We start from the raw sequence: 72,089 nt of genomic DNA on the forward strand, positions 1-72,089 counted from the left end.
GCCTGAGGTGAGGAGCTGGCTGAGTACTGGCACCTCTTTTTTTTTAAACAAAAAAGGCACTGGTTAAAATCTGAATTAGTTCTGTCTTTTGTTCTTTTTTTTTGTACTTTTTCATTGTCTTTGGATTTCTTAGCAACAGGAGCTAACTTGATCTTAATCCATTTATATGCCCTAAAGAGCCACTAAAGTTGATAGGTAAATGATTTAAGCCTGGAATATAATCGGATCCAATCTAATTATAGACTGTTTTGATTGAACTTGTGTCATTGTCCCTACTGGTGAGGAAATTCACCACATCAAATTAGTGTGTGGTTTTGAATGAAAATTAATGGAAGTTGTATTGTCAACTGCAGTATGTTCCCACCAGTATATATGCCGTGTGTGTGTGTGTGTGTGTTTGGATTAATATTATAGAGACATGCAGTGGTCAGCAGTTATCATGAGATAAACAGATGATCTTTCACCACCTGACTAAATACATACTCTGAATGGTGTCAGGGTAGACATAGATTACTGTCTCCAGACCTCAACAGAATTTGCATCAATTTAATATTTGGGTGATTCAGATACAGCAACATTAGTGAATGGTTGTCTTCATTCTTCATGGGAACTTCAGTTTTCTACATTAATTTTGGTCACCTTTAGGCTGAAACATGAGTTCATCTGAAAAAAGAAAAACCCAACCCAAAAAAACTTATTCAGCATATTTAATTACATTTTAGGTAGCTATGCCTTAATATGCTCTTGGTTGTTTATTGAGTGGGAAAATGTTTTAAAATTTATATTTGAGGATAACAGCTTGCAGAGCAGTAATTTCTCAAACCTTTGTATATTGGACAGACTTCTAACTCCCTGAGACAAAGGGTTAATGGGCACAAAACAGACATCAAAACACTCCAGATCCACAGACCAGTTAGTCAACATTTTAATGGAATGGGGCATTCTATTAATGACCTAAAGGTAGGGGTATGTGTGTTACTGGAAAAGAACTTTCGCACCGTTCTTCAAAGGGAAGCAGCCGAGCTGGCTTTTATATTCAAATTCGTCACATTAACACATGGTTTAAACTGGGATGGGAACTTTCTGAGTCACTATAGGGGCTTGTCTGCATACTTGGCTTTATCTAATTCTTGACCTCCCCCTCACCCCTCCACTCTCTGATTTGCTCACCTTGATTATCTTTTTCTGATTTGTCCTCCTTGCTTGCTGTTTTTGGTTCTCTGTGCCTTAAATATTGAGTCTGTTCTGGTCTGGCTATGGTCTGAAGAAGTGGGTCTGTCCCACGAAAGCTCACCTAATAAACTATTTTGCTAGTCTTTAAAGTGCTACTTGACTGTTTTTTCTTTTTGAAGCTGCTATTAGGGTAGGCCAGGATACACACAGAGAAAGACACTGTGCTTCTGTGACCTGAGAGGGCTTACTCTACCAAAAGAAAATGTTTCCCTTTATGTTGCAACAGGAGGTATAAGAATGCCTGAATTGCACTGAGTGTTTCAAAGGTTACAGTTACATCAGAGGTTACAAATTGGGATTTAAGCAAAAAAAATACATATTAAAATGTCTTGCTCTGAACCCACTGATAAGATAAACCATGAAGGAAACTGGCATCAGAGAAGTAGCTGAGTTAGTCTGTATCTTCAAATACAACAAGAAGTCCTGTGGTGCATTATAGACTAACAGATATTTTGGAGCATAAGCTTTCATGGGCAAAGACCCACTTTGTCAGAGCATCTGACGAAGTGGGTCTTTGCCCACAAAAGTTTATGCTCCAAAATATCTGTTAGTCATGAAGGAAAGTGTTTGTTTTAGCTGGATTTAGATTCCAAAGTAGTTAACCTAGTTTCCATCTGTAGTGGCTGTATGCTATGTGCATATGGGCCAAGGTCTTGAGTTATAAGTGATCCGCAGAAGCTTATAGAATTAGTGAAGTGTTATATTTTGTTATTTGTAAAGCACAAAATCTGAAATTAAAGCTAAATGATAGGGTAAATATTTTCATTTGTTCAAACAAGAAGAATCAATATAGCAATGTATGCTGCATTTTGTCTTTTTGCCAGGTGGTACGCTACCTTCTATTACTCCAAATACATCTTCCTTAGTTCTGAATAGTGGACAAGAAGTAATACTGAAGTGCAACGATGATGGTCCAGTGACTTGGGATTTTCAGAATTCGGACCCTTCGGCAAAACCAAGACGTTTCAGTAATAAGGAGTGGTACATAAAAAATGCATTGGCCAAAGACACGGGCAGATACATATGCAAAAACAAAGAGAATTTGAACAGCTCCATTTATATTTTTGTTAAAGGTAAATTTTTATGACTATTCCCCCCTTCTTCCTTTCCTTCCAAAGCACATCATTGGAATCAAGTGTCTGGTGTGTCCCTTTGCATATGAGTACTCTAAAATTGTAGAAATGGTATTTAAAAGAGATTCCAAATTCATGAGGAATCAATACCCATAGATGAGGTGCTAGCTGGGTAGGGCTCTCAGGCTATGTCTACGTTACAAGATAATATCAATTTTAAGTTATTTAGCCCAATTTTTCCAAGTGCCTGTCTTCACTGTAAATTCCATTAGCTCAATTTGCGGTACGCCAAAATCGACATAATATGGATATCATATCGTAGTAACCTGATGGGTTTAGTGCTCAGTTTGAATTTAAAATTCGGAATGAAAGGTAGTGAGGAGGTGCCAGGTCTTTTAAGTGAATTCATTAGCCTCCAGGCATATCTCGTATGTGCCCCACAATGTCCCAGAGTTCTCTGCTCCAGCTTCTTCTACCCCCACTGCTGTCAGGTGTGGAGGAATTCGGCAACAGGAAGACCGTTCCATTCAGCACCTGGAGACCTGTGGCTGTAGGGTCATAAGAGGCTGAAACATCTCCTTTCTTTTTGTTTGTTAGTAGTGTGCCAGTGGGATCTGTGGTTCTATGTATACCCCTGCTAGCAGCCTTTTATTTCAGCGCTGCCTGGGGCCAGCCGCTGCCTCCCCACACCATGTGGTAGTTCAGCTGTGGTTGGAGTTGTGCTTGTCTGATAGGACAAGAAACTTCTTTTCAGCCATTTACGTGTTGTCCCACCCCCACATTCCCTCCCTTCCCTCCCCAAGAGGCACCACACATTATGGAACTTTCCCTTCTTCTTCGAGTGTCCCCATGGGTGCTCCACAATAGGTGTCGGGCTTGCCCGGCGCCGCAGATCGGATCTTCCAAGCAGTTTCTGCCGGACCGCGCATGCGCCGGCGCGCGCCTCTCCCTTGCGCGCTCCTGGCCATGTGCGCGATCCGGTCCCCACCAGTTCCTCTTAACCGCCATCGGCTGCAGACGGAATCCGAACTAGGCTAAGGCCAAGTAGCGTATTCAATGACTTCAACTGTTTTTCTTTAAAGTTTTTCAAGTACTTAGGCTACTGCAAGTTAGCCGGTTGTTATTTTTGCAAAAAAAAAAAAAAAAAAAAAAAAAGCAACAAACAAACTACAAGTGGGACAGCTTCAATCCAGTCCCAGTAACAAGCGCCGGAGGCCAAGAGCATAGGGCCATCAGCCCTCCTGCTGCGGCAGGCCATCGGAAGCGGAAAACAGCACAGAGAAGGTGCTAAGTACCCGTTTAACAACTGAAAACCGTTTAACAACTGAAAGACTCACCAACAATGTCCTCTTCAGGATTTAAAAAATGTGAGTCCTGCCGAGAGGCGATGCCAGCGTCCGATGGGCACAGTCTATGCATAAGGTGCCTTGGGGAGTCCCATGTTGCACAGAAATGCTCCTTCTGTGCTAAATTAACAGCCAGAGCAAGGAGAGACAGGGAGATGCGGCTTAAAATGCTGCTTTTTGATAAGGCCCTCCAGCCAGATGTGCCGGAGCGGCCGCAGCAGGAGGGACCCTCCGGGGCCCATAAAAGGAACGCTGCCTCCCTCACCCCATCAGCGCAAAAACGGAGGAAAGCCTCCCCAGCCCGATCCCTGCCGGCAGCAACAGCGAGCGGGACGGGAGGAGCGAGCAGCCCCCAGCCGCAGCAACAGCTGATCGGCGGCGGCGCGGAGAGCCACGTGGAAGCGGCTCAGCCTCCGATAATCAGCCAGCCGCCCCGCACCGCGGGCAGGGCGGCGGCTAAACAAGCGCCGGTACCGGCGGCACCGCAGGCAGCGGCACTGACCCCCGGGGAACCGGCGGTGCAGAGCGCGCAGGCACGCAGCCTGCAGGCACCGAAGGACACCGCACGTGCGGCACCGCCTTCGAGCGTGCCTAGCACGGTGCGGACGGGGCCGGGATCCCCTGTGCGTCAGGGGATGGAGTTACCTCCTCCAGGGAGGGGGAAGGCTGCACACCAGAGGAGGCATTGCAGCCCCTCTCCGGACAGGGCTGTGGAGTTGCTTTCTCACAGCCCTCCGCTTATGTTGCAGACTCCAACCAGAAGGCAGGGGTCCCCCCTAGCCTACCTGGAGCCCCCTTCTCCATTTTTGCAACCAGCCTCACCCTGGCTGGGACCACCTTCACCCTTCCTGGGGTTTGAACCGCTGGACTATTATGCAAAATCGCTCTCTCCAGTGTCTCGACGATCTCCCTCCCCCAGACGCAGAGGGTATGCACCAAGGGAGTGGTCTAGGTCACCTTCCCAAGAACAGTGCCTATACTGCCATGGTCGCCCCTACCACACGGGGCATAGACACCGTCGGCAATCTACTAGGGAAAGATCCCCACAGACGATCTCGTACCCCCGAGGGCAATTGCGACCGGGGACAGAGACTCAAGCATCTCAGGGGGGACTGGTTATGGAACCCCGAGATTTTCCCTCGCAAACCTCTAGTGAGAGGGTGTACCATCACCAGCAGGAACCGGAAGGGTCCAGAGAGACGTACCCCAGCGGTTCCTCGCTCTCCTCCCCGGACGAGGCTACGGCCCCGGGGGACGTCCATCCTCCGGACGATCTCAAACAGTTTCAAGAGCCGTTTAAGAGGGTGGCCTTCACACAAGGCATCCAGACAGCAGAGGTGCAAGAGAAACACCATAAGCTCCTCAAAAATTTGAGACCTCCGGCCTCCTCCAGAGTAGCAATACCGCTTGATGAAGTGATCTTAGAGTCCGCCACTACGATATGGCAGACCCCTGCGACTATTCCGCCTGTCCAAAAGAGAGCGGATAAGAAATACTTCGTGCCGGCGAAGGGCATGGAGTTCCTGTTCAGCCACCCACAGCCAAATTCCTTGGTGGTGGAGTCGTCGCAACAAAGATCAAAGACATCTCAATTCAGGACAGGGGGAACAGACAAAGATGCCAAGAAGCTAGAGCTGTTCGGCAGAAAGGTCTACTCCTCCTCCACTTTAACGTTGCGAATGGCAAATTACGCAGCGCACTTAGCGAACCATAATTTCGACAACTATTCCAGGTCAACCTCCCTCATGGACTCGCTTCCAGAGGACAAAAAGCCGGTGCTCAAGGCCATAGTGCAAGAAGGCTACGCGGCCTCGAGGACGGGAGTTCAGATCACCCTGGACGTTGCGGACACAGCAGCACGTTCCACAGCAACGGCAGTGGTGATGCGAAGGGAGTCCTGGCTCCAGACTTCGGGTATACCGAGGGATCTGCAGGCGAAGATAGTTGACCTTCCCTTCGACTCGCAGAAGCTGTTTGCTGAATCAACTGACTCAGTCCTTCATTCCAGTAAAGATTCAAGAGCCACACTCAGGACCCTGGGGATTTACACCCCTCCATACACAAAGAAAAGGTACTACCCTCAACAAAGACGGTACCAGTACCAGCAACAGCGCCCCCAGTACCACAGGGGTTACGAGCAAGGGCGACATGAACAGCACCAGCAGTACAGAACTCCCAGGCGACGTTCACAACAGAGCCATGCGTCCTCGGGGCGGGGCCAAAGGCCACAAGTTTGACATACAGATCCAGGGCTGCGCCATCACTACCATCGCACAAGGTCATCCGAAGCAACTATTCCACCATCACCTCCGACCATTCTACGACCAGTGGCAAAGGATCACCACAGACAAATGGGTGCTGGAGATCATAGCCATGGGGTACGCCATCCCCTTCCAGTCGCTCCCACCATCACGACCTCCACCCAAGCCCCACCTCCAGGAGGCCTCTCATGTAGCGAGGCTCAGGCAGGAGGTGGACCATCTCATGCTCATAGGGGCAGTGGAAAGAGTGCCGGAGCAACTGCAAGGGAAAGGGTTCTACTCCAGGTACTTCCTCACGGAGAAAAAGACAGGAGGCTGGAGGCCCATCTTAGACCTTCGCGGCCTCAACAGGTACCTGCGCAAGCAACGTTTTCGGATGACCACAATCGCCTCCATCCTTACAGCACTGGACGATGGAGACTGGTTCGCAGCCCTCGATTTACAAGACGCGTACTTCCACATAACTATCCATCCGGCTCACCGGCGATTCCTCCGGTTCATGGTAGGCAACGAACACTTCCAATACAAGGTCCTACCGTTTGGCCTCTCCTCGGCCCCCAGAGTCTTCACCAAGACCTTGGCAGTGGTGTCAGCCTACCTGCACAGACAGGGGGTATTTATTTTCCCGTATCTGGACGACTGCCTGCTCAAAGGGGCCTCGAAGGGGGAGGTTCTGCGCATGATACGCGTCACAGCAAACACGTTCTCTTCACTCGGCCTGGTTATCAATCTGGCAAAATCAAAAATAGACCCCACGCAGGACATAGAGTTCATAGGGGTTCGCATAAACTCGGTTACAGCGAGAGTATATCTACCAGAGGCTCGCTTTTGGGCCATCGGTTCCCTCGTGCAGGTCATCACCTTCAGCCCTACGGTGCCAGTCTTGACGTGCTTGCAGCTGCTGGGCCACATGGCAGCGGCGACGTTCGTAGTACAGAATGCCAGGTTACACATGCGCGGCATGCAGCACTGGCTGGCGAGTGTATACAAACCGGCAGTACACACCGTTCACAGGGTGGTGTCGCCCACAGCCGGGGTGCGCAAATCCCTACAATGGTGGGTAAACCCCAGGAACCTGCTAACAGGGGTACCCTTCCACCAGCCGCAAATATCGGTTTTTCTCACTACAGATGCCTCCCTCATAGGGTGGGGAGCGCACATGGGCGAAGAGGTGACTCAAGGACTGTGGTCACCCACGGAACAGTCACTACACATAAATATACTGGAGCTCAGAGCAGTGTTCAACGCCTGCAGACACTTTCGAGACCACATACAAGGCAAAGTCGTCGGGATCAGTACAGACAGTACCTCCACCATGTTTTATATAAACAGGCAAGGAGGAGCTCAATCCCGTGCCTTATGCACGGAAGCAATCCGCTTATGGAACTGGTGCATCGCCAACAATATAATCTTGAAAGCCTCATACTTGCCGGGTGCGCACAATGTCAAGGCAGACCAGCTGAGCAGGCGTTTTGCACTCACACACGAGTGGCAGATCCGTCCCGATCTGCTACGGCCGATTTTCCACGCATGGGGTTTTCCCCAAATAGACCTGTTTGCCACTCAGCACAACAAGAAGTGCCCACGATTCTGCTCCAGGGCAGGACTGGGATGGGGGTCCCTGGGGGACGCGTTCGCGATCCCGTGGAGGGGCCCCCTGCTTTATGCGTTTCCTCCCACAGTGCTGATCCACAAAGTCTTGCAGAAAGCCAGGAGGGAAAGGGCCCGGATGATCCTGATAGTCCCAACGTGGGATCGACAACAATGGTTCCCCCTACTCCTGCGCATGTCGGACCGTCCACCGATGCCTCTTCCGGTGGCGCCGGATCTGCTCACGCAAGCCCAGGGGTCCATAGTGCACCCGCACCCCCAAAGCCTGTGACTGCAAGCGTGGTTAATCCATGGCTCAGCTCCCTAGAGAGCACATGCACAGTGGAAGTACAGCAAGTCCTAGAAAGTAGCAGGAGGACTTCCACCAGGAAGACCTACAAGCAAAAATGGACTCGCTTCACGGCTTGATGTTCTACCAAACAGCTGGCCCCCCTTTTGGTGCCTATACCTACAATACTAGAGTATTTACTGGACCTCAAGAGAGGAGGACTCTCGCTATCCTCGTTGAAGGTCCACCTTGCCGCCATCTCGGCATTCAGACATGAGGAGGAAGGGCACACGGTGTTCGCCCACCCTATGGTTACCAGGTTCCTCAAAGGGTTGGTAAACCTATACCCCCCTCGGAAACCGATTCCACCTTCGTGGAACTTGGACCTGGTGCTTACCACGCTAATGGGACCACCGTTTGAGCCCTTGGCCACGGTTCCCCTCTGCCTCCTTACAATAAAGACGACCTTTCTTCTTGCAATTACGTCAGCTCGTAGGGTGAGCGAGCTCGCGGCAGTCATGGCAACGCCACCCTGCACTGTTTTTTCCAAGGAGGCGGTAACCATACGGCTGCATCCAGCCTTTGTTCCCAAAGTTTCTTCCGAGTTTCACATTAACGAACCTATTGTTCTACCCTCGTTTTATCCAAAGCCTCATAACTCCAACGAAGAGGCGCGCCTACACCTCCTGGACGTGAGGAGGGCGCTAGCCTTCTACGTAGACAGGACCAAGTCCTTCCGGAAAACGGATAGACTCCTAGTCTCCCTCGCTCCCAAATCGAAAGGAGAAGGTCTCTCCTCGCAGAGAATCTCAAAGCACATTGTATCCTACATAAAAATGTGCTACGAGCTCAAAAAGACTCCTTTATCGGCCACTCCCAGGGCTCATTCCACTAGGGCGGTGGCGGCATCAACAGCCTTTTTCAAGGGTATTGCGTTAAAAGACATTTGCAGAGTGGCGACCTGGTCATCCTACGACACCTTCGCCAAACATTACGCCCTTCACAGGGTATTCCAAGAGGATACCCGTCTCTCTGCAGTGGTCCTCTCGGGGACAAGCTGCACATAATCCGATTACCCACCTCCTATCTTGGGTTACTGCTGGGTAGTCACCTATTGTGGAGCACCCACGGGGACACTCGAAGAAGAAAGAAAAGTTACTCACCGTAGTAACGGTGGTTCTTCGAGATGTGTCCCCATGGGTGCTCCACTACCCGCCCATCCTCCCCGCTTCGGATCTCTGTTAGTGTTTTGCAGGGGCACCCGAGGCGGTTGGTCGAGGAACTGGCGGGGACCAGATCGCGCACATGGCCAGGAGCGCGCAAGGGAGCGGCGCGCGCCGGCGCATGCGCGGTCCGGCAGAAACTGCTTGGAAGATCTGATCTGCGGCACCGGGCAAGCCCGACACCTATTGTGGAGCACCCATGGGGACACATCTCGAAGAACCACCGTTACTACGGTGAGTAACTTTTCTTTGTGCACAGTGGCAGCTAGTCTGTGGGTGGGGGCCATGCTTGGACTTCTTTTCAGCCGTTTACATTTTGCCCTGAGCCCCACGTCCTCTTCCTTCCCTCCCCACAGAGGTGCCATGCAGTCTGGAACTTTCCCGCACCCAGCCTATCATGTGGCTTGACCCTGAACTAATAAAAGGACATGCTGCACAAGGTTCCAGGCATTTTGCATGTGGTGAGGATCCTGTAGCCAGCCAGGGAAAGTCTCCGTGGTCAGTTATGATTTTTGGGCAACAAGAAAACCCTTTGTTACCAGCGTGGCTGTCCTCTCTGAGGAAATTTTGATATGGGCTTTATCCAAAAACCAAGGGGCTGGCTATCATTGGGCGTGGTGGTGTGTCTTTCAGCTGCCCGGGGGGGACGTCTCCCTCAGCAGTCATGATTTTCAGTTGCTGGCTGTAGCCGGTGGTCTTTTAGTCGCTCCAGCCATAACTGTTTCAATGATTCATTGCAGTTTTAGTGTAGCACCCTTGTCTGCTTAAACAAATTCTTGTTCCGAGGGTCTTTTTTGCCAGGAGGTCTAAATCCAGATCCAAGCCTGCAAAGAGCCACTGCTTTTGCATCCTGTTTTCAAAAACCTGTTGGTTGGGAAACCCAAAATCATTTTTCTAACCATTCCTAAGGGCTTTACTACCTCCCCTCCCCTCCCCTCTTCTCTTGTAAAGGCAAACCAGATCCTGTCTGGAAAAAGAGACTTTTGTTTAACATGGCTGGGGAAAGAGGGGAGTGAAATGTGGGAAGATGCCAACAGGTACCCACATCTACTTGTGGGGCATTTTTTTCCCATGCTGCACCAGTGAAAATAGCCAGAATGCTACAGGGCTCAGGGAACTGTGGGACAGGTTCCCACAATACACTGCTGTAGCAGTCAATTTAAGCTATTTGTGTGTGGCAGCAATAAGTTGATTTTGTGAGCAGCATGTGGGAATGTGAGAGTGCTCAAAACTGAATTGATAAAACCCAGCATTAAGAAATCAGTGTTAAGAAAATCAATTTTAGCTTGTAGTATAGATGCAGTCTGAGTTACTACATTCTGTAAATTGTGATTTGGAGACTCCAGTAACTCAGCCAGAGATTGTGGGTCTATTACAGGAGTGAGTGGATGAGGTTCTGTGGGCATATTCAGCAAATCAGATGATAGTGCTTTCTGGCCTTAAAAGTCTATAACTGTAGTGTATTCAGCTCATTAAGAATCAAAAATATTTGTAATTGGATTGTCTGGTAAGCACAGGTAAATAAAAGACTTAATCCGTTATCAGTAATAATAGTAAACTGTTGTAGAAGGAAAATAATATGTTTAAAAACACACAACATATTTCAGGAATGATCAGGGATGCCTGGGAATGAAAAATGATGTAACGTACAGGGAGAAATGTAGTTACAGAATGATTTGGTAGGATTTACCATGGAATTCTCAATTGTTATGTACAAAAACTTCTGGAAGGTGAATTTGGATACCATTTAAAAATGAGCTAAATCTTTGGGGTAAGTTGTTCTCTGCAGAGAGCAAAAACCTTATTTATTCCTTAATTTTATTATTGGTAGAAGTTTTAAAAATATTATTTACATTCCCTACCTTGACCACCACTTCTTGCTTACTGAGGCAATTTGTTACAAATGTTAGTACCCTGAACTCTCCTTTGTATAAGCCAGTGAATAAGAGAGAATCTTCTTGCATATAGCCTCCAGCCAGTCTAGTTCAGGTAACTCAGACTAACTCTCACATACCTTTCATATCTGTCTGTCTTACCCTTTTTCTTGAACTCTTACTGCATTTTACCCACCTTTGTCTTTCTCTCTGGTTTTCCTCCCTTCTGTGACTTGTTGGATTCCAACAGATGGCCTCAGTGGTTTACATACTCTGGGAGAGGTTAGGAAAGCTGCTCAGGGACCTGTTGATCCTTCTGGAGCTGTTCCACTGCCCAGACTGACAGAGGAGGAGCCCAGACAGAGGAGCCCAAACTGTCCACCTTTGGAGAATGTTCCAAGTGGCCTTGTGATGTTTCTGAGGAAAGGAAAAGCAACCAGGTTCTCCCAACAGCCATCCTTCTTTCATGAATAATTTTCTTCCTCTTCTTCACGTCAAAATGCCAAGACAAGGGTTAACTGTCCAGGTGACCAAACCAAAAAGCTAACCTAAAACTCTGGAATCCTGCTTCCCATGAAAAGCACGCAGACTTTCAGTGAGAACTTGCGATGTTGGGTTCCTTTAGACCTTATGAACAGCGTATGCACAAATCTATTCTTGTCCCAACAGCTCACCCCTCAGTCCCCCAGCCCCTTTCATAATCTGCCTTCAAAACTTTCCCCCTACCGTCTTATCCATCCAGTATCCTGAAACCCTTGGAAGCCATTTAGGTGGTCCCAAGCACTGGGGACATTTATGTTGTCTTCCTCAGAGCAAATCATACTGTTGTTTCTCATGGATCATGACAAATTAAGTCAGATCTGCCATTCTGAGTATGTGATGGATACCTCAGAGCAGCGGTTCCCAACCTTTTCCAGGTGGGGACCCATTTTGACAATTCAAAAAGATTTGGTGACCCAAGGCAATTCAGGAATGTGGGGGAGAGCAGTACTGTAACTAGCTAATTTTGCACCTGAGGCAACAATATAAAGTTGTGACCCGTCATGGTTTATATATTCATAGTAGTTATTTCATAGAAAAGGGGAAATATATTAATAAAATAATAATACTACATTTACTATAGTTAATCAGCATTGTGGTAGTGGAAAGACACTCATCCCCAAACTGCTCCCCCCCAGCTTAAACCCCACAATCGGGCTGGAGGGGCCAAGGGAGTCACAGGGACCGCCGCGGCTGGAAGCTGGCTGAGGCATGGAGCTCCAGCCAGCAGCGCCAGCTGCCCAGGTGTTGAGGGGAGACCTGACCCCCACAGCTGAAAGCTGGCTGAGGCGCAGAGCCCTGGCCAGCAGTGCTAGCCACAGGAACCCTTGCCGGGGCTGGTGGTGGGGAGATCCCTACCCCCATGGCTGAAATCTGGCTGGGACAGACGGGACCCCCAGCTGGGGCTAGAGGTGAGACCCCGATCCCCCTACCTCGCCGTGATTGGAAGAGCCTGGTGGTTGTTAATTGAATTAAGAAGTTGAGAACCACTTCAGGAGTGTGAAGGGCTTCTTAAGAGCCACCTGTGGAGCTGCCCAGCCCAACTGGTGACCCTTTTGAAATGTGATTGCAACCCATAGGTTGGGAAATCCTGCATTAGAGCTTTATCTACCACACAGGTTTTTTTAAACCAAGGTAGCCATCATAGCCCACTTCCATGAGACAGTCATTCGTATATGTATTATAAGAATCATTTGTAAGTGTGATATTCTGCACCTTGGAGAGGAAGATGGCAAACCAGTGGTGTCAAATAAACGTGGTTTTGCAGTGAGTTATAGGTAAAGCTTTCTGGCCCTCACTCAAGACTTGGTTAACCGCTTAGTCAAATTTCTAACTCATCTGGGACAAACAGTCCTTAGTGATAGGCTTTTGGGGGTAAAGCAAGTATTTTTACAAGCCATACCCATGTTCCTGCAGCATTGTATGGTATGTTCTTTAAATCCTGGATGTCCTATGCAGACATAAGTACAGTACAGAGCATTCAACTCTAAATAAAACACCATTATACTTTCCGTTTACACAGCAACAGGAAGAATGTGATAATGTCTCCAAATATGTCCTTTGTATTCTAATTTCACCCTCAGTATTTCTATAGCTGCAATGCCACAGTTCAAAGGCAGATGGTAATATAAACTAATCATCAGTCTTTCAGGCTTGGGGCATTCATGATACACACATTCTTTATTTCCTTGATCAGAAATCATGCAGCCCTGAGAGAAAACAAAACAACCACCTACTTAAGCATGAATTATCAGGGAGCTTGCAACTCAGTTGTCTAGGTGGAGGCAATTAATAATCCCCTTCTAAGTAACTAAAATGGAAGACAATCATCTTACATGCTTTTATATAAGAGGCAAGCTAGATGAATATTATTGTTTAGCAACTTGTTTTGTTTTGGAGAAGCAGCACTACTGCCCAAGTTGTCAGTGATGTGTTGTGGAGGAGTGAGAAAGTGTATGGGTAACCTTTCCAGGTATCTTAATTCCTTTAGACAAATTGATTAATGCCATCCTGCCTTTCCCACACCTTTTCCAGAATGATCTAGGAAGATTGTACAGGATCAAGCCTTGATAATTTCTGCTCACCTCCATCCTGGTTTTAACACCTATTTCAGCTGTTTGTGAATCAGCTGTTAGTTATCACACATCCAAGGACCTCTTTTCCTAGGGAACTTTCTCCAGCTCGGGGACCCATCCAGGATGAGAGAGGCTGCACCTACACTACAAGCTTAAAATCAATTTTATTAACATTGATTTATTAATGCTGGGTTTTATCAATTCATTTTTGAGCATCGCCACCTTCCCACATGCTCCTCACAAAATCGACTTATTGCTGCCACACACGAGTCACCACAATTTACTGTTGCAGCAGTGTATTGTGGGAACCTATCCCACAGTTTCCTGAGCCCCATAGCATTCTGGCTATTTTCACTGGTGCAGCATGGGGGGAAAAAATGCCCCGCAAGTGGCTGCAGGTATCTGATGACATCTTCCCACATTTTATTTCCCTCATTCCCCTGCTCCATTAACCAAACATCCCTTTTTCCAGGAGGGAGCTGGCTTGCCTGTGTAAAAGCTGTGTTTTTCATAATTGAGGGGAGGGGAGGGAAGGGGTAGTAAAGCTCTTAGGAAAGGTTAGAAAAAAGATTTCTGGTTTCCCAACTGACAGGTTTTCAAAACGGGGTGCAAAAGTACTGGATCTTTGCAGGCTTGGATCTGGATTTAGACCTCCTTGAAAAGAAGATCCTCAGATCAATAATTATGTCTCAAAAGTCCAAGAGGTGGGTCCCTGCTGGACTGGGTGAAAGGTGTAGGACCCCTGCACCTGTGGGGCAAGCAGGATCTACTCCCAAGACCCCCAGGCAAAGTGCCATAATGCCCAAGCCTGCCTATGCCGCATGGCTGCTACCCTCGTGGAATGAGGCCACCCCCGCACTGCAACATGGAGGAAAGTCCAGGAGAACATGAAGGAGCTCTAGCAGGGCTATGTTCAGGCCCAGTATGCTGTCCGGCACTCCAGGGCAGGACCTGCCCCTATTACCAGTGGGCCCAGGCATGGATCTAGGTTTAGACCTGGCAAAGAATGCTGTCAGAACAAGAATTTGAAACTGAAATGTATGTTTAAATAGACATGGGAGCCACACTGAAAATGCAATGGATCATTGAAACAATTATGTCTGCTTTGGTTGCTCACCAACACTGCGGGCAGGACTCACCATCTGCCCCTAATACCAATGGGCCCTGGTTTTGATCTAGGTTTAGACCTGGCAAAGAAGACCCTCAGAACAAGAATTTGCAACTGATATGTATGTTTAATTAAAAGACCCCCAACAATAGCCAGCCCTGAAAATCGTGACCACCGAGGGAGACTTCCCCATGGCAGCTAAAAGACCTCCAACTATAGCCAGCCCCTGATAACTTTGTCCACCTAGGGAGACTTCCTCCAGATGGATAAAAGACCCCCGACTATAGCCAGCCCCTGAAAATTGTGGCTGCCAGGTAGACTTCCCCTGAGCAGCTAAAAGACCCCCGACTATAGCCAGCCCCCATACCTTTGAATAAAGCCCATACAAAAATTTGCTCTGAGAGAACAGCCATTTTAGTTATGAAGTATTTTATTTTGTTGACCGGAAATTATGTCCACTGAGGGAGACTTCCCTTGGGCAGCTAAAAGACCACTGAAGAGCAGCCAGCTCCCCGGTATCCTAGCCGCCGAGGTAGACTTCCCTTGGCCGGCTACAGGATCCTCACTATGTGGAAGCTGCCTGGCATTTTGCACAGCATGTTCTTTTATTGATACGGGATCAAGCCACGTGATACAGCTGGGCACAGGAAAGTTCCAGGCTTCATGGCACCTCCAGGGCGAGGGAAAGGAGAGGATGTGGGGGTCAGAACAAAATGTAAACAGCTAGAAAGGAGTTTTTAGTCCTATCATACAAGCAAGACCCCCATCCACAGCCTAGCTGCCATGTGATGCAGAGGGGCAGCGGTTGGCACCAGGCAGCGCAGAAAAAAAAAGGCAGCTAGCAGAGAACAACAGAGAACATTCTCAAAAGGCGGTCAGTCTGGGCTCCTCTGTCCTTATAGAGCAGTTCCAGTGGAACAGCTCCAGAAGGATCAATGGGTCCCTGAGGAGCTTTCCTAACCTCTCCCGGAGTAGATACAGAACAACAGACCTCACAGCTATATGCTAATAGCACAGAAAGAAGATTTTTCATCCTCTCGTGACCCTGCAGCCACGGGCTTCCAGGTGCCAAATTGAAATGGTTTTCCTGTTGCCTAGTTCCTTAGCACCCAAGAGCAGTGAAGATGAGAGTCCAGAACCTCTTTATGGGACACACACGGAGCATCTCTGGAGGCTAATGAACGCTTCCTCTCTACCCTTCATTCGGAATTTTAAATTTGAACTGAATGCTACACCTAAATCAGGTTAATACGATATTACGATATTGATATTATGTCAATTTTAGTGCACCATAAATCGAGCTAACGGAATTTATAGTGAAGACAGGCACTTGGTAAAATCAGGCTAAATGCCTTAAAATCGTTACCTCATAGTGTAGACATAGCCATAGACTAAGACGAAATTAATAGTGTAAGCCTTTGCCAGTATGGATTATGCATGAGTTCTTTCAGATTGTCTTCTGGTCTGGGAGTTATCTAATGTTTATGTGTATGCCACTGTCCTGTGTGGAAGCCATTCAGCTCTTGGTGCAAGACAAAAAGCCTACAGTAAGGATCTTGGCCTGAGCTTCTTTTGTGTTCAATTTTTGGGGGTTTCTGGTACTCAGAAAGACGTATAGCTATGTCTTCATATTTCAGCTAGGACAGAGATCTGAATGTCACTCTATCCTGCTACAGAATGTTGCAGATTAGATGTTCTGTCTGCAGCTGATGCCATATTTAACTGAAAAGTTCTTTAGGCTAGCTTAAAATGTGCTATTAATTCTCGCGTTGGTTGAACAATATGTTATGCTCTTGTTTTATTATTCCCATCCTCACTATGTATCCTCTGGTACTTTACTTCTTAAGTCCCCATAGATTTCAGAATAGTGAATATAAAAGTTACATGAAGACCAACTTACATAAAAGGAGCAAAACTTGTTCAAATTCTACTCCTCCAAAGTACACTATATTCTGGGGAGGGGTATGGAGAATGGGACCATAAATAAATGTCCACAGTCATTGTGAAATCTCCTAATTTTAGTGGAAAAATTATAGTATTTAGAAATTAGCAGCTATCATGAACTTCACTGCGGACATACTGAATAACTAAATTATAATTACTGAGGATTAACAAGATGTTCATGTGAGCATCCCAATGTTTTGAAGGAGAGAAAAGTTTTAACTTTGGTATTTCCTCTGGTAGCATTATGTGTCTTTTTTAGTTTGAAAATTATAATTGAGGTTGTACTTCAACTTTCACTTCATCATAAATTTTCCTCCTGGGCATGGAACTCAATAGATCTGGTCCCAGCTCATAGGTGAATTTTCTTAATAGTCTGAGCAAAATCTTTTCAGGAACTTTTTGAGCTAGAAAAGAAGGAAATACTAACTTCCTCTCTTTGTAGATAGAAGAAAAAATACAGCCCCCCCAGGCCCCCAAAAACTCTCAGGTGATTGAATCTTAAAACTACTACACTTCACTATCATGCAGTCAGAAAATAAGAAGTTTCTAAACTTCTGTTAGCAATGTTAACTTAGTAAACTTAAATTAACACAATATTCAATATCTTAGTAAAATGTATAATTTAATATGCTCTTTGTGCAATGCAGAAGATATTTTTGGGAAGTGGCTTGGAACCTTGTGTAATGCCTGACTTTTTTAACATATTTGTCTTCTTTCCAGATCCAAATATCCTTTTCTTTGCTGACCCTGATACTTTCTTCTATGCCAGAGAGGACAGTGATGCTACTGTGGTGTGTCCAGTGACTGATCCAGATGTTTCAAATTTCACTTTGAAATTGTGCAGTGGCAAACCATTCCCTGAGAATTTGACATTTATTTCAAATCCCCAAAAAGGAATCATTATTAAAAATGTACAAAGATCATTTAAAGGGTGCTACCAGTGCTCAGCAAAACAAAATGGAATTGAGAAAACATCAGAAAAAAAATTTCTAATTGTACGGCCAGGTAAATGCACATTTTTCCCTCCATTGTGGAAGTAAGTGGTGTGTACATGTGTGAGAGAGAAAGAAGCTCCCTGGTGGGAGACAGAGGGGATGGAACAATCTCATTTTCTTCATGGGTGCAAAAGGTTGGCATATAAATCTAGTCTAATTTTGATAGGGATTTCACTGGTAAAGTTGCCATTTGTGACTGTTTACCTAACTCTTAAACTACAAGCACTTTAGAATTTTGCAGGCAGAAGTCGCAGAATGTCTACACACAAAATACATTTTGTAAATAGAAACTGTTGACAATAAAGCAGTGTGGGGAGGGTTCTTTTGTTGACATAGCAGATCAAAAGACCGATCCACTTTTATGTGTAGACGGGATCTGTCAACAGAAGTTTGTTGGAAAAATCTTTTCTGACACTAACTTCTGTAGGCAGATGCTTCTGGTGTAGATGTAGCCTTAGGCATTTTATTTAACGTTCCAGTGACACTGTAGGTTAGCAAATTGTAAATCAGTTTGGAGAGAAGGAAATGTAAGCCTAATTTATGAAAGTGCCTAAAATATATTAGCAACTGAGGCATACTACCTTTCTGAGGTTGAAATATCTTGCCCAAATTCACTCTGCAAATGTGTGGTAGAATCAGGAATAGAATCCAGAGCTGCTTATTTCAGGTTGCCATTTTTACCGCTGGAAAACTCTTACTCCTTTTTTGTACCATCATTTACATCACTCAAATATAGTGCAGACATGGACAGTTCAGCTCCATTGGCACAGGAGTCAAAGCTCTATATGAGAGGTAAGTATATTTACAGTACAGGGGAAGGAACACAAACTAAAATTGGGAAAGAACAGGTTAAAGATTATTTAAGTTGGTAAAGTCTGGTGAAATTCACCATAGTGTTCTTAAAGAGCTAGCTGAAGCAATCTTGGGATCCTTTGTGATTATCTTTCAGAACTTGTATAGGATTGGTAAGGTCCCAGAGGACTGGAGAAGGTCAAATACACTGTCTACCTTTAAAAAGAGGACCTGGTAATTATGGAATTTAATAACTGGAGACATAGTGGAACAAATTATAAAAAATGAGCACCCAGAAGGTCATAGAATTGCATGGAATAGCCAACTTGAATTTGTCAAGAACAAATCATGCCAAACCAACCTCATTTCCTTCTTTGATGGGGTTTCGGTAGTGCCCTGCCTGTATACAAATTCATAACCATGGATTTATGAGTATAAATTGGTATCTGTGAAACTTCAGGGCTTTCCAGGGGAGCTGCAGCAGTGAAAGGAACAGAAAGTGGACCTGCCAATCCCAGGAGTCAGCGCCCCCCCCCACTGGCAGCTCCTTCAGTGGAGCAGTAGTACCCTCAGCCTTGCCTCTAGCCCTTCCACATAGCTTTCCATGTCTCCTATCCAGGGGCATGCCAGTAAGACTGGTTCTTGCCCATCTGGGCAAAGCTGAAGGCAGAACAGCTGCACTGGAAGAGCTGCTGGTATGGGGCACTAGTTCCTGGGAGTGGTGGCTCCACATTCTGCCCGTTTTCCACTGTGATTCCCAGTAGAGCACTGCAGTTCACACATACCAACTTGTAGCTGCAGATCTCTATACCTGTGGATAGAAATTTGTATCTCTGCAGGGTTCTAGTTTCTGGCCTACTGGACGTGGAGGGAAAGTAGTAGATTTTTAGTAAGGTTTTTGACACAGTCTCACATGACATTCTCGAGAGCAAACTAGGGAAAAGTGGTTTAAAAGAAGCGAATATGAAGTAGATTCAGAACTGATTGAAAGACCGTATTCAAAGAGCAGTTATCAATAGTTCTTTGCCAAACTGTTGAGGGAGTGCCTAATCATCTCTCACAGGAATTGGTCCTGGACTGGTTTCTATTCCATATTTTTATTAATGACTTGGGTAATGAAGTGGAGAGTATGCTTATAAAATTTTTAAGATGACAACGAGATGGGAGGGGTTACAGGCGCTTTGAAGGACAGGATTAGAATTTAGAATGACCTGACAAATCAATGAACTGGTCTGAAGTCAAGATGAAACTCAGTAAAAATGAGGACAAATTAATATGCTTAGAAAGTTAAAAATCAAATACATCGCTGCAAAATGGGGAATAACTGGCTAGGTGATAGCACTGCTGAAAGTGATCTGGGTTTATGGCGAGCCTCAAATTGAATATGAGTCAAATATGATGCAGTTGCAAGAGGGCTTGTATAATTCTGGAGTATATTAACACGTGTACTCTATATAAATCACAAGAAGCAATCATTCTACTCTCCTTGACATTGGTGTGGCCTCTGCTGGCACACTGTCCAATTCTTGCTGCCACACTTTCAGAAATATGTGGACAAGCTGGAGAGAGTCCAAAGAAGAGCAACAATAATGACCAATGTAAAAAACCTTACCTGTGAGGGAAGGTTTAAAAATTGTGCATATTCATGCTTTAGAAAAGAAGACTCAGCTGAGACCTGGTAACAGTCTTCAGATATGTTAAGAGCTGTTATAAAGAGGGCCAGTTGTTCACCATGTCCTCTGAAGGTAGGGCAAGAAATAAGGGGATTAATTTGACTCCAGAGCTTTAGGTTAGATAACTGGAAAATATTGCAACTATAATAGTTAAGCTTTGGAATAGGCTTTTAAGAACAGAGGGGACAACATTTAGAGGGAGTCTTAGGTATACTTGGTCCTTTGTCTGCACAGAGGCTGGACTAGATGACTTTTCAAGGTCTCCTCAACCTCTATATTTCTATGACATTATTATATAATTATTTATTATTATTATTATTTATTATTATTCATTATGTATATTATTAGCATATATTTTTATTATTATATAATATCTGCCCTCTACTCGCTGTGATCACCAATCTCTGCTGTCTTCCCAGGTGGCTCAGGGAGCCACATGGTCAGCCCCAGCCTTCTTGGGGCATCCCCACTCCCAGCCCTCTCTACCTGCCTTCACCCCTCAGGAGGCAGGCTGGTGCATTTAAATAATGTCATTTTGTCGACCAGGAGGAGGGGGGAAAAAGAAAACACAGAGTGGGATAGACAGATATTTTAGAGGAGGACTGGGGAAAATGTTGAAGCAAAAAAAAAATTTAAGGAGAAAATTGGAAAGCTTTAGATATTACAGATAGGTACATAGCTACTAGATCCTCAGTGTAAATTGTCATTACTTGATTGACTTCAGCAGGTCTACACCAACTTCAAACAGCTGTGTATGTAGCCCAGTAAGTCAGTAATACACATCAAAGCCATTTAAGTTAGCAACCTCGTTGACAGTCTTGATGAAGACGTATATTCTGCCCTTTGTGATCACCCATCTCAGGCAGAGTTAAGGCCCATTGGCAGGGCCGTGTGGTAAAATTAAACACTGTCATTCCCTGTGAAGTTTGTCCTTTGGCTCAGTGGAGAGCTTTCAGGTTCTTTGGCATTCAAATAGATATTTTCAAAGAGAACAAAATTCAGTGAGACATTTTACATTTAAGAAATTGCATTTAATTTCAAGATACAATTCCCTAGTGATCCACTTCTGACTGATTTTTAGCTGTAGACATCATCAGAGTTATCACTGTCATAGAATGAGTTATCTGACTGATAGATAAAAGTGGGCAGTATTTAACGATCTGACTTCTTCCATAGGTCACTTAATGTTTTCTAATTTTAAGTATAATTTAAAAGGGGGTAAAATGTATATACATAGCATGAAAACACTATTTTAATGTATTACAAAGATATAAATGCCTCTAAGAGGACTAAATTTTGTTGGAAGGTTAACAACTGTTGACTTTTATCCATCTTGGAAGCTCTAAACAGCAACGAAAAATAATGCTCTTATAAATTGTTTTCCAGTTCACAAAACCCTCCCAGTTATCACCGTATCCAAATCCAGTCAGCTTCTCAAAGAAGGGGAAGAATTTGAAGTTACATGCACAATAACTGATGTAGATAGCTCATTGCAAGCTAGCTGGATACCTCAAAATAACACGGTGAGATCATTTAAGTTTTAAGACCATCTAGAAAACAGAGCCTTAGAAAAGCATTTATGTCTGTATTCCTTGAAAATAAAACTTCTGTGACAGTATGTTTATTTCAAGTAAGTAACATTTGGTCAATTTCAGTTTATCTTATTTCCTCACGTAGGATAGGACTGTGACTTGTCCTCACATCACCATGCAGGCCAAAGAGAGGGCACCGTATACTCTCCTGCTTTCCTGTGTGGGCTTAGACCTATCCCTGATCACAGCTGGGGGCGGGGAAACAGCTTTTAAATATCCAGGCCTTGTCTACACTAACCAGAAACTTTGAAATGGCCATGCAAATGGCCATTTTGAAGTTTACTAATGAAGCGCTGAAATACATATTCAGCGCCTCATTAGCACACGGGCGACCGCAGCACTTTGAAATTGACGTGGCTCGCCACCGTACAGCTCGTCGAGACGGGGCTCCTTTTTGAAAGGACCCTGCCTACTTCGAAGTCCCCTTATTCCCATCTGCTCATAGGAATGGTTGGTAATAAGACCTACTACCACTCCTAATGCATACAATCCTATGTTAATTAGCAGGTCTTTCACAGTTAATGGTAATGAATACACAATTTTCGGTTCCTGTGTTCATAGAAAAATGAAACTTCTCTGTTACTGTAATAAGAGATAAATCACGCAACCTTATGCACCTATGGCCTGGATACTGACTCTCTAGGGTTCCCTCTGCCTTTCCTAGATAATCCACTACTGCTGGCAGAGTTTCTCTCATGAAGTGGATATCTATTGGGAATCTCAGATCACAGATTCAAGAAATAAGAAAGCCTAAATGACATACAGGCAGTATGGTACTTGCAGATGGGGCTTTTGGTTTTTAGCCAAGGTTAGCTATAAATCTTTCGTTTGAGAGCTTCTGTTTTCTTTTTTGATTACAATAAGGTAGGGATCTTTTCTTGACCACGTTTTCATTCTATATTGTTTTAAATGTTATGAAGAGAAATCCAAAAGAAAAAATACTTTTGATAGCTTAAGTTTGACTTTTCGGTTTTGTTTAGTAAATATCATGGGAAACAATCATTTAAATAGTGAACGTCAAATTAAATCTTGTATTGACATGGCTAGCATAAATAAATTTAAATAGAGGCAGAATTGCATAGTGGCTTGAATTAAAAAAAAAAAAAAAAAAAAAAAAAAAAAGGGGGGGGGGGAAGTTTTGAGTAAAAAATGTTCACAGCCTTCCAGATCATTAGCAGTTGTTGCTGTTGTTTGAATATCTGTTCAAAACAGGCACGTCCATATAAAACTGTTAAATGGCTGAAACACCTGGAAATCTTTAGCAGCTCTCTAAATGAAAACATTTTCATTAGAACATCTGAAAAATTGAACACTGTTTTGATCTAATTTCAAATGACAAGTCATCCTAACTTAATAGTATATCGACACAGAAAACTAAAAGCACTTATTACCCAACTGTATCATAAGATCCCACCTAAAAATCTTTCTTAAGCTCCCAGCCCTGGCCCCCTAGAAACAACTCCTAAAATATTAAATGTTTGGAAGAAGTGACTTTCTAGTTTGATCAGAAGGTTAATAAATCCAGATGCATCCAGATCAAAGAGGGTGAAGCATTCCAAAATGGAGGACCCCTCACTGAGCAGCCTATTGGCAGCTCCTTGTGCTGAGAAAACTTCATGCTGATCATGTCTGTTGTGCTCAGCTATGACAGAAAAGCCCAACAGGGAACTGGTGCCTCTTCTTAAGGTATACAGGGACTTTGCAGTTACAAAGCGCATCACCTTAAATTGTACCTGGAACTTTAGTGAGACCCAGAGCAATTCTTGAGGTTATTTATTTATTTATTTATTTATTTATTGACATGCCATATTGAAATGCCATTTGATGGATGTGCCAACCAGCAGCCATATTCTGCTCTAACTTCACCCTGCAAAGTCAAAGTCAAAGTGAAATTCAATGTAGAAGCACTAGAAATATTTTTTAATACGAATGGAAGTTTGCTTTCTGCAGAATCTGGGTATTTTCTGATGCTGGAAAATTACCTCAAGCAAACTGGCTTTGGCCCATTGCCACAAACACCAATATATGGAGCTATTTGAATTTGATGACTTTGGCCCATTCCTAATTATCTGGTACTCTTCAGACATGTGAACAGATTAGATCCCCTGTCTGAGGACTGTAAAATCTAATTGCAAGGTGCCATATGCCGATAATGCCCATTGAAACCCTTTGGAGTTGAGGTTACTCTGTTTCCAATAAGATATGATTCTAATTTAGAAAAAGATATGCCAATAGAACCCAACAGACTCAGGGTGTGGGAGTGGGATTTGAGGAGGAGAGGCAATAAAGAACAAGGGAAAGCGAGTACAGCTTTGGGAAGAACATTCTTTTTTTTTCCACAGAGAATCGATCATATAGTTGTTTTGTATGGAGAAGTTCCAGTGACAGGTTTTTCATGAAGGCTTATTATTCCAGTTTAAAGTTATGAATATTAATGTAGTGAAGTTATAATTACTTCTATTTTTAATTTATCTACGATGGCTGCTGCATACACAGTATTTTAGATGTTAATTGTTTTTTTACCGACAGACTGTTAAAACCAAAAGCAAGAATGTGGGTGATTATGGATATGAAAAGAAATTAACATTAAGCATCCGTTCAGTGGGAGTTAATGATTCTGGAACATACACATGCCAAGCAAGAAACCCTTTTGGAACATCTAATGTCACAATAACCTTGAACGTACTAGGTAAATAGTTCTTAAAGCAATATGCCATTTCTAAGATCTGGAAAGAGAAAATGCAAAGTAAATATGCACTCCAATGTAGCACAGCAGAGCTTATTGTTAAAAAGGTATTGCAGACTGGTGATACATCACAAAAGAAAGATTAAAAGTTTGGTGTGTCTGAGTTCTTTAATGACTGTAACCTGAGTGTCGATCAAATGTGATCTTGCCTAGAAGCACAACAGTGTTTCCATCTCTTTTGTTTGTGTGCTCTTAACTGCTTTAATTTTAAAATGATTTCAATCTTAAGAAAACAAAGAATTTCCAATTCTTCATCAGCTCACCCATCTTTGTACGGTAGTCTCTTCTGTAATCTTACCTCCTGCTATGGGTTTTCACTCAGTCCATCTTGGTAATGTGATCTCATTACTAGTCCCACAGAATGAAATAACATAACTAGTACAAGTAATAATTGCCTAAATTGATAAAGTGGCTTGTTGATTTGGTTAGTAAGAGACTTCTGAATATTTCCAGGTTACTGCCTAAAAGATTTCCAGTTTCTCTGCTTCTGAGAATGTAGAAATTAAAACCTAGCTGTGAAACCTCAATATTTCTTGAGGTGTGGTTTCTCTGTTGCCATCTTTTTTTTTCTCTTCCCTTGTAAAACCGTTTTCTTTCACAAATACCATTGCAAAACTTCATGGTTCTACCTAGTAACTCAAGGAAAACAAAAAGAGATTCTGAAGAAGAAGGAGAAGGAGATTCTGAGCTGGTGTAAATCAGCACATCTCCATTGGTTTTAGTGCAGTTACACATTTTCACACTGATCTGGCTCAAAATTTTGAAGTATGTTTGCTCTCTAGCTGTACATGAACCTAAATTGTTATGCAACGAGTATCGAAGCAATCCTAAGTATCAAAGAACAGAATCCTTTACAAAGGACAGGTGTTGGAAAAATAAACTTTATCAGACAAGAAGGGACATAAGTCTGTATGGAGCTTATTATAAATGCTCAAACTACAAATGGCTTTGCTTATTTAGTTCACTCAAAGCAGTTTTATGAAATATGGGAGGAGAACAGTTGATCTGTGCATACGTGTTTTACTGTATGTTTTACAAGGAAAAATAGTTAGGTGTTATGATTAGTAAAGATAAAGTTCTTAATCAGTTAAAAGCTGCAATGTTTCATGTGCAAAGCCGTGTTTGTTTGTTTTTGTTTGTTTTGAGTTTTACCTACAATAAACTAAGCAATCTATTCTGGATTCTTTTTACTGTTAATTGACAAGATAGGTTATTGCTTTTCATTACTGTTCCAGCTTCAGGATCATAGTGAAATATAGGCAAAAATATTGAGAGATCTTTTAAGATTATGAGAGATATGTGAGATTATCAGACACTAAATTAACACAAACTTTTACATTAATTGAGTGGCTTGGGAGAAATAATAACTATATTGTTGAATCTACTGATTTTTAAAAAAAAAAACAGGTTGAATTCTGCAAAGGACAAGCAACTACTAAAACCCTGTTTTGGGTATTGGGAGTTTAATCATTAAGTTTATTTGCAGTATCACAGATACATTCCTGAACTAAGCAAGATTCCAAGACATGAATGAATGAATAACAAAATACATCCGGAGGAAACGAAGGGGAAAAAAAAAGTTTGCAATGGGATAAAAATCTCATGTTTCTGGTTTTAAACACACTTCTAAATATGAGTGAACAGGTTGTACAATACACCTGCTGTGGGTCTTCTTACCAGGGGTCTGACAGTTGCTGTGGACCTTGGAGCAAGGTGGGATGCGGGGAGGGGCAGCTGTGTGTCCCAAAAGGGACATGACCAATAGAGAGAAGGGTGGGGCAAAGAGCAGTCAACTCTCAGCACCACCCAGATTGTAACACTGGAGCTACGTCTACACGTGAAGCCTACATCGAAGTAGCTTATTTTGATGTAGCGACATCGAAATAGTCTATTTCGATGAATAACGTCTACACGTCCTCCAGGGCTGGCAACATCGACGTTCAACATCGACTTTGCGCAGCACCACATCGAAATAGGCGCTGCGAGGGAACGTCTACACGCCAAAGTAGCACACATCGAAATAAGGGTGCCAGGAACAGCTGCAGACAGGGTCACAGGGCGGACTCAACAGCAAGCCGCTCCCTTAAAGGGCCCCTCCCAGACACAGTTGCACTAAACAACACAAGATCCACAGAGCCAACAACTGGTTGCAGACCCTGTGCATGCAGCATGGATCCCCAGCTGCCGCAGCAGCAGCCAGAAGCCCTGGGCTAAGGGCTGCTGCACACGGTGACCATAGAGCCCTGCAGGGGCTGGAGAGAGCGCGTCTCTCAACCCCTCAGCTGATGGCCACCATGGCGGACCCCGCTATTTCGATGTTGCAGGACGCGGATCGTCTACACGTGCCCTACTTCGACGTTCAACTTCGAAGTAGGGCGCTATTCCCATCCCCTCATGGGGTTAGCGGCTTCGACGTCTCACCGCCTAACGTCAACTTCAACTTCGAAATAGCGCCCAACGCGTGTAGCCGTGACGGGCGCTATTTCGAAGTTAGTGCCACTACTTCGAAGTAGCGTGCACGTGTAGACACGGCTTGTGTGTCTCTCCTTTGTGCCCCTTCCCCCCCGCCCAAAATCACAATTGCATGCAACTGGAGCAGTGATGCCACAGTACTTCAAGGTACTCCAAAGTAGTAATGACAGTGGCCGGAGCTCTGGGCTCCTTTGCAGTGGACGACCGCTCCTTTGCGACACACCCACTGCCCCATCCATGGGCCACCTCCTTACATATTCGTGTGACACATGCTTCCCACTGTGAGAGACGGTGACGATCTTGGACTTTGTAAGAAGAAGTTTGGTTGTATATGAATGAAACATTGCGCAATTCAACTGATTGTTATGTCTGATTCAAGACTGTGGGCAATAACAGGTAATACAGTCAATTATAACCATGACTGATTGATTTAATTTGAGAATGTAATCTTCCAAGTGGACTAGATGGACCATAGCTTGATCCAGTACCTCAGCTCCTGTGTTCCTGTTTTGAAAATTCCCTGGCCCAAGTCCCCAGGTGTACAGCCTGCTCTTCATCATCAAACTGCTTCTTTTACAGAGCCACACTGACTCTATTATGTCTCTAGTACAAGTCCGATTGGGCACAGCAGTTTGAAAGCATAGGGGCCTGAGTTCTAACTTTTGGTCTAACTTCAGTGGTAGCTATTGTGGATTAGGTACAACCAGTGGACCACTTTCTGCCAAGGGATTTGAAGCTGCTAATGTACATATGAATTAATATAGAATCAAATTTTTGTCTTTTAAAAGAGGGTAGTATTAAAGGTGGTGAGCTTAACAACTGAAAGAAAGTCATTTCAGTGAACATGTTGCTCTATGTTGTGTTTTACAAGGTAAATTAATAGTGATAAATGGTATGCCTCAAAGTTTAAGATGTAGCATTAAATGGAACAGAATTGCTATTGTTTAGAAGGACTAGTATGCAGACCTGTGAACTTAATGCATGTTTTATTAATTACAGTTTCTGATGGTTTCACTTGTAATTAAGAATGTTAATGACAGTGAGACAGTAGCAAAAACTCAATGTATACTGTCACAAGCAATCAGTTTGTTTGTTTGTCAATATTTCTTCCCCAGCAAACACTCCAGGGTTTCAAATACAGAAATTATTTAAGTAGATAAATAAAATTAAGCATGTGGCCAATTTTTCCAGGAGCATGGCCAGAATATTTAAATGTATGACAAAAAGATTAAATTACTTCTGCCAACACAACTGTTGATTTACCAACCAGGGCTACTGTAAGTTGTCTGGTTGTAACTCTGCAGCCAAAGCTTCATTCCCATATATGGCTAGTGGTTGTGGTTTTAGCAGGTGAGAATTCAGAATATAATTTCTAGATAAGGCTTCCTGTCTTTCAAGCTTAATGTTGGATAACTGACATGGTATTAGTAAATAGTGTAACAGAAGAGTGAAGGACTGGATAAAATTTGCCTTTAAAATTGTTTTCATGTTTCTTATTCTGGTAATCAGATAAAGGATTTGTCAATATGTCTACAACAAAGAATACAACAATAGATGTGAATGCAGGGGAAAATCTAAATTTAATAGTTGACTATGAGGCATATCCAAGACCAGAAGAAGAAGTGTGGTTGTATATGAATGAAACATTACACAATTCATCTGATCATTATGTCAAATTCAAGACCGTGGACAGTAACAGGTAATTTGAGTGATTTACTAATTTGAGACTGAAATCTTCCAACAGAAAATGGGAGTGGGAGATGCAAAAGAAATCATTCCCCGAATACCCCAAACCCTAAAGGACTGGGGAAAGAGAAAATCCAAAGTAATCCTCCTGTGTTACAGGGAGGATGCTGGCTTATGCTGTGGGGTGCTTGTTTTCAACTTTGTGGTGTGGCAGAACAATTATTGCTACTCCTGGTGTTTTTGTTAACTGTGGATAATGGCATAGATGTGTATTTGTTTTTGCATAATCGCACCTTCTCTGTGGTCATTGTGCCAGCTGAGTATATCTGCTAGCATATCTTGTGCATACCTTCTAAACCCCCATAATGTGTGTATTGCTGCATCTGTAAAACCTTTCAGGGTCTTTTCTCACTTTGTTCTTTTTTGTGTACCTTTTTAGGGAAGGGCAAGGTTTAGCCTAAGAGAGCTTTAATATACTAAAAAATGGTTTTCAACATAGTTTCTGTCACAATCTGTTTTATTTACATTCAGAATATTTAAATGGACTTCATCGTGTTAGCAGCTGGTCTTCTGTGCACTTAATGAGCAACAAACATGTCAATGTTTGTTTTCTCTGCCTTTTCAGATACAGGAGTGAACTTCACCTTACCCGAATAAAAGGAACAGAAGGAGGCATTTACACATTTTTTGTATCCAATTCCGATGCCAAGTCCTCTATAACTTTTAATGTCTATGTGAACAGTAAGTAAAATGAACAATCTGAAATCTTCTATTATTGTACACATTTTACAAAACTTAAACAAGGTGTCACAATGTGGTTCAGCATAGGAAACAATGTTTTGCAAGTACAATCCTTAAATCTATGTAAATATCAAGATATAGAAGCGCACAATACTCATGCAAATATGTTTTATGTCATTCCTGACCTTAAACTCTATGAAATACAGCCCATTAACAATCACAGGTGGTAAATTCTGGAGGTAAGTGTAGAACAATTTTAAAATACTGATCTGGTGAGAGTTTATATGGGGGAAGAACATCTGTAGAACCTGGAAACTTGGCCTCAGAAAGAAACTACATCTCGTAACCCCCTGATATTTTACTCAACTCTAAATTAAGTTATGGAGGCTAGAGCAACAAATGCAGATCAGAATCAATTTTAGGATATAAACTGCCATTTATTTGAATTTTATGTCAACTTTGAGATAGTGACATGGGATTGCACCCATTGACACACGTGGTAGCATTTGGCAATCTCGTTACAGTAAACCCTTCCATGTCTGGCAGCCCCAGGACTGGGAAGTTGCTGGATATTCAAATATTCTGGATAATAGGGCCAAATAACTAGCAATGCATAACACTAAAGAAAAATAAGGTTAGATATTAAGAAACAAACAAAAATGTATGAAAAGTATTTTATTTATCAACAACAGTAGTATTGTACTGTGTAAACTTATATTGTATTTGCTGTATTTATTTGTATATACTTTCATTATACTGTACTTATGGAAAACATAACTAAAATTAACTTATTGTTAAAATGCCAGTTATTTGAAAGTTCTGGATAATAGAATGCCGGATATGAAAGAGTTTACTGAACATCTGTAAAATAATGTAGATGGTGTGTTTTCAAAATGGCCCCCATAATTTTAGAAGCATGTGTGTTCTCATTCCCAAGCAAAATATTATATAAAACATTGAGAATATTAAATTAGATGCAAAACAGCATTCTTCAAGGTAACAGAGCAGTGTAGGAAATAGAGTAAGCTCTGGGCTTCCTAAGTAAGCCAGCCTGTAAGAGTTTCATGCTCTCAGCAAGCAAAAATCGATCAGATCAGATTTAACAAAAATCAGAGCAGGAGAGCAACAGAGGCAAAAAGGAGGAAGACAAGGAGACCAAGGAAGGTAAGCCTGCATTTGTGCACTGCAAGCTGAACAGCAAAGGGCAAGGATCTGCAACTGAAAGAGAGAGAAAATACCTTTTTCTTTTTTTTTTTCCCTCCCAAATTCCGTTAACAAAATCAACGCTTCAAGAGCCACAATGCATGTGAACGCGAGACAGTCCTTAACTGATAACATCAAACCATACTTTTGGTCACCCCTATTTTAAGAACAGCACAGGCACAATGATTTGTGCCAGTTAAAAAGTTGTTACCCTCATCTCCAGACTTCACCCTCCTCAGTCCCCAAATCCACCCACCATCCCCATGCTTTAACCCTCATCCTGCAAACCCACCCACTCCTTCCCAGGCTTAACCCCTCTCAGCCCCAAACTGGCCCTTTCATCCCCAGGATTAACTCCTTTGAGCCTCAAACTCACCCTGACACACCCAGGATTAACTTGCCTCAGCTCACACAGCTCCTCCCCGGCCACTGCTGCCTCCACCTCCTTCTCAGTGTTGCTGCGTGGCTCCCTACAGCTCTCCTTCTCACTTTCCCCCTTGCAGCGCAGGCAGCTCCCTGCCCTGGCAGCTTTCTCTTCCGAGGCTCCCTGCCGCAGCTGACTGCTCGGCAGTTCCAGAGGCTGCTGCCACTTAAACAAAAAAAAACCAAAACCTAAATTCAGTTGGTTTAACGGTGTGCAGCTGAATTTAGTTTTTTTTGTTTAAACGGTGGCAGCGTCTACAGCCACAAGAGGAGTCAACAACGGCAGCACTCAGAGCCACAAGTGGCTCCTTAAGGAGCAGCATGTGGTTTTGGAGCCGCAGGTTGCTGATGCTGGCAAAGGGAATAATTTCGTACAGGTGGAACCTCTCTAATCTAGAACTCTCTCATCCAGCAAACTCCATAATCCGTCATGATTTTAATTAGCTGGATGACCACTTATGGTGTGGCCAATTTTCCTGTGTTCCCATAAAGTTTGTTTACAGCCACCAGTCATCGCTGTCAGTATTATGTGTTGTTACTTAGCTATAATTTACTCCTAAATGTCTCCTAAGATCCCAGTAAGCAGCAAAACCGTTGCTAATGCTGCTAAACTATATTGACCTCAGGGGTCTGGCACATTCACTCATTCGGCACCAATCCGTTTCTGAGGGTGCCGAATGAGAGAGGTTCAATTTGTAGTACTAACATGCTGGAAAATGTGAGAGCACTATCTATCATATAAAAATGTAAATTTTACATCAAATTCCATGCTGCTGATTTGCTTTAATTATGAAATATTGCTCTCTAGAGATATATTACAGTTTATAGTGTTGACTATTTCTTTAGATTGCAATAATTGTATTAAATGTTCATCACTAATTACTAAATTGCTCCCCTGTGTTTCTGATCATTGATTACTTGAGTTTTACACACTATCACCATTTGCAGTATCATTGCACATTACCAATTATGCCAATACTGTGTTGCCAGACAGGGGCTCATTTGGAACACCCATTTCCTCTTTGGTCTGTGAGACTATCCATCTTTACTGTTTACCTTTCTGTCTTCTGAGCTGTGATTTGTGAAATCAGAGGATCTCAGCTGTCTTTTGCCAGCCAGGAATGACTTCCTGGGATGGCCCTTTTAACTTTAGCACTCCTACACCATAATCATACACCAGAACTTCAACTTCTGAGAGGGAACAAAAGGAATTGCGAGTTATGAATGCGGTCATCAGTTACTGTGAACCTGACAGGATCTCTCAGATTTGGGATTTCATATCTGTCTGTCAGAAACAGTTGTCAGTTCTTCACTGCTCCAGGGTTCTGGGACTGAATGTAGGCGCTCCAGGTTAACAAAGCAATTCAGTTATAGGTAGCAAGTTAGGAGCAGTTTGTTTGAGTATTACTTAGTGGTTGCTGTCATGGACACTTCTACAGCTGTGGCATCAGATAAAATAAATATCTTCTTGACTGACAGCTGTGGCATCAGATAAAATAAATATCTTCTTGACTGAGTGTGTCTGGAGCTCCTTGTTTATACTACCACCAGTGTTCACATCTCTCTCCTTTTAGCTTCAGGGAGTTGAGGGTTTTTAGCCACCTCAAAAGAGACACGCAACACCTCACAGGAAACGTTGCTGCAGAGAATGGGTTGAAAATGTTTTATTTGCTTAGAAAAAGTTTATTTGGACATTTTAAATAAAATAAAATAATATCTAATGGTCTTTCATATTTATACAATCTTTTGGGTCAGTTGGCCTGTCAGTGATTTCTGTCTGTTTCATGCATTTTAGCTTTGTCAGTCAGAATTCTCTTTCTAAATTTTAGCTTTATATTTTAAAGAGTGTGTAAGTTCATTTCTTTTTAATGTGAAAGGCAAACAATATAATAACACAAACCTATATTTAGAGTGGTTTGATTAATAAATAGATAAGTAACTGTCATTCCAGTGCTTTATAGTGGCTGAGGGCCAGATCCTGTCTTATTCTGTTAGCTGAACTCTTGAAGTTGGTAGCAGTCTTGCTCAAATGCCAGGATATAGATTCTAATGTTTGTGCATCTAACTTGGGCAGCCGATACCACATAAACAGGAAAAACTGGATTCATAATCAGAAGGAGAATCTGTTCACTGTATTTTTTTTAAAAAATTCCATTTTGAATAATGTTTCAGAAGAAATCAAAGACCTGTGTATAACTATGCACTGGGTTAAAGTAAGTTTTGGCAGGAGGATATGTTAAGCTCAAGAAAAACAGAATTATTAAATTAAAACTTTGAGTGACAGTAAATGCAACATAAATTAACTTAAGGATGGAGCTTTGAAATAAAGAGCCAAAGGTAAAAATACAAATTGACAAACAGCACGGTGGAGGGAGTAACTAATAAGAAATTGCAGAAATCTTAAGACTAGCAACTACAGTCCAGCTAGAAATTAGTGAAGACTTAAATATAGGTCAAGTTTTCTAACTTAAATATAGATTCAGTGACAATCAACAAAGACTCATAGATTCAGTTTGGAGTGATACTACAGGTAGGATACTAGTCATATTACTAACATGATGTAGCAGATCCCAAGCTGTTAAATTCAGCAATTTCTCAGATACCAGAAAACCATTCTGAAAATATAGAGTGTGAATGGGAATTCACCATGGTACTTTAAAGAGACTAATTCACATCTAGAAGCCATAGGAAGAAAGTTTTCTCCCAGTGGCTACAGTGATCAACAATGTCAACAGAAGCGTTACTTTTAGATATTTATTTTTCTCTGTTAATAATGAAGGAAAAAGGAATTGGTAATAAAAGTAATTAAATCAATAATGTTGATGGGTAGACCATGGAGTGCAAAATGATGATGCAATCTTTAGTTTATCTTGACTATGTTTGGAATAAACATCAATAAGAGCAGAATAACAGTTAATAAACTTAATGAAATTAGAGATTTAAAGCATTTAGTGACTGATTATTGAAGGGAATATGCAAGTATACAGAACAGTTTAATGAAATGTTGAATAATTAACATGTTATAGCCAAAGCATTAAGCAACATATGATCATTAAAATCCTGTCTGATACTGAAAACAATTACATGGTGGAAGTAATAAAACCAACCATAATAAAACATTTCTTAGAACAGGATGACTTCACATGAAACTGTGTCCACACTTGCCAAAGCTAGTCCTTCATTGATTCTATTTACTTCATGTTCATTTGACTCCTGATGAGATTCCTTACTGAATTAGATTAGAGAGAACTTGATAGCAGTGGAAGAAGCTAGCCAGGGGGAAGGTGGGGCTACTTTGAGACTGCAGCTGATAAGTAGTTTTTTTAGATCCAGTCATATCTTCTCGTAAGAATTTGCTGAGAGGGGACACCAGTTAACATGAGCGTGTTGTAAGCATGTATCTAGATGTTTGTTTATGATAATACAGTAAACCCTTCATTTAATGGACTAACTGGGGGGAAATGAGTGTCCGTTAATGCCGAAAGTCCATTAAATCCAAATCTGCAGTATGTCAGGGCATGCCACCTGCCTGCACATGCCCTCCCCCCCGCCACCCCTCCCGGTGAGAGGAGTGCATGGTGGCTCCAGTGGCAGTGGCCCTTGTGGCTCCTCCGTCCCCGACAGCTCCTGCCACGGAGGTAGCCCCAGCAGTTCCTCCGGCCTCAGTGGGCCCAGTTGTGGTGGCAGCTTCTCCGGCCCCGGTGGCCCCAGCTGCTCCTGCAGCCCAGCTGCAGCATCAGCTCCTCCAGCCCCGGCGTCTCCAGTGGTAGCAGCATCTCCAGTGGCTCTTTTGAGTCTCCGGGATTTATTTGGTGGTGGTGGTGGAGCTCCCCCGCTGGTGGACATCATCCGTTATTTCTGAAGTCTGTTAAATTGGGGTCCATTAAATCGAGGGTTTACTCTATAGAGATCGTTTCTGATCTCACTTGCACCTCTCCAGAGTTATTCCTTTATGTTAATGCAGTTGGCCTTACTCTAGACTGATGCTTCTGTAACCAAGATCGGATACAGAGAGTGTAGCTTTTAAAGCACAGTTTTGCATGCTGTTGTATTTGGGTTTCACTGAACAGTGGACTTGCATTTTTTTTTTTTTTTTTTTTTTTTTTGTTTCCTTCATCTAACACCAGAAAGCTGGAGATTCAGGCTTCACCAAAAGTTATTTTTAAAGTATCTAATGTTACAATTTCGTCTTAAATTCAGTTTGACTATTAATTGGTCCAGCTTCTTCTAGCAATAATCTGTGCTGGATTGCATATTGCCCAGTGTACAATGTGTATTCCTAAAGGGTCATGTAGGAGTTTGAAAGCGGGCATCCATCAGTGAGTATCAGATTTAACTAAGAAAAAAATTCTGAATGTGACTGTTTTGGAGTTGGGCCTTAAAAAACGTTATCTGTCTTCCATAAACAGACTTTATAGTCCAGGATGTGCATGATCAGATTGTGCCATGCTAAGGGTGCACCTACACTAGGAACTAACTTCTAAGTTAAAAGTTAGGCACTACTTTGAAGTAGCCATCAGAGAGTCTACACACATTTTTTTTTCCCTAACTTCAAAGGGAATCCAACTTCAAAATCCTTACCCCATTCCTGGGAGTGGAGTCGTGCCCTACTTCAAAGTTTAACTTGGAATTAGGGTGTGTGTAGACACTCAACTTTGAAGTTGTACTGCGAAGTAAGCAACTTTGAAGTTATTTTTGTAGCGTAGACACAGCCTAAATGTTGCAAATAGAACCCAGCATAGTGCAATAGGTTAATTGTCTGATGCTTTGAATCAAAAATCCCATGCAAATTTAGAGACAAAAGAGCATTAAGTGTCTTCAACATGGCTCACTAGTAGGTGAGGATACAATTGATTACTGGAGTGTTTTATTGCATCAAGTTTAACTGGGAAGTAGAACAGACAGTGAAATTCATATCCACAAACAAGTCACAGTATATGGATCTCCACAGGTGTAAATGTACACAGCTTCACTAAAGTCAATACAGTTTTATCAATTTGCAGCACATGAGAATTTGGTCTTATGGGTCTATGAAAAGTAATGCATTAATAAGATCTTTTAATGGCTTCTATGAATCGCTCAATGGCCTTGGAGATTACAAATTAAATCTTCCATTAGTGTTGTTTTCAGTTATTTGAAAGGAAGCTTAAGGTACATATGGTGGTAAATGTTACTTCTACATTTATTAGAACTGTCAAAATCTATTAAATGAATCCTCCTGGAATGTTTTAGAAAAGTTGTCAAAACTCTGTTATTGTTATACTCTGTTATTGCCTGTTCTTCCAAAAGTTCTCAGAAACTGGATCACTGTATGGAAATTCTCGTTTATTGGCACATTCTCTTCTTGTCCTCAGACAGCAGTCTTTTAAATAAATACAGCAATGTTGTTGTTTCTTGATCTTCTGAGACAACATACAGTGTCTTGGAGAAAGGAAGCAGCGCAATACAATGTTTTGTAAAGTAATGAATCAACAATGACTTATATTTTAGGAATCTTATGCATTCATCCAAATGTTGGTTTACTTTTGCCTCTATTGGAAAATCTAGCCTAGGTTGTCAAACTAATAATTCTGAATTGAATGTACTTTCATAGGTAGTCAATGTTAAAAATGATACTGTAGGAAACGTCTGATCATACAGGCCCTAATCCTGCAAACACTTATGCATATGCAGAACTTTAGGGAAATGAGTAGGCTGTTGGAAGTAAAATGCATAAATGCTGACGAGAATAGGACCAGAATTAGGAATAAATCAGAATGCACAAATTCTGTTGTGTTTCACAGAAAGCATGACAATTCACTTCTTTTAATACAGCAAAACCAGAGATTCTCACTTCAGACAGACTTAGCAATGGCATGCTCCAGTGTGTGGCCGCTGGCTTCCCTGCCCCTACAATAGATTGGTATTTCTGTCCAGGAACTGAGCAGAGGTGAGTAACCGATAATTTCCAGCATGTACCTTTGACGTGACCTGACACATCTGATTTAAAAGCCAAGGTTTCAGATATTGAAAGAAGTCAGTCAACTATGGGTTCAAATGTTGCATTATTTCCATAAGTGTAATGGTGACTGTTTTTGTTTGCTTGCCTTGAAGAGAGGGTACTCAGTATATTTTACTGAGTAGACATCAAAGAACAAGTTGAGTAAACCAACCAACTACAAAGATTTCATACCTTTTTACCCAGGGAGGAGCGTGTGTATATGAATTTGGCCTTCATTGCGTGATTTCACAGAATGACAATTACAGAAAAGTTTCTGTGTATGGCTATTATTGTTTGGATTTATTGTGTAACAACCTGGTTTTCCAGGACATAGAATAAGGAAATTTCCATATATATAACACACACACACACACACACACACACAGAGTGGATCAGATGTTAAATGTGCATGGAGCTATTATGAAAATAAATTACCAAATCTCCAAGAAGACTGAGGGTAGAATATTTATGAAACACATTGTAAAATGCTCCTCGCTTCTTTTGTCAGAGACATAGTACTGACAAGCTGCATAATTCTCACCAGAATCATTTTTGTTCAGCCTTAAATCATCTATTTGTAAGTTTTCTTAAGGAAAAACATTGTTTTGTACCTTGTGTTACCAGCAGTATTTATAAAATTAGCATGATTGCTTTTATATAGAAAAGATGTCAAATTTTAACGTTATAATTGATTAGTCTGAAAGAGCAAATGTACTATTCTTGACCAATTCATGGGGTAGCTCTTAGAAACAACAGCTGTAAGGCAGTGTTAGTTTTATTGTTCTTTGATACGTGTGGTACTGTTGTAGGTTGACCACAGATACATTTTATCTTATGGTATCTCTAAATAAATTCTTAACAGTGGGAGCTAACACCAGAATCTAAATATTGGTGAGCAATAAGCAGCCCATGGGCTGGATGCAGTTCACCAGGCCGCTGGACATTTTTTTTTTTTACCTGCTCATCTTTAGGGATGGCCACTTGCGGGTCCCATTAGCTGTGGCTCACGGCTCCCTGCCAGTGGGAGTTGTAGGAAGTGGTGTACCTGTCCACACCACTTTTCGCAGCTCCCATTGCCTGGGTACAGTGATCCATGGCCAACGGGAGCTGCAGGCAGCCACACCTGCAGATGTGCAGGTAAATAAAGCACTGGCAGCCCACCGCTAGCACTAGTGAACCACAACCCCTGATCTAAAAGGATCTAAAACCCTGAGTTGAAGGACCAGGTTCCATAGCTGAAAGACTGCAGCCAACTCAGAAATCTTTGTGCAAGGAGTAGCCATTAAGAGTAGAACGAAGACCCACAGTGTATAGATATCAGTTAAGCTGTGATGGAGGATTTACATGTTGAATTCTGCACAAAGGGAAAATATATTTCAGATTTTATAACTCGAGTATAAAAATCAAGTTCTTCAGCTCAATGCTTCAGTGGAGCAGTGTCAATCCACACCAGCTGAGGATCTGACTACAAACATCAAATTTCATTTTAAAACTAAACTAAAATGGAAATAATGAAGAATTTACTCTAAGTATTTATCCACAAGGGGGTAATTCTCAATGGTGTTTCTCCAGGTGTTTCGATTCACCAGCTATATCTCCAGTGGATGTGAAGATCAATTACAGAAATTCATCAATTCCATCATTTGGAAGAATAGTGGTTGAAAGTACCATTGATGCCAGTACATTCAAAAACAATGGCACTATCTCATGTGAGGCTTCCAATGATATTGCCAGAAGTTCTGCCTTTTTCAACTTTGCTATTAAAGGTTAGTTGCCAAAATGACATGTAAAAATGCATACAATGTAATTAAGATGATGGGATATTTTAGTTCTGTGCATCGCAAATAATTACAATCAGACCCATGTTTGGAAACTTCTCTGGTACAGTGGCTGAGAAATCTTTTAAGCTGCATTTCATATCATACTTATTAAATGCTTTACAGTAATACCCCAATACATGTTTAAAAGCAAAATCTGTTAGCTTCCATTTTTCCCCATTTTCTATGTAGTGGCCAGAGCACAAGCCTGGGAGTCAGGAAAACTGTCTGCAACTGACCTGCTCATAACTTTTCCTCTCTGCCCTCTTCCACCTCTTGCTTGTCCTTTTTATTAAACTGTAAGCTCTGTAAGCGGGGAAGGACTATCTGATAAGCTTGCACAGGGCCACTTGGTTGGAGCCTCTGTGTGCAACTATAATAAAAATAATGAATAATAACATCCTGAAAAAACACAAGTTACAGTGTGCTAGAGTGTTTTGGCCTCCATGGCAGCATAAAAATAAGGCTTTCTTTGCAAAAACTAAGATTTCTGCTGTTTATTTTTTCTGTACTATATGCCACATATAACATACAAATGAAAATGAGTCAAATTTCAAGTATATTAATCTTTTACACGAGCATATTCTCTGCTTCCGAATAAAATATATTCTACAGAGAATATTAATCACTGGATCGGATAAGAAATCAGGACTTTTGAGAAAAGGTCAGTTAACTTTTTCTGAACTAATTTGACATGAATCCTGTTTTAATGCTAGAAATAATTGGAGAAAGCTGGCTTATAAGGCTAATGATAGAACGTTTTGCTACTAAGTAGAAAGTCAGAGTTTAATTGGTTTAGGGTTAATGCATCCTATTTGATGGGGCTGGGAGTGGTGAAGAAGCAAGCAAAACTGTAAAGCTTCCAGAGTAAAAAGCTGTCTTGATTTGCCCCCAGGCAACACCTTCTTTTAGTTCTGGCCATTTAGCCTGGTTCCAGTACTCAGCCCCATTGTGTGAATGAAGGATGGAGAAAGAGAAAGTCATCTGGGCTGTAGCAGAGAATATTCCCTGAGAAATTAAAATGAGGGTGATAAAGATTTGATATTTAATGATCACTGAAATGTTGGGTTTCTTGTTCAATAAGTTAACAGAATTTTCTCGGTCTCTTTGTAGAACATATGAGTACCCATACCCTCTTCACTCCTTTGCTGATTGGGTTCGGAGTAGCAGCGGGACTGATGTGTATCATAGTAATGATTCTTGTGTACAAATATCTACAGGTAAAGTCAGACAAAAACATTCATCTTACTTGTTCTTGTAGAGGTTTTAGCAGTAAAATGGCCATTTTTTTCTTTTTTCCTTCTCCCAGAAACCCAAATATGAAGTTCAGTGGAAAGTTGTTGAAGAAATAAATGGAAACAACTATGTTTATATAGACCCAACACAACTTCCTTATGATCAGAAATGGGAGTTTCCTAGAAACCGTCTGAGTTTTGGTTAGTTTACATTTTATTGAACTTCATCTGCACCATGAAATTTTAAATCCCTGTAATATGAGACTTGTCATGAAAACATGACATTGGCTGTCAGTAGTCTATTACATAGTAAAGTATATAATAATGACAACTGTTACTTTTTGCAGGCAGTTTGAGGGAAAAGTTTCCAGTCTTAGACCACTTCCGTTTCTGATGAGAAGAAGAAATAGGCTTAAATTGATCCAATAATTTACTGCTGATATATATATATATATATATATATATATATATATATATATATATATATATATATTTTAATATAAAGAGAACCACTAATAGCTAGAATTTTGGCACACCCATTAAAGGTTGTCTGGCAATTTTTAGGTAAAACTCTTGGTGCTGGAGCTTTTGGAAAAGTTGTGGAGGCTACTGCATATGGTCTGTTTAAATCTGATGCTGCGATGACAGTAGCAGTAAAAATGCTCAAACGTAAGTTTCCACTAAGTATAATATTATTTTTCCTGACTTTCATCTACGGTGTACTGAATTTGCTGAAGGACATGTTTCTCATTCCAGCAAGTGCCCATGTAACAGAGAGAGAAGCCTTAATGTCTGAGCTCAAAGTTTTGAGTTACCTTGGTAACCATATTAATATTGTGAATCTTCTTGGAGCCTGCACTATTGGAGGTAAAGTTATGAGATGATTGCATTTTTGTAATTGCCTTATTGTCAGAAGACGAAACCTATCCTGTAAAAGACTTGAATTGCTTACTTATGATCATGGTGACATTTTGGATCATCTCATGTGAGATCTTCCTTCAAGACTTGAGCCCATATTAAAAAACAACACACACACGACACTAGACCAAGGTAATTTTGGCTAGAAATGAAGATTAGTTTTTTGTTGACCTAACCCAGCACGTGATCCATTTCTGGACTCCATTGTATTGACACACAAAACAGTTTCCTCATAAGAGTTTACAAAATGGGCTATCTCCCTTTGTCTTCAGCAACATCAGCTTCCAGAAGAGAGAACATATGTTAAGAAAGCATGTTTAGTTTTGAGCAAAGAAGTGAGTGGGGAACCTGATAGCAGCTTTCAAATGTTTAGGTCTGCTCTAAAGAGAATGAGCATCGACTCTTGTCTATGTTCATCAAAGATATGATAAAAAGTAGCAGGTTTAATGTGCAGTATAGGAGATTCAGGTTAGCTATTATAAAGCCATGAGAGGCTTTTAAAAATAAATTGGAGAAACCACCTGTCAGAGATGGTCCAGCAACAGTTCAGGAGGCCTGATCTGATGTCTTTCTGAGGCCCTTTTCAGCCCTACATTTCTATGGTTTTATAGGTCATTAGTGTCTGAAGAGAGTTATGCATTACTATCAGCCATAGAAATGAGACGTGTTATCTTGTACAGTCCTGAGATAGTCTACTTAAATTGAAATCAACATTTATTAATGGACATGTAGGGTTGCTAATTCCAAACACTTAATCAAAAATGAAAAAAAAATGTTACCACAGTAAGTCACTTTGTTTACATTGCATATCCTGAATATTTTTGTTTTACTGACATGGATATACAAAAGAACATAAACTGTAACGTTGACATGCACGCATACTAAAATGCAACAAATCATGAAGCTACTGTACAGTCACGTTTTAACTTTGGTGCATTTAAATTTATAATCTATTTGTAAAATTAACATACATGTTCGTCCTTTTTAATTTCTCCATTTTACTTTTAAAAGGAAAAAAAACTTGAGAAAATCCAGAAATTTAAGTTCAGGCAAAATATTCCGTACCTTCAGCTTTGTATAATTAAAAAATGACTGAGGGCATTTGGATCACATGATTCACAAAGCAAATCCTCTGGCCAGAGTCAATTCATGGATTTATAAAAAATAAGATTAGAGAATATCAGGTTTATCATAATCCTGACCTAATCTTAAAGAAAATATTTGCTCTTTTGAAAGCTACCATTATTAAACTAAACACAAAGAATGAGGAGGTATTGGCCAGAATGATCCTACAAATGAAATAATGGGCAGCATTATTACATATTCAAGTGCTGTTGCAGCAATCACTCATTCAGACAACATATATATAATCTATAAACATGTATGCTGTAGGTAACTTTTAATTCCCCTTTTAAATTTTATTTTAATACTCTGAGCTCTAGTGTAACTTAGTTTTCTGTCTCAGCCAAGCTGTTCTGTGTGAATGATTTTTTCCATTATGTCACAGAATATAACACCCTACGTTATTTAAAATAATTGCTGAAAGAACTCGAAGTTTGACTGTAAACAGAAGTGAATCAAAAGGATTAATGTTTGAAGCTTCTTACTCTAATGTTTGGAACAAATAACTTCCTTCAGGAAGTGAGCAAAATCATACAGATGTTTCTGGCCAGAAACATTATCACATGAAGAAGGGAAAAAGACTTGTTTGTTTAATTTTTGTACAATGTGATGCTATTGATGGGGAAAAAAATTAATTGGGAATGACATAGCTTTAATTTGCACAATAGAAACTAGTCTGTGAATGAGGAAACTGCTGCTGTAACTTCACTATGACTTTTCATGTCTTGACAATCTGCGTAGTGTGACTTAAAATAGGACATTTTGTGTGTTTAGTTGAATAATATTTTTGTATAAGATTTTTGACACTGAAAGCAAAGCATATGGCCCCCCCTTTTAAACTCCCTCTGCATCTGTAGGACCCACTCTGGTCATCACAGAATATTGCTGCTATGGTGATCTTTTGAATTTTCTGAGGAGGAAGCGTGATTCATTTATTTGCCCAAAGCATGACGAATGTGCAGAAACGACAGCTTATGAGAACCTTCTGCATCAAAAAGAGCCTGCATGGTAAGGCTGATTTGCCGGTACATAAAGGCGTAGCCAGAAACTTCAGATGGAGGGTAAATCAAAGCTGATCTAGTAACAAGAAATCACAAGAAGGCTTTTGTATAGTGTTTTCTAAATACTGCATTGTTATTTTTAAAAATAAGTTTATTGAAGAAGATTATTTAATTTTCACAAGTAAGTTGTTTGTGGCTTATTTTTAAAGATTACAGTTCAAATTACTTCATATGCTTCTATTTTTATTACTTCAGTGGTTTTTCTGTGACTGCGTCCAGTGCCACTCTTTGGAACAAAAACTTTCACCTTTATTTTTATTTGTCATTACTGCTTATGATTGGCAATAATCAGTTTCAACATAAATGGCAATGTACTGATGTAATTGTGTTATTGCACTCTGTGTTATCAGGAGTTCTTGCATTCACAAATGACTTTTTGCAAAAAAGATGCTTAGTATTCAGTATTAAATCACAGAAAATCTTCTGACAAAAGACCCTGTACCACCATTTTAGAATTAAGATTTCCCTGACCATTGCTCTCATACTTTCTTTCTAGTCTTTCATCCATTAGCATATTATTAAAATATTCCTTTTAAGACACAGACCCAGTGCTCCTCCTTATGACATTTTCACATACGCCTGTCCCCAGGCAAAAGTTCTTCTAATTCCTTCATTTATTTTTTGTACTGAAGATGTCATTTATCAAATCTTCAGATGCATACCAAGAAAAGGACCTTCTCTTTAGTTCAGTCTCTACTTTGAAGCATTTGTCCTATTACTCTTAACTTTAGCAAACGTAAGAACCCAATAGAGCTTTTAGGTGCCAAAGCACTTTGATAGAGTAGGAAAATATGTCCATTTTGTGTTAATGGTGAAGAGGTAGACATCCTTGCCATTCAGACTGTGAAGAGAGAAGAAGGGCATGATAGATAAGTACATGGATAGACAACATTAAAGATACCATGTACGTATTTAATGAAGTGGTTCTAATGGTTCCACTTAGATAACACCATGAGCTTACGACCTTCCTGTTGGAGGTGCCCATCTGTCATATGTTATATAAAGCAAAGAATTTCATTATTTGTTTCACATTGCACTTACTAGTGAAAGGTTGGATGGGAGCTGCAGACTGTCAAGTCTTTACCAAATTTGAGTACTGCTGTTTGCTGTTGAACTGATGCTACATAACACTCCAGAGATCTCTGCCCTTCAGTGGGCAGGGTGAAGTAAGATTTTTTTTTGTGAGTCCAAGCATAATGTTTGTAAAGTGATTAGATATTCTTTGATAAAAGGTGATGTATAAGGTGAATTTTTGTGTCCATATAGTTCAAAAAGGGAAATCTGTTTAAGAAAATACAGATTCTCTCTAGTTATGCTGTTTTCTACAACCAAACTTGGATCCTTTTGAAAATTCTGGTATTTTCTCTGGTTAAATATTGTCCCTAGTTTTATCTTCTGAATTTCAACTGAAACCTGAATTACTGATTGAAGCTGTTCTGAATAGAAGAAGAAAATATTAGAATGTCATCAGAAACAAATAGTCCATTTCTTTTACCGATTCAACCTCAACTATAAATAATACAAATACCAGATGTTTGGGTGCTTACCTGAGCTAAACTCCAAACTTTGAGATCAGACAGCTCTATTCAGCAAAGCACATCCTTACATCCTTTTTTGTCATATCTCTTTACCTTCACTATAGTATATTTGTTTTCTTTTGAAAAATAATTAACACTCATATACGTATGCTTTTCCAGTGCTAATCATTTATAAAATTTTAGATTCAGATTTATGGTTAATATTATACTATCCACACAGTGACGTTATCAATGAATACATGGACATGAAACCAGGAGTCTCCTATGTTGTTCCACCAAAAGCAGATAAAAGAAGATCAGGGAGGACTGGTAAGTACTTATCCAGAAATCTAACCCACATCCTACATGACAAAGGGGGCTTTCTTGGGTGTGTTTTATTTCAGTTTTTTCAAAATTAATCTGTGTTGATAGATCTGTCCAATTAGAAACCAAATTCAGTGTCCTCAAGAGTTAAAAAGAATAATAATAAACCCAGTAAAAAATGCCAGCTTCCCAGTTATTTATGATGTGACAACATTCAGGGATTCAGATGCTTATTCTGTTCCATTTTGATAATGGATATTCTTCTTAAAAGCAAGAGGACTATTAGCATTAGGAGACCCAGGACAGGTTACTCGATGTATGTGTGGGAGGAGGTGGGGTAAACAATAACAGAAAATGTGGAAATAGCGGAAGTGCCAAGAGACTTATTTGTTTCAGTTTTCACCAAAAAGTTTAATAGAAATTGGACATCTAAAAAAGTAAATGCCAGAGAAAATGAGGTAGGACGAGAGGCTAAAATAGGGAAAGAACAAGGAAAAGGGTAGTCTACCAATTTTATCAAAAGGTAAATAAGAACGACCCAAGGACCTATAGAGCAGCCAGGTTATCTTCAGTACCTGGAAAGATGATGGAGTTAATAAATTAAGCAATCAGTTTCCAAATGCCTAGAAGATAATAAGCTGATAAGTAGTAGCATCAATTTGTCTAGAGAAATCATGTCAAACCAGCCCTTTGACTGGGTAATAAGCCTTGTGGATCGGGGTAAGCGATAGGTTTGGTACACCTTGATTTCAGTATGGGTTTTGATAATGTCTCACATGACCATCTCATAAACAAACAAGCAACAAACAACCTACCTAGAACTACTGTAAGTGTAGGTGCATAGCTTATTGGAAAACCATTCCCACAGAGTAGTTATCACTGGTTCACATCAATGGGCATATCAAGTGGGGTCACAGAGGGATCAGTTCTAGGTTCAGATCTGTTCAATATCTTCATCAATGATTAGATAATGGCACAGGGAGTGCTCTTACAGAATTTTCAGGTGATACCAAGCTGGTCAGGGTTGCAAGTGCTTTGGAGGATAGGATTACAGTTCAAAATGATCTGGACAAACTGCTTTCAGAGGGATAGCTGTGTTAGTCTGTATCCAAAAAACAATGAGAAGTCCTGTGACACCTTTTAGACTAACAGATTTATGGAGCGTAAGCTTTCATGGGCACAGAAGTGGGTCTGACTGAGCAGGTCTTTGCCCATGAACGCTTATGATCCAATAAATCTGTTAGTCTGTAAGGTGCCACTGGACAAACTGGAGAAATGGTCTGAAGTAAATAGGCTGAAATTCAACAAAGACAAATGCAAAGTACTGTACTTGGGAAGGAACATTCAGTTGCACACATACAAAATGGGAAATGACCCTGTAGGAAGTAGTACTGCAGAAAGGGATGTGGGAATCATAGTGGTTCACAAGCTAAATATGAGGTCGACAATGTAACACTGTTGCAAAAAGGCAAACATCATTTTGGTATGTATTAGCAGGAGTGTTCGAAGCAAGACGGAATAAGTAATTCTTCCACTCTGCTCTATGCTGGTTAGGCTTCAGCTGGCAAATTATGTCCTCTTCTGGGTGCCATTTTTGAGGAAAAATGTGAACAATTTGAAGACTATGAACAAATCCAGATAAAAACAACAATTATTTAAAAGCTTACACAACAATACCTCTGAGGGAACAATGAGAAAAGGGGAAAAAAACCTGAGGAACGCAACAGTTTAAGTACATAAAAGTTTGTTACAAGGACGATGAAGAAAAATTGTTCTTGTGAACCTCTGGTGATAGGACAAGAAGCAGTTGGGCTTAAATTTCAAGAGAGGAGGATTAGTTTGGACATTCACAAAAACTTGTTAACTGTTAACGAGGTTAAGCACTGAAATAAATTGCCTAGAGAGGTCACTGGAGATTTTTTTAAAGCAGGTTCAACAAACACTAATGATCCAGTGATAATACTTAGTCCTTCATTGAGTGTGCTAGAAGACCTCTAGAGGTCCCTTCCAGCTGTCCAATTTCATGATTCTACATTTGAATGGCTTGAATTTCCATATTTATTCAGCACCACATTCTGATAAATGTAAGCCAAATATGTTTCCAGCCAATCGTAGTAGTCCATTTATAAACTTTGCATTTTTGTTGCTTAGGGTCATATATTGATGGAGATGTTACCATTGCCATATTAGAAGATGATGAATTAGCACTGGATGTTGAAGATCTACTGAGTTTTTCTTATCAAGTGGCAAAGGGCATGAGCTTTCTTGCCTCCAAAAATGTAAGTTGTGGATTTGAGTGACAAGCAGTGACAAAACTTTAATTTTCTTCACATATTGTCATTTTAAAACATGACTTTTCTTCCTGATCAGTAATCTTTTGAACAAATATTGCAAATTAGGGGGTTCTGCTCTACTCTGAAAACATGACTAGTCTCTCTTCCTTTGTGTAAATCTATTCCTGTGTTTTACTAGCCTTATTTTCCAGAGTGCTGTGTTCAGCCTGGTACATGCGGTCAATGAGACGGGAACCTTTAATCATTCCATACGTTCCTTTCTACATTATATGGAAAAAGAGACAATTTTTAGGTCCTGTCTCCTTCCACATGTGCCCTCACCAGCTGGTAATAAGGAAGTAGGACTCTACTTTTTCCAGCTCTTAAATCCTTCAGCACATACTTGCAGATAACATAAAGGAGATGTCCTGCCTTCTTCCACATGACAGGGAGGAAATATATGAAAGAGGCGTGTCTTCTGCAACTGTTCTCATAGCACCCTCCTATATCTCCAGCACTTATGCATAGATCTGCTTTTTGCTGGAAGAGGGTTTTGTTATTTAAGATTAGGTAGTGCCCATGCACAGAGTACATGACAAACAATATTTTAGTTTGGCCAAATCCTGTCTGATTTTCACAAGACCAATGAAGAGCATATCCATTACCTTTTCAAAAGCGCCTAAGACCAATTTTCAAAATTAACATAGGCAGCTGGGAGCATAAATCTTAATTAAAACCTAAATCTCCTTTGAAAATGAGATGTAGGCTCCTACATAAGTGCTTTTTGAATATATATTTATTCAAATATATATTGCAGTATATTTTTTGCTAATTTCTAGTTTCCATCGCCTTCCCTTGTGTCATGAAAATTGTGGGTTTTCTCACTTAGAAACCAATTGCGTTTTTCCTATGACTGAATTCAAAAACAGCCCAATCACTGTTGATGAAACTTCCATAAAAATTATCTTTCTGGCTCAGAGCAAGCATACTGAACTTCAATAGCAGGTATAAAACTCTGAGACCATTATAAGGACCTGAAAATGACTCTCTGGAATGGAAATGCTTTGGCCGTCTTAATTATAGGCAATTATAGGCACGGGCTTATGTAGGTTTCAGTAACACTGTTCTGCTACAAAGCTTTGTAGCTAGCCAAATAAGCTCTTTGAACCCAAATACTTTGAGTGTCAGTTTGTATTATGTATAGTTAAATACATTTATAGTCAAGAAAACACATGCCCAGTCAGCAATTCTGCATCAGCAGTGAAAAGTATTGAAGATATTAACAAATAATTTCCTGTGTTTGTTTTATTGCTTTAGTGCATTCATAGGGATCTGGCGGCAAGAAACATTCTTCTAACTCATGGTCGAATAACAAAAATTTGTGACTTTGGCCTTGCTAGAGATATCAAGAATGACTCAAATTATGTGGTCAAAGGAAATGTAAGTACTTGACTAGGAAGCATCCTAAATTGTCTTAATTGCCCAAGAGCTGAAGATACAAAAATTCTGGCTCTGGCAAGCTGACAAGAGCAGAGAATTCCACAGTGCCTCTCTCACTCAAAGTACCTGTTCCTTCTGAATAAACCCAATGGATGACAATTAGGTGCCTCTGGTAATCTCAAGTAGTGTGAGGCAGGCAGAGACAGTCTCTGAGGTAACCAGAAAGTGACCATTTCAGGCTTGTATGAAGACGACTGCCTTTGTCATCTAATTTGAGGAGATCTGCCTCAGCCAACTCTGCATGGATATAAAATTTCTCTCTGTATCCATATCTGCAAAACTGAGGTGGATGTATCCTTACCTATATCCGCAAATGCAGATACTCTCAGACAAAAAGTGGATATTTGTAGATTTGCAGGGCTCTAGTTGCAGAAGCTCAGTATAGGAGACAATTGAAGTCACAGGAAGAATCCAGAGAGGCTGTAGTGCTGCTCAGTGACAGAAAGAAACTGACTTGAGAAGCCAGGTTAAATTTTCAACTGTAAGTTAAGGTCTGCTTGATCACCCATGCATCAAGGATTTTTAAGTGCAGGCCAGCAGCTTGTAAGGTGGGCAGTAATTAATTGCATTTCACTTGTCTGGACCAGGGGTGAGCAAAGTGCGGTGGGGGGCAGCCCTCTCCAGGGGGTTTGTGAATTTCATAAGAGGGGCACAGCAGCATTGGCTGCCGAGTGTCAGGCATATCCATCTCATTAAAAATGTTGAAATATATTACTGGTTTTATGTATGTGCATTTACATTTATATACCAATGTAATAAAGTTTTTTACATTCCTCATACTAATTTTCTTACATTTGCCAATAGGGTTTCGTTTCTCATAGGAACATAACTGAAATTTCTGTTGGTTTGGATTACATTAGACAGATTGTGGGGACCTGCTAATTGCAGGGATGAAAAGTGGGGCATGATGTGAGAAGTTTGCTCACCCCTGGTCTAGACTAAGCATTAGGTTGCTCTCAGCAGTTTGACAGTAGGATTTTTCATAGTCTGAGGTCAGAGAAGGGTAGGAAGAAGGGAAGCAGGGACTGCTGGGGCAAGGGACTCCTTGAGTTGTCTGGCTTGATCTTAAACCCTGCTTGGCTATGGGAACATTGATTGTCTGGACAAGAGAGTCAGCCACTTCTGCTGTGAGTAACTGCAGGATGGGTGAAAAGAGTATTTGGTTGGTTTAACTCAACCCAAAATTACTCCAGTATGTAACTATTGTGGCTATAGATTTCATTTCATAAACAACCAGTAACTCAGGTCGCCAGCCACATGTTCTTACCAGCCGTAATGCCAGACAGTTGGTGCAAAGATACTACTTTTTCCTTTACCTTTGCTTTTTCCTGTCTTCCTCATAAGTCCTTTCCGTACTTCTTGCTTCCTTTCCCTACAGGATATCAAGGCTCTCCTAGACAGAGTAGCTGTAATATGTTTTGGTACACATTATTTCAAATTTAAGTTGGAAGGGGCTGGGATTCTTCCATTGTGATACAAACATTCTGGGGGCAGCAGAAAGCTCAAAGGAAGGAGAGGGAAGAAAGGAAATGAATCAAGAAGTTTTGAACCTTTTTTTTAACCATTTTCTTTTCAGCAGTTTGCATTTATGGGGTGGGGGAGGTGTGCACACAGAGGGCCATCCCGAGCGGGGGTGAGGCTTGGGGCCCTGGGAAACACCCTCCCTACCCCACCCTCCATGCTGTAGGCCCTGCCCCTTTCCCTGCTTCGCCCCTGCCCTATCTGTGGCAGGGTCCAGAAAGTGGACAATAGTGGCAGCCACAGATCACCTCTCCTCCGGCCTCCCTCCCACTCCTGTGCACTCACCATGTGGCACAACGTTGCTGCCTCCTGGCCTGCTGAGCCCTGCTTCTCTGTGGGCAGCTAGAGGTCTCCTAGCCTTCCCCAAGAAGTGGGGCTCAGTGGGCTGGGAGACAGCATTGAAATGTCCTGTGGTGAGTGCTGAAGAGAGGGGGAGGCTGAGGGGAAGGTGATCTCCTGTGGCTCCCGCTGCTGTCCACTTCCTGCCCACTCCACCCGCAGCCTGCCTCAGGTAATTTCCTGAACCCACAGTCCATAGAACAGGTGGGGCAGCCATTACAGAGCTTGTGAAAGCAAAGGGCCTGAGGCATCCAGGCTTCCTATTTTGTGGGTGGGTGGCTAAAGCAGCTGCCTTGGTTGTCTTTTGGAAAACTGGAGTGTGTCAGAGCAGTATAAGCATAATAGCTAATCCAAATAAAGAGGGGTGAATATTCAGAGTTGATACCATGTTTACAGTCTCAGAGGAGTAGCCCTGTTAGTCTATATCTTTGCAAAACGAAGCAAGCAGTTCTGTAGCACCTTAGGGGTTTTTTTAATAAGGTAATGAGCTTTCGTGGGGAAGACCCATGTCTTAGCTGATTTCTCAATTCTCTCTCACATGTGCCCCAGAATCTGAAGAAGTGGGTCTTTCCCACGAAAGTTCATTACCTAATAAATAAAATCGTTAGTCTTTAAAGAGCTGCAGAACTGATTGCAGTCCAATTGGCTGTCACTCATTTTAAAGCAGATACATAGAATCTGTCACTGTCTAGAAAATAACAACCATTTAACAGTTATGCAAATCAGACGCTTAAACTAATCAGAGTGCAAGAAACTGTGTAAGTGTAGAAAGCCTGTATAATGATGGATTAGTAACTGTATGGCAGCTCTGCATGCTGGTTTGCAGAGAGAATTCCACTTCACTAATAATATATGAGAAGATAAGTAACCATTATATAATTGTACATTTAATGTTATGAAATTTTCATACCTGTTTGCTTAATTTTTTTTTTCACCTTCGTCTCCTATTCTTGTAAAGGCTCGGCTTCCTGTAAAATGGATGGCACCTGAAAGTATTTTCAACTGTGTATACACCTTTGAGAGTGATGTCTGGTCTTATGGAATATTGCTTTGGGAACTGTTTTCTTTAGGTATGATTTTTACAGATTGAATGTGGACTTAGTATTTCATCTAGCATTCATTTCTGATTTTAAAATGTCATTGATTAATTAAACGTTGTGTTCACAGGAAGCAGCCCCTACCCTGGAATTCCCGTGGACTCCAAGTTTTATAAAATGATTAAGGAAGGATACAGAATGTTTAGTCCAGAGTACGCACCTGTTGAAATGTAAGAAACAAGTTATCGCTACCAATCAACCAACAATTTTTGAAACAAGGTTTCCAGATATGAGCTAAATGTACCTTCTAATGTTGCCTTTTTTTCTTCAAATTTTCCACAGCTGAACAAGCTTTAATTGTATAACACCCGCATACTGAAATCCTTTTATAGTCTAATAACTCTGTCATGAAAGGGATTCTAACTTACACGAATAAAGCTAATACACAGAACATACTAAACAGTTTCAGCTGAGGTAAACTGTTTAAATTGCACCAACATAGGTAATTCCTGTAGTTTTGTTCTGCTTCCTGTTTGGAATAAGATGGTCCAAGCATCTTTTTTACTAGCCATTGCAGTCTAGTGTGCTTTATTTTTTTTTTCTTCCAAAACTGTCAGAATCAGACTCATTATCTTTAAATAGGTAGCTGTTGTGCTGTTAGTTCTGCTATTGGTATCTGGGCAATTGGGTCCTTAGTATTGATATCCAGTTAGGCTAGTGATACTATTTCTACTCTTACAAAATTTGTTTAAACAGTTTTACTTGGCTGTGTTTTGAAATTTTGGAACACGTTGCTACTGTTATACTGTATAACTTCATTCTATTTTAGTCCATATAAATAGTAATGGAATTTGAATATAGAAATTGATTTCTTACTGAAATTCCCAGTCAGTAAAATTTAATTTAACATATTTGCAGGTATGAGATAATGAAGAGTTGCTGGGATGCTGATCCTGTACAGAGACCAACATTTAAACAAATTGTACAGCTAATTGAGCAACAGCTTTCAGATAATGCAACCCATGTAAGTATGAGATTCTGTAGGGATCTGTAATATTTCATTGCTCAGAAACCTGTGTGAGTATGTTTTTGATGTTTACTATGCTTTTGAAAATGCACATGACATGGTTCTTTAGATGTTATAGTGTAATACGGTCATAGTTCTTGATTTCTTCATATCTTAAAACACAGACTAACCTTTTTGTACAGAATCTCAGAATTGTGGCTGTATCCCTCAAGAATATGCAGTTTCTTTTGTTTGAAAGGCTAAAGGATGCACTTTCTGGATTTGGCCTTTCTTTGCTTTTTGACCTGTCTCCCCTGTTGTTTTATCAGAGCAACGTAGGCTTCTAAGTGCCTATGTCACTTCTGAAAACGAGCTTTAGGCTGCTAAATCAGTTAAGGACTACTGCTGAGTGAAGCAGTGCCTACCAACCTTTAAAAATATGGGCCATGGTTGCCTGTCACCTTGAAATGTAAGTGCTGACAAACTAGCATCCTGCTGTTATCACTTCTCTTGAGGCCGTATCCTACTAATACAATTTGTGGGTGGATAAGTGGACAAAAGTGCTTAAAGAAGGAATTATGCCATTTCAGAGAGACAGATCCTGCTCTCTGGGGAATGATTTACAGAGCTGCACCTAAGGATCCTATGGCCGTATATGTGGCTCAAACCTTCTTCTGGATGAAAAATAAAGGTTCCCTGGAAATTCTAGGTGCCTTGCTGTGACACAAACATGAGTAACCCTCTTCCCCCAGATAAGCTGAGAAATGAGGAAACTGAAAATTGCAGTGGTCCAGTTGCTTCTTGTAACACGTTTTTGACAAGCTACAAGTATTACTGAAACAAAAGTAAAGAAATGAGGAAAAGTATGAAATTATTGGAGGGATTTTCAAAGAGTCAGGTTAAAAGATTTCTCTTTAAAATTATCTTACAAAATCTCCTGTCTTTTTTTAATAACTGGATTCCAGGGTCTGTTACATTTTAGATAACAATTAAATCCAGGCACTTTTAAAGTCTACTTCAGGATGTACTTCAGTTTCTCAAGGAAATACATTTCCTAGATTGGTGGTAGCAGGACACACTAAAACAGGGCAAATACTAATGATGGTGTATTCTGCTAATATGAAGGAGGCATTTGGTGAAATCTTGACAATGGTCTCTATCTTCTCCAGGCTTACTCAAACTTTATACCCCATCATGCTGTTGCTGCAGATCACTCAGTGAGGATTAATTCTGTGGGCAGCAGCGCTTCATCTACTCAGCCCCTTCTGGTACGCGAAGATGCTTGAAAGAGGAGAGGGACATCTGGAAACAGGCAGCCCAGATGGATTAGGCACTTATTCTGCAGGGGCCAGGAGAGGATAGACCCTAGTGATTTGTCTTACTTTACTCAGTAGCAGGGTAGTCTAAACATGGCTATAATACTGTCTTTTACTACACACTGTTATACGTAAACTTAATTCATCCATCACTGCCATTTTTTGCATTGTTGACTGAAGCTGTATATATTTTGCTATATTGTATGTATTTGCAGTAAGGAATCGTATACACAAAAATCTAAATTTTAAACCTGGATGTAGAGCTAAATGAATACAAATCTAGCCAGCTATTAAACACTCTAGATCTGTGCCTAGAAAGCTAATAGTCATTTTCTGGTTGCTTGTTTATTGGATTTTTTTTTCCAACGTTTCTGAAATAATAGGTACATACCTTCAAATTACTGCTTGCAAGTGGCCAACCCTAAAACCCTGCAAATGTCTCAAGTGGGTGTTCTGAACTAAATGCCAGCAGAATAAATTTCTGCTTGGACATGGAGGGGGTGGGGGTGAACAGAACCACACCTCCCTTCATCTTGCTCCTCCCACCCACCCAAAAAGAAAAAACCTCAGCCTGTGCAGCCACTAGATGACAAGAGGACTCTGCAGTTAGGGAGAGTTTTCCAGGCACCTGGGAAAGGAGCACATTGTGTAGCTGCTCTTCCCCTCCTTGGTATCTAGTGTTAAAATTGTGTCTCAAATATTTTTAGTAGAAGTCAGAGACAAGTCACAGGCAATAAAATGGGGCTGAGGTGGGGTTGAGAGCGAGAGCCCAACCCCAGCTCCAGGATTGGCGGCTACCGTACCCACCGCTTTGGCTGACAATTTCTAAGGCCTGTGGTGGCTCAAAGCTTCCAGGGTCCCCCGACTCCCAAAGTTTCTTGGAGCTCCAAGGCCAGCAGCTTGGAGCTGTGGATACCACTGCTACTAGTGGCTGCTGAGCGTTACAGGGACCCTGACTGTTCGTGGCAACTGAGAGCTGTGATTTACAGTTCCAGGGCCCAAGCTAGTTAGCAGCTCCAGTGCCACTCACCCTGTTTTGTCACAGAGGTCACTGGAAGTCACGGAATCCAAAATTTCTTTGACTGCTGGGGTATGATCTTAGCCTTCCTTATGTGCCAGCCTGCACTTCACATAGTTTTCATTCCAAACAAAGAGTGTGGTGTTGCATGGTGGAAGGGGAGAAGTACATGCTTGGCTAATGTTTGTATCTAAAAATGGACAAAAAATGTGAAAATGGTCTCTTTTCATAGCTATGGTAGCTTGATCTGGGTGCAGAGGAGACATTTATAGTAGGATCCACATACCTTAAGGACAGGCAGTTAATTTTTCATTTTATTTTAAAAATAGAATGGTTAAAGAATTCTTTCCGGAGGGACCCTTTTGTTCCTACATGAGTAAATCTCCCACTAATGGGCCCATGTACTGTAACCTGTAAGCTTTGTTCTCAATCGCTTCATCTTTCCAGCTGAATATTATATGACGGTAAAATTAATTACAGGAAAATATTAATTGGGAAACATTGGATCTTAATGCAGCAGAACACAAAATAGAACTTCAGAATTATTTTATAGGTATGTAGATGTGGGGTTAGAATATTTTTAAAAAATTCTGGCCCTGACCCAAGACTCTGTCTCCAAAACAACCTTTTTTTTTCCCCGCACACACCCTGCTAGTTCTTCTCTTTGTATGTTCCTGTCAAGTTTAAATCAGCAAAAACATTGAAGGAAACATGTAGGAGACAGTACTGTTTAAGTACCTATTTATTTACTATGCGCCTGCACTTAAGCACTCTGTTATTTATGCTTAACATAACAGTCTCGGTTGTTTGAGTTTACATTTGCTTTTTATATGTAACTAACTGCCCAAAACAAGATAGCTGTAAATGCACACGCTGGTATTACAATTTTAATACCACGCGTTTTCGTACCTTTTTTATACAGCCGTGTGTTTGGTGTTTTGGTTAAAAAAAATTTGTCACACGATATTAAAATAGCCTTTTGCACTGCACCTACCTATGCTGTTGCACCTTTTCAAGATTAGCCAGTTGTCTGGGAGCGCTCTTATGCTTATCATACTTGTCGCTGAGCATTTTTGTTTCAGTGCTATGAAAATTCTTTCAGAGTGTGCTGGCTTTCAGAGCTATTCTAGACGGTCTAGTTATAACTGTAGATATCTCGGTACTTTGAGGACACTTAGCTGAAAGAATTTTTTGTCTCAAATACTCTTGAAATTTATATTTTTATAATTTGGGGATTTTGAAACTTATTTTGCAGCGGCTTGATGTTTTAAATGGTTTTGTGTGTTGTTTTTTTGTAAATATGGAAATGTAGCAATAATGTCATTTTGACTTTTCTCAGTCCTTGAGTCTCAAAAATATTTTTATATAGATAGGTAGATAGACATGCAAAGGCCATATGTATAAATAATGTGTTTGAAAGTTTATGAAACACTTCTGGATATGCTGTTCAGTTGCAGAATTGCAGTTTTAAAGAGTTCAAATAAAAATGAAAATATAAATTCCTGTGCTACTGATGTGTAATGTCTTAAAATGTAATATTTTCCTTACTTATAAATCTTTATAAATTCTTCGGTGGATGCAAAACCATGGTATCTGGATTCACAGAGACAAAGTTTGGAATTCTAAAATATTTTTGAAAATTGTTGTAGTCAGAGTACAAATCTATTGATGTGGAGACCTTTTGCCATATAAATAGATTAGATCCGCAAGTGCAAAGCTTGAAGAATCTGTGCATGCAGGGTTGTTTTGATATCCATGAAGAATTTTACTGCTAAATAATTGGCCTGTATTCCATATTTGATTGGTCTGGGCAATTTAAAGTGGAGATAAAATGTCAAAAAGCTACAAAAAGTTTAGAAGTGTGCTGTTGTGAATACTTGCATCTAGGCTCATGCTTAGTGTCCAGTTCAGCAAGGTATTTATGAGCTGAATAATCCCTTCAACTAGGAGTGGAGACCTTGTGAGATGGAAGTAAGTTAAAACTTAGAATTTCTATTTCTTGATTCAGTGAGACCTATTAGCATTCATCATTTTGTTATCTCACTTATTAATGGAGAAAATATTTTTATGGGGTCTAGGATGGAAAACAAGCTGTAACCTGTAACTGTGATGTGTGTTCACCACAAGTTAGTGCAGGCTGACATGGCTGAGAATACAATTTTGTTACAGAAGTCAGTGTGTGATGTTAATGGACCTCTTCTTCGACTTTAGCCGTGGCCCCAAGAGCAGCAGCTGGGGCTGGAACAATGGTTGGGGCTGGGTCAGACCCTGACAGGCCCATGGGGAGGGGGGGCGGGGGGCGCGGGGGCAGATGGGAGCACTTACTCTTGGGTCCAGCGAAACAAAAGGGCCTGGAGCTCCCAGGCAGCAGCAGTAGCCGGAGTCTTGGGCCCTTTGACTCACTGCTGGAGTGCTGTGGAAAGGAGGAGTCGGATTGGAACAGGACCGTGTCAGTGGTGTCCAGGGCTGAGGGCAAACTGTGCAGCTGAAGCAGTGGCTGACGCTGGAACTGCAGCCATCAGTCAGTCCTTGGTAGCAGGGTTTGGACTATTAGGCCAGATCTGTGCTGTGGGAAAAAACAGATTTTTAGATGTGCAACTCCAGCTACAAAAATTACCTCACTGGACTCAGTGTATTTTCAGTCATTTTTTTGCCATCATCCCCACGGTGGGAAGTCGATGTGAGAAACTCCCGTCAACTTCCCTTACTCCTCATGACTGTGAGGAGGACTGGGGCTGACAGTGGCACCCTGATCATTTGAGTTAGTGCAGCCCCACTAGGCATGCTACATCGAGCCCCAGAAAATGGACTGCCGATACATTGATCTTCCGGTAAGTATAGATGTGCCTTAAGTCTCATCTCTTTTCCCCACCTTGCCCTCAGTTACATTTTAGTAAAAGTCCAGGCAAAGTATTTATTGCCAGTGACCTGTCGCTCACTTTCACTAAAAGTACCTATCACAAAATCTTAACCTTTATAATGGTTCTAGAGCTAGCTGTCACTCTCTGACCCATCTGGCCTCTGAGTGCACCCCCAGGTGCCAGGCCTCATGTCTTTACTTTGTGGTTCACCCTCTTTTAGTCCAGGCTCTTAAGCTGCTCTGCCCTGTGTATGGATCATGCTTGCCATGTAGGTGTGATTGGGCTTGGACATCTGCAGGGCTTCCTTCAGGAGGCTGGGCCATTGGGGAATGTAGAGAGCTAAACTACTTAAAGTTCTGTTTATTTTTAACAGTAGGAGCAAAGCATTGGCCAGGGGGATTTTAAAACCATCTGTTCATGTCCATCTTACTTAAAGCCCTTTGATGGTGATCCGGACAAGTGTAGCTTCACCTTCCACCCCAGCAGGTCCTGTGTCAGTCTGATCCCTGACTAACGCCTCTGACTAATTACCAACCCCTCTTTTGTGAGAGTGTTCTTCTTTAAACGTCTCTAATCCTTTAGGTTTTATAATTCCTGGGTCTTTTTTGCCCTGCCCATCAAACCAGCTCTGTAGCCAAGAGATAGAATCCTGGTTGGAGTCAAGACACAGAATCTGTAATGCTGATAGTTCAAGCATTGTCTTGGAACACCTAACTGGTTGCCCAGGGGTATCTTATCCCAAGCCATTGCTTCTGGCTTTTTTCTCCTACCAACCCCCTTACTAAAGTAAACCAATCAACTTATGCTGTAAACGTCCCAATAACCAGATTAATGTACAATATTTATAAATTACTACAACACAGTGTTTTGAGGCAATTCACGTATCTCAGGGCTTAATGTACCATTAACAGGCGCCCATCACCTGGGGCATCTGTATTTTTTAAAAGGTATGTAAATTAACTGTGTCAAGGCTTTTTGTCAAATGTAGAAAATCAGCTAGACCACGTTCATATTTTGGAGACCAGCGTTTACTATGTCCCCCATCCAGGGTCACATGAATGAGTTCCCTTCCCGCAGGTGTGTGAAGATCTGTCTTGTGGCACCTACAGCAACTGCTTACATGGAAAGTGGTATTTGGAAAGTGTTTAGCGCGGTTTATAATCCCTCATATAATGCAAGTGGAAATACGGAGCAGGTGCCACCATCATGTGACCAAACTTTGGGAATCCCACTTGTACCATTCCGTTGGCCAAAAGCATGGAAAATACCAGTCTGCTACTGAAGTGTTACAGTACGTATGAAGGCACTGAGCAATGCTTTCACCCACAGTACCAGGCCACGGGACTTCCAACCAAGTTAGGGAAGGGGGAGACAATTTAGTACTGATACAGGTGATAGTAAAGGCCACGAACAATTTAGTGGAAGGGCAAGGACGGATGAACAAATCCTGGTGACTAAGGCTGCATTTTAGTCATGTATTTTTAGTAAAAGTCACAGACCATGAACAAAAACTCACAGCCCATGATCCGTCCATGACTTGTATTGTACGCCCCTAACTAACTTGGGCAGGAGAGGGCTCTGGGATGGCAGTCCAGAGGCACCATGGTGCTGCAGTAAGTGATGCACAGCCTGGAACCTCTGCTGGTGCTTGGGAAGGGGTGGGCTGGGGGAACTGGCAGGCTCCCATGCTGACTCCGCGCACCTTCCCTCAAATGTCTGGCATGTCCCCGCAGCTGCTGGGGGAGAGAAGGTCAGGGGGCTCCTCCATGCACTGTCCCAGCCGTGAGCTTCAGCTCTGCAGCTCCCGTCGGCTAGGAACTGCAGCCACTGGGAGCTGCGGGTGAGAACTCATGGAAAGGACGGCACACTGAGGATCCTCTCTGGCCTTGCCTTCCCTTAGGATCTGCAGGGACATGCCATCCACTTCAGGGGAACCCCCTGCAAGGTAAGCACTTCCCTATGCCCCAATCCCCTGTCCTAGCCCGAAGCCACCTCCCACACTCAGACTGCCCTAATAAAGGTGAGTGTGGCTAGCCCAACGGCTGCCTGATCTACTTGAGCAGCCCTGGAGCCAGCCATGCCAGTGGCTGCAAAAGTCCCAGAAGTCATGAAAAGTCACAGAATCCCTGACCTCTGTGACACACACACACACAGCTTTACTGATAACCAAGTGTAGCTGGAAACAACCACTGCATTCTAGAGGGAGCTCTCGGGGGATGGGAAATATCCAAAATTCTGGGATAAAAGGAAATTCAGCTAGTCCATATATCTGGGATGCTAAAATTCAGCCAGCACCAGCATCCCTAAGCACCCACTGATGCACTGAACAACCACCAAATAACTAGCATTATTAGCTGAGTACTACTGTATATTGGTCTCTGAGAGGTAGCTGTGTTAGTGTGTAGCTTCACAAAACAAAAAATCAGTCCTGCAGCACCTTGAAGACTAACAATAGAATTTATTAGGATCCTCCAGATCTGAAGAAGTGGGTCTCTCCCACAAAAGCTCATCTAATAAATTATATTGTTAGTCTTTGAGGTGCTGCAGGACTGATTTTGTGTTTTATATCATTCAGACAAAATAAGGCCAATCCATTTACAAGATCTGTCAGTCAAGTGTAGATTTTAGGGCAAGAGAAATCAATAAATTATGCTGGCTAAATTATGCATGCTGGGGCCCATAACGGAGACAGAAGGTATGACAGCTAAGGACTAAGCTGGTAGCTAGAGCAGGCCAAGCAACTGGGAGGAAAAGTTGTCTCAGCACTGATTCCCACATTCGCTCCAGTTTTCTAGTTACAGTCTCATTTTCCTCCTCCCTGTGCAATATAAGCCCTCAGTGAATTTAGATCTTTGCAGATAATGGTCACGAAATTCTCCTGACCAAGACACCAGGCCAGATAGTACTAATTAGGAATGTACTCTCACTACAAAATAGAACCTTACCAGAACATCCAACAAATGGACGTGATGAAGTGATGTGAAGTATTTTTTCCTGATGGTCCAGCTTTGATATTTGATATGATGAGACTAAGATAGAGCAAAGTGTTGCTCATCTTCCCTTGAGACTGTAGCAAATTTCTTCTTTTTTGGGCAATGATATATTTATTAAATCTGCAAAAGCCTCCATAATTATCTCAAGAAAGTAGCAAATAAATTATATAGATTTCAAATCACCTAACTTTTAAAATCCGGAAATGGTCCCATGAAAACCTGCTCTTTAGCTCTACTGTGGTTTCGAGAAACTCAGTAGGTGATCAGTAGTGGTAGCTGACCCTCAGTTCCCTATTGTTCTTTAAAGATTAGGCTGTGATTGTATAAATTTTGTAACCAAAAGCTCCATTGTGAGAAATACTTAGGGCAGATGTCTTCCAAACTTCTTAAGTTTCTCTGTCTGTAGAGTGCTGGTTTAAAACTATTATACGCCAGATGTTCGAGATAACTTAATCAATCAGAAGTGACACTTTTCCACTGACTGGATTTGCTGTTTCTGTCTTTAAGGTTACCTGAGCTCATTCTTGAGCTAGGGCAGGATGAGCCAACCGAGCCTTATGATTCCTTGAATGTGCCATTTTTTGAATATGAATAGCTGCAATCATCTGCAAAGCTCTGCTAATTGGTTAAATTCACCCTACTCTTGCATTGCCAAGATGCAGATACAGCTTATAGCTTCCTATAGCTCTTTACGTGCATGTGTGCATGCGGAGAGAGAGTAATGAAAGTTATCGTTATCATGTAGGCTACAACAACATTTAACCCAAATGCAGAAAGGAAACACAAAAACCCACATGTTCCTAATGATGTATCTATTTGAGACTTGACAGCAACAAGGCATGGCTACATGCATGGATTTTGTGAGTTGCACAAAAAAGCTATCTCAGATGACCTGCTGTCTAGAGGTAGTTTATGAGAAGTGGCCTCCCAGACCTGCTGACAGCGGTTCTAGGCCCTGGGGCAGAATAATTAGTGAACCCCCACACACGCAATAATCATGCCTGTGTGGACGTGTTCTGGCTGACATTTGGGTGGTGCTGTGCCTGCGCTGGCTTGTGCCCAGACAGCTGTTGGCTGTACTGCTGGGCACACTCTTGTAGCACAGCCAGGACTTCCACATGCCTGCCTAATAGGGTTACCAACTGCCTGACAGTACAAATCCAAAGATCGGTGCTGAGTGAGAGAATTTGCCAGACCAATGTTTTCTAGCACATTACCAACACTTCCACTGCTTACTGGGCTCTTAAGAAGACATGTAGGGGTAAATTACAGCTAAACAACAGCACAGAATACTAAGAGCCAGGACTAGTGACTATAAACAAACTTTATGGGCCCACAGGAAACTTGGTCAGACCCATGGTAAGTGTTATCCAACTAACTAAAATCGTGCCAGATGGAGGATGATGCTGGACTAGAGAGTGTCAGATGACGAGATGGAACCTGTATTAGATATAGAGCAAAGCTAAACCCTAACTGCTGTCCACTGTAAGGCCGTTTCTACACAGGCCACTTCCTTCAGAAGTGGCATACTAATATATGGAGCGAAAGATGCTAATGAGGTGCGGATGCAAATTCCCCATACCTCATTAGCATAACATCACGTGATTTGGGGTCCGGAAGACCGTTCTTCCGGACTCCAAAATGCCGTGTAGAAGCGCGGCCCTGGGGAGGGCTTCTGCAAGCCCCTTCTTCCCAAAAATTTTCAGGAAGAAGGGGCCTCTGGAAGGAGGACTTCCTTCCAGAAGCCACCCCCCGAACCCGCCCAGGGCCGCGCTTCTACATGGCGTTTTGGAGTCTGGAAGAACGGTATTCTGGACTCCAAATCACATGACATTATGCTAATGAGGCACGGGGAATTTGCCTCCTCACCTCATTAGCGTCTTTCGCTCCCTGTATTAGCATGCCACTTCCAAAGGAAGTGGCCTGTGTAGAAACTGCCCAAGTGTTTTATAGATACATCCTTTTTGATGGTATAATTCTTGGGCATTTGATTGCTTCAGTGTGGTGGCACCAGACCCATTTGGTCAGTGGGGAGTGTAGCCAAGGCTATAGATGTAGTGGTCTATGTCCCAGCTTAAATAAAGCAAAGCCCAGTAGATTTTTTTTTCAGTGCCAACTATAAACCGTGTTTTCTAACAAATTGTTCACAAAACACCCCCTGAACAGCGTTCCCTCTAATTTGTTATGTCCATGTGCGGAATGATGTGTGACACGTCCTCTCCACATTGGTGCACATAACAAACTTCATTCTGCACACGGATGATCTGTGGCAGGGGTGGGGATGAGGGGTTCAGAGTGTGGGGGGTGGGGCTCAGGGTAGGAGAAGGCGAGGTCTCTGGTTGGGGGGTGCAGGCTGTGGGCTGGGGCAGAGGGTTCGGGTGCAGGAGTGAGGACTGCCGCTGGGGATGCAGGATCTGGGATGGGATGAGATGAGATGATGGTTTTGGGTACAGGTGACCCTAGAAGACAGGGAGAGAGCCCCCCCCGACCCCTGCCCAGCCCTCTCTCATTGCAGCAGCTCCAGGCCAAGTGAGAGGCACTTCTCTGCTGCTGTGGCAGCTCCAGTGAGGCTGGGTTGGGGAGCTTCTCTCCTGGCTGTGGGTGGCAGGTTTGCGCTGCTGAGGATGATGGGGGAGGACTTTGAGAGGGTGCCTCTTGCCCCCACCCCCTCGCCCATGGCAGCCCTCTGCTGGAGCCAGAGAAGCGTGCCTTTCTTCCAGCCCCAGCGTGAAGCCGCTGGGGCCAGGAGAGAGAGACGCTCCTGCAGCACCGGCAGAGAGCTGCCATGCAGAAGGAAAGGTGCCCCTACCTCAGCTGTGGGATTTCCGTGCACAGCAGCCTTGCACAGGACTTATTAGTCAGCTTTGTGGCCATGTGGCTGTGCACCTTAGAGGGAGCTTACCTGTTGCCCCTTTGCTGCATTTCCTGTCAGATTAGTGGATCAAATGTGGTGATGAATCCTGGCCACGTGGCACCTGAGGTGTATTGTGCATATGCGAAGGAGATCTGCTGAAGGGCCCCTATCAGTAACAGAATCTATGTAGAGACTTTGGTCGGCTTCTCAGCAGACAGTCAGGTGTTAAGCGCAATGCTTAGTCACACAGGTCCTAACACTGAACTGACAGCCGGCTACCAGCTACACAGCCCTTACTGTGAATACAATTATCCTTCAACCCTACTGTCAGCCTAGGACTAGGCCTTGTGGATTAGACAGTGCATTCCCTTGACCTCTTGTGGAGCCAACAAGCTTCTCCTGCCCCTAGATCCGGTTCTGGGGAGTTATCCAGGCCTACTGTGTCCCAGACCATAAGAAAGATTTCAAAGCAGTGGGCTGCCTATAGCAACAGATCAGAGATGCTTCAGTTCTTGTCTGCTGCCTCTGCCGAGCCTGGGGGCTGGAAATTCCCCAGATGGCACTATTCATAGTACTGTAACTAGAAGAACCCTGGGTCTTGCCAGCTAGCATGAATTAATAGCTGCTTCTTCAATTTAGTTCTTTTGTTGTTCAAGTACATGAAAGTTTAGATGACAATTAAACTGCATTAATTACCTGATAGGCTATTCATAAATAATAGAGCTGAGCAAACAAGTTTCTTTCCATCTTCACACATGTTTTGAAATGAATGTATTTTTCTCATGCTCGTGCTCCTTTTGTGTTCTCTTAACCAACAAGTGTATGTAAACAGATTCCGCTGGAATAAGAGTTTATGGAAAGCAAATGTCAGACTTCTGCACATGAGTGTTGGCAAAAGTCACATTATAAGTTTGCACATGTAGATCACAGGCTCTTCCAGCTATGGAATAGAAACTTCATGCTAGCTAACTCAGCTCATGTTTTCAATAGCTACAATCAAGTCGTACCGTAAAACAGCTAGCGTATTTCTATATGGGGAAACAATCCCAGGTGCTAGCAGTGACTCTCAGAGCCCAGGTCAACTGACTCAGACTTGCAGTCAAAACAGGAACATAGATATTTGGGCTCAGGCTGGTGCCCAGGTTTTGAAGCCCAACCCCCTCAAAGTGAGCTGTTTTTATCCCTATCGTGTGAGCACTGTGAGCCTGAATCAGTCAACCCAGGCTGAGACTAGCTGGCACAGGATATTTTTGCACTGTAGACATACCCTTGCAAAGATGCTTGTGGAATAAATACGAATAACAAATACATGCATCTGTGGAGATAAGTGGCCTAGTTGCAGAGAATCCAACAGCAATAAAAAGAAAAATGGGCCACAGTATAGTACACTCCCAAATAACACGGGGGTGAGAGAGAGATTTCATCTGGATAATCAGGAGTTTGCATAATGCAGAAGTTCACACGATAGGTTTTCAAATAAATGGGACTATATTGTAATTTATGCAACTAAATTACTTGCTGTGAATTATTGCATCTGCTCAGAGCAATGCGTTTTATCATGTGACTCTTCAAACCAAAATATTTTGCGGTGGCATATCAGTTTCAACTAAGTTTCCATTTTGGAGGGGGGAGAGAGAGGTTTTTAGGGGAGAGGAGCTTGTATTCTAAAACGTGATGATTTAAGTACTGGACTAAAAGGTGAAACAAATGTTGTTGCCTGTTTCACCAGTTGTCTAATGAATATATTATAAGGACATTATTTGATTACAGCTAGTCAAAATTTCCTGAATGTGAAGAAAGTGAAATACTTCATGTAAATATTTAAATTTCTTTTGAGTTTCCTTTTTTCATCAAAATTTAAATTAAAAATTCATCAAAAATAAAAAATTCTTAACATTTTATGGCTGAATTAGAACAGCGATTCCTTAGCTCTCGTCCCCTGTTACCCATCCTTTACTTACATTACATCGATGATGTCTTTATCATTTGGATCCACAGTAAAGAGACTTGGAAGGATTTCGCAGAGATTTTAGCAACCTACATCCTACCAGCAATCTCAGCCTTGACTATTCCACTCGAGAAATATATTTCCCGAGTACCTCAGTACAAATCACTGATGGCCACATAAACACCACCTTCTACCGGAAACTAGCTGACTGCTACACTTACCTCCATGCCTTCAACTTCCATCCAGCTTACACCACACAATCCATCATTTACATTCAAGCCCTTAGATACCATCACATCTGCTCTGATCCTACTGACAAAGAATGAAAACTACAAGACCTGTAACAAGCATTTATAAAACTGAACTACCCACCAGGAGAAGCAAAAAAAAAAAAAAAACAAATTGACAGGGCCAGACGAATACCCAAAAACCAGCTACTTTAAGATAGGTTCAAGAAGATCAGCAACAAAACACCACTTGTCACCACCTATAGCCCCCAACTCAAACCCCTGCAATGCATCATTAAAAATTTACAACCTCTGCTGAATCAGGCTGCTACACTTCAGAAGGCTCTAGGTGACAAGCCTGTCCTTTCCTATAGACAACCTCCTAACCTGGGAAAGATTCTCACCAGCAATCACAGGCTACACCACAGTAATACTAATCCTGGAACTTTTCCTGGCAACAAATCCACTGCCAATATTATCCACATATTTATTCTGGGGATACCATCACTGGACCTAACCATGTTAGTTACAAGATCAAGGGCACGTGCTCATGCACTTCCAGCAACGTTCTATGTGCTATTATGTGCCAACAATGCCCTGACACTATGTACATTGGATAGACTGGGCAAAACCTTCTCAAAGAATAAATGGACACAGAGCAGACATCAAGAAACTCAATACACATAAGCCAGTCAGTGAACACTTCAATGGAGTGGGCCATTCTGTTAAAGACCTGAGAATTTGTGTCCTGGAACAAAAAGAATTTAACAACAGATTAGCCCAAGAGTTTGTGAATTAGAGTTCATATTCAAATTACACACATTAACACGTGATATGAACAGAGACATCCGTTACCTCATGCATGACGAGGATTGCTTCCATTCCTTTGTGTCTCATATTTATCTCAGACAGGACAATAACATCCCCCCACCCCTCACTCCCTTCCTTCAATCCTGTTTGATTTGTCAGTTTTTATTGCTTTTTGGGGGGGAGGGTCCTCTGTACACATAAATGTTAGTCTGTATTGGAAACTAAATTGATCTGATGAAGACGGTCTGTACCATGAAAGCTCATCACTGAATAAATCATTTTGTTAGTCTTTAAAGTGCTACATTTCTGCTGCTTTGTTTTGTTGGAGTACAGACTAACACAGCTACCTCTCTGTTAAAAATTCAGTATAATTGTCCATGTTTGTATTTTGATTTTTTTTTTAAATGTAGCAATCCTTCCTGCCTGTACCACTCAACTCGCTATTCTAACTATAGATTGGCAGCTGAGTTTTGTTCCCTGGTTGCTGTGTTGTGTTTTATGAGGGGATGAGTATACCCATAAATACAGGACAGTACGGCCGTGTCTACACGAGCCCCAAACTTCGAAATGGCCACGCAAACGGCCATTTCAAAGTTTACGAATGAAACGCTGAAATGCATATTCAGCGCTTCATTAGCATGCGGGCGGCCGCGGCGCTTCAAAATTGATGCGGCTTGCCGCCGCGCGTCTCGTCCAGACGGGGCTCATTTTCAAAAGGACCCCACCTACTTCGAAGTCCCCTTATTCCCACGAGCTGATGGGAATAAGGGGACTTCGAAGTAGGCGGGGTGCTTTCAGAAAGGAGCCCCACCTGGACAAGACGCGTGGCGGCAAGCCGCGTCAATTTCGAAGCGCCGCGGCCGCCCATGTACTGATGAAGCATGGAATATGCATTTCAACGCTTCATTAGTAAACTTCGAAATGGCCATTTGCATGGCCATTTCGAAGTTTGGGGCACGTGTAGACGTAGCCAACATGTGATTACTGTATTTGACTGGTGTGTCACAGAAGGTAAACGGCTGCTGTTTTTGTGTTAGTACTTGGGCTGTTGAACCACATTAAGAGACGTTGCATGTCAGACAGTTTTGTGGGTTTCTGGGGAAATTCACCCCAGTTTGGAAGACCTGCATAAGTCTTTGCATACCACTTACACTTTGGCTAGGAACTGTGTCACGGAGCTGTGGGTGTTGAGCCATTCCTCCGCTACCTCAATCACTATGGAGACGGACTGAATAGTGTTTGTCTCATTGACCATTGCACTTAGCAACTCCTTATTTAGGCATTTCATTATGCAGGGCTTCTGGACAGGCCTTATGTGTTCTGTGGCTAGCCATCTGCTAGTGGGGGGTCCCGGTATAAACTACACAGCAGCCTGAAATACTCCCACTACTCTAGGGCTTCTAGCACTTGATTTGCTGCCCTGCTGAAGGAAGGCAGCCGCACCCTTTGCCCCCCCAACACACCTTTCACTATCCATGCGGATTATATGAGTACTGTTATTGCTGGATATTTGGGGGTGTTGGGGGCCAAGGCACAATACACCCATCAGCTTTAGCACTGGGGCCTAGCCAGTCTAAGGCAGCCCTGGCATCCTCATTAAAATGGGATTGTGACCAACTTTGGGATCCAACCTACAGCTGGGGAACCTCAGGGCTGGAGGCAGCAGCAAGAATCAAGGCATGATGACTGGTGTCCTGACAACCCACCCTTTCCTTCCCCCTTGCCCTTGTGTTGCTCTGGTTCAGCAGTGAATCTAGCCCCATATGGTCCACATGGGCATATATGTTGGCCAGGGCTCTTCTCAACCCTCAAAGCACGAGGCTAGGGAAGGCCCTGCTGTACATTGTATGATGCAGCCAGCTTTGCTCAGTATGCTCAGAATTGTACCTACAGACCTGAAGTTATCTGTGTTGGGTGTACGGGCCAGTCAGAGCTCAGGGCAATCCATTCTTTGCAAACAAAGCCCCACACCATACAGGTCTGTAATAAGAAAAGCCTCTTACTCTGCATGTTCTTTGTGGTCTTAGTTAGGCAAGCAGGAGTGAAGCAGGTTTGCTTGGCAGGGGCTCTTGGTACCCTGCAATTTTAAATTGCTGCTCTGTAAGGCTGCTTCAGAAAACCATGATCCTGGGCCGTGTTTTGTATTTTTATTTTCCTATTGAGTTTAAATAATAGACTAGTCCCATAATCAGAAAAGATACATTTGTTAACTAAACTGCCCAGTGCTTTGCCCCACCAGCTGGGAAGCCTGGGCTCTGAGTTTCCCTGCGTTATAGATTCAGTAAGCATGTGTCTGCAGGGCAAGTCATGGCTGATACACACCACATACTTTCACAAGTGCCTGTGGTGTTGTCCTAAATGGCATTTGAAACAAATCTTCTTTTAATCATGTTATGAACCACTACCACCGTTGCATAGGCCTCATATGCATATGATAGTCATGTGCACTCATCACAACCAGGGCACTTTTCTTTTTAGAAATGAAAGACTCAGCCAATTTACCTCCTCAAGACCAGAGCCCTGGCGTCAGTTTTCCCCTCAGCCATACATGTGTGTCTAGCATATGATAGTGGTTTGGACCTGTTCTTATCATCCGTTCAAAGCTAGTAGTGTTTAGAAATGCCACTTCCTGAAGGGATGGAGGGGGCAGGGAGGCGGGACTGTGAAGGAGAACTGTGTCTGGCAAGCTTATCCTGCAAAAGCGATTTAAGTCTAAACCCACTGCACCGGCTTTGTGACACAGTGTTTAGTTGCACGCGGTGAAAAGAAGGTGAGAGGAGCCAAATGGGAGTTGAGGGCACGCTGCACCTTGAAGGGCTGAGCCCTTAGGGAGGTAATTGTGAACTCTGAAATAAAAAGCCGTTATCTTAGTCCGAAAAAAAAGCTGAATGTCAAAACCCACATTTAGCATAATGGATCTACGTCATTCAGAGATTAACTACAGCACCTGAGAAGCATGTAAAATAGCTCACCTCCTGAACAGGTGTTATTCTCCAGCTGCCTGATGTGCATAGTAAAATGGGAGTACTGCTAATATAGCCTATGCAGAAAGCATGCACAGAGTTACTACTCTTTGTGCTCTCAACTACAAGATTCTCTTCATTGCAGCCAAATGCTGACTAGAATATATTCCTTATTCTCTTGGCATGCACCAGTTTTACCATATCTGATTCCAGGAGATAATCAGAAGCTATGTCTCACCTCCATTTACTTCCTACAATGTACATATGAAAACAGAAAGCTTTGAATTCCCCTAATGTAGCAGCAGTGAAGACGTTCCAAAGCAGAAAGGCCACCCTTTGTCCTGAACCAATGTGACCCTCATGGGGAGATGGAATGCTCTGCCTGTGTTTTATGGCACTCCAAATTACAGACTCTGGGTATATATAAGTTTAATTACAGTGGCACCTTTAAATGTGATTAAAGCTGACCAGCAACATATTGCAAGAAAAGAAAATGCTTCTGCTCCTTAGTTTAGTGGGAACTTGAACAAAAGCATCTTTTTCTACATCTAAACATTTTATTTCCAGCAAGAAACAGCCTCGGGGGGCTCATAATTTAGTTCTCAGATAATGGTCTACAACCAACCGTCCTTCATTGAAATGTCATACTCCTCACCAGGATGGCTCTTTCTCCAGATATGTAATCACTAGGGTTTCTGCTGTACACAGGTTTTTATACCATGCCCATCATCACAGTGCCTGTGCACCCTCCAGTCATGCGTTAAACAGCATGACAACACATCTGTTATGTGTTGTTAGTGCTTTCATGCTATGCTCAGAGAAGCATATGGTGTGGGGCGTCTTGTTTTGGTAGGGTTTTATTTTTAACTAAATCTGTCGGTTGCTCTGTGTTTATATTGGATGAGACAAGGTCAGAGAAATGCGCCTTGCACTTGGAGTGAAAGGTGGTGGTGAAGTTAGTGATGGTCCTTAGTTCCTAGGGGAGATCAGTCCACAGTCTGGGACCACCCTTCTGAGGCAATTCTATCTCCTGCATGAATGGCCTTTACACTTATTGTTGGGAGTTCCATTGTGCTATTTCAACCATGGGCTTTCTCCTGGAGCTGTAGATTACCTTTTTGGATATTCTGAGCACTGGTCACGGAATGCTTTGAACATAAGGGCTGGGATCTTTGAATGTGATTAGAAACTCTTTGGGATGCCAGTGTAGAAAGTGGAGGAACAAGTGCAACTGGATCACATAGGCTGTGCTGCAAGGCAATGCACTGCAGAACGTTGTACTAGTCAGAGTTTCCGAAGTGCTGAAGGTTTAATGCCCCTGTTACATTATTGTAGACTAACAAAAAGTGACAAGGCATGAGTAGCTAAGGCCAGATCTTTGCCCACCAGGATGAGATGGAGTTAGAAGGAACCTTCTATCCAACTAGCGCTGGAGACAACATTAGTTATAGCTGTTAAAATGCGCTCAATGTCAGCTCAGTATTACAGAGCTCAGTGTCAGCAAGGGATCCAAGACAGACTCAGTCTTCAGTCAAAGGAGATTACTGTGGCTGCAAGCTCTTCAAAATATGTAGCTCTGTCCATTTGCCTTACTTCTGCATGGCCTGGTTTCAGCTTCAACAAGAGGCTTTTCTCCCATAAGCTGATCTCATCCGAGCATTGGGTTGTCATAGTGGCAGAGGTGTGGTTGTACATGGTGAGTGCTCGATAGAGCTGTCTGCCGCCTGCATACTGCTAGCACTTGACTGACCAGCTCATCTAGTGGTTACTAAAAAGGCCTAACAAGAGAGTTGATCCTTGTGGAACACTGCAGATAAGGGATCCAGTGGCAGAAGTTCAGTTTTTCCATAAGGTGCTTCCATCCATGAAGGACTCACCTGTTTTAGTGTTTTGCTTCAAACTCTTACCAGTATCTCAGGTGCGATAGAGGTATCTCATTGTCAAGAATATTTCACACTGCAAAGATGGCCAGGAGGATGAGAGTGGATAGCTGTTTTCTAGATCTTTAATATTTTTGATGCTCTTTGGATTTTGCCTAGTTTGTCTGTATCTTTCCCAGAGCCTGGTGCCCAGAACTGGACATAGTACTCCAGTTGAGGACTTATCAGTGCTGAACAGAGTAGAATTACTACTTATGTTTCGCTTACAATACTGTACAATACAATATGGGGTGGGGGTTGTTTGTTGGTAACAATATAACATGGTTGACTCAAATTTAGTTTGTGATCTGCCACAGTCTCCAGATCCTTTTCCACAATACTTCTTTCTAGGCAGTCATTTCCCATTTTGTACTTATGTAACTGATTATTCCTTTCTAAATATAATACTGTCTATTTGTCCTTATTAAATTTCATCTTATTTACTTCAGACCATTTCTGCTATTTGTCAAGATAATTTTGAATTCCAACCCAGTCCTCCAAGGTGCTTTCAATCTCCTTCTTCTTGGTATTACCCACAATTTTATATGTAAAATCTCTATGCTGTTCCAATCATTGATGCAGATATGGAACAGAAACCATCCCAGGGATATTCTCTTCTAGCCTGGCTATGAACCCTTGGTAACTACTGCA

The 72,089-nt window shown here is 42.0% G+C and overlaps 1 protein-coding gene across 1 annotated transcript; it reads left to right on the forward strand.

Annotated features, from left to right (window-relative positions):
• The first annotated feature begins 2,032 nt into the window (after positions 1–2,032).
• On the forward strand, positions 2,033–53,882 carry KIT (KIT proto-oncogene, receptor tyrosine kinase). The gene is made up of 20 exons (XM_074992099.1): positions 2,033–2,306; positions 17,277–17,561; positions 21,403–21,539; positions 24,138–24,297; positions 28,336–28,525; positions 29,138–29,253; positions 36,694–36,808; positions 38,432–38,625; positions 39,790–39,896; positions 39,986–40,112; positions 40,476–40,580; positions 40,668–40,778; positions 42,809–42,959; positions 44,771–44,859; positions 47,005–47,132; positions 48,444–48,566; positions 51,445–51,556; positions 51,654–51,753; positions 52,442–52,547; positions 53,699–53,882. Exons 1-20 carry the CDS (start codon positions 2,033–2,035, stop codon positions 53,813–53,815), a joined length of 2,847 nt encoding a protein of 948 aa, XP_074848200.1. The 3' UTR covers positions 53,816–53,882.
• Positions 53,883–72,089: the final 18,207 nt, after the last annotated feature.

The sequence above is a fragment of the Carettochelys insculpta genome, chromosome 4 (genome assembly GCF_033958435.1).
Source record: "Carettochelys insculpta isolate YL-2023 chromosome 4, ASM3395843v1, whole genome shotgun sequence".
NCBI lineage: Eukaryota > Metazoa > Chordata > Testudines > Carettochelyidae > Carettochelys > Carettochelys insculpta.

What these genes read in the sequence shown, in the direction of transcription:
- KIT (XM_074992099.1), top strand. Translation starts at nt 2,033, where the DNA reads ATGCTGCATTTTGTCTTTTTGCCAGGTGGTACGCTACCTTCTATTACT. An exon ending in TGTCCAGGAACTGAGCAGAG is followed by an intron (nt 36,809 to 38,431) that starts GTGAGTAACCGA and finishes GTGTTTCTCCAG; the next exon opens with GTGTTTCGATTCACCAGCTA. An exon ending in ATTATGTGGTCAAAGGAAAT is followed by an intron (nt 48,567 to 51,444) that starts GTAAGTACTTGA and finishes ATTCTTGTAAAG; the next exon opens with GCTCGGCTTCCTGTAAAATG.